The sequence below is a fragment of the Aulostomus chinensis genome, chromosome 1 (genome assembly GCF_037954235.1).
Source record: "Aulostomus chinensis isolate RoL2024-O1b breed Wild chromosome 1, RoL_Achi_v1.0, whole genome shotgun sequence".
Taxonomy (NCBI): domain Eukaryota; kingdom Metazoa; phylum Chordata; class Actinopteri; order Syngnathiformes; family Aulostomidae; genus Aulostomus; species Aulostomus chinensis.
In genome coordinates, this window is record NC_141320.1 from 49,829,099 (window position 1) to 49,901,187 (window position 72,089).

Sequence of the window (72,089 nt, forward strand, 5' to 3'; positions counted from 1 at the left end):
TTTTTAGCAACTCTTCCGACATCACTGTAGCAGCATTTTGAGGTTTTTAGCAACTTTCACTACTTCACTGTAGCATCATTTCTTAGATTAGTAGCAACTCTCGCTACATCACTGGAGCATCATTTTGAGGTTTTTTGCAACTCTCACTACATTACTGTAGCATCATTTTGAGGTTCGTAGCATCTCTCACTACATCACTGTAGCATCATTGTGAGGTTTTTAGCAACTCTCGCCACATCACTTTAGCATCATTATGAGATTTTTAACAACTCTCGCCACAGCACTTTAGCTTCATTTTGAGATTTTTAGCAACTCTTCCGACATCACTGTAGCAGCATTTTAAGGTTTTTAGCAACTCTCACTACATTACTGTAGCAACATTTTGAGGTTTTTAGCAACTTAATACATTACTGTAGCATCATTTTGAGGTTTTTAGCAACTTAATACATTACTGTAGCATCATTTTGAGGTTCGTAGCAACTCTCACCACATCACTGTAGCATCATGTTGAGGTTCGGAGCATCTCTCACTACATTACTGACAGCATCATTGTGAGGTTTTTAGCAACTCTCGCCACATCACTTTAGCATCATTTTGAGATTTTTAGCAACTCTTCCGACATCACTGTAGCATCATTTTGAGGTTTTTAGCAACTTAATACATTACTGTAGCATCATTTTGAGGTTTTTAGCAACTTAATACATTACTGTAGCATCATTTTGAGGTTCGTAGCAACTCTCACCACATCACTGTAGCATCATGTTGAGGTTCGTAGCAACTCTCACCACATTACTGTCAGCATCATTTATAGGTTCGTAGCAACTCTCACTACATTACTGTGGAATCATTTTGAGATTTTTAGCAACTCTCACTACACCACTGACAGCATTATTTTGAGGTTTTTAGCAACTCTCACCACATCACCGCAGCATCATTTTGAGATTTTAAGCAACTCTTACTACATCACTTTAGCATCATTTTGAAGTTTGAAGCAACTCTCAATACATCACTGGAGCATCATTTTGGGATTATTAGCAACTCTCATTTCATCACTTTAGCATCATTTTGAGGTCTTTAGCAACTCTCACTACATTACTGTAGCATCAATTTGAGGTTCGTAGCATCTCTCACTACATTACTGACAGCATCATTGTGAGGTTTTTAGCAACTCTCGCCACATCACTTTAGCATCATTTTGAGGTTTTTAGCAACTCTCGCCACATCACTTTAGCATCATTTTGAGATTTTTAGCAACTCTTCCGACATCACCGTAGCAGCATTTTGAGGTTTTTAGCAACTTTCACTACTTCACTGTAGCATCATTTGGAGGATAGTCGCAACTCTCACCACATCACTGTCGCATCTTTTTAAGATTTTAAGAAACTCTCACCACATCACTGTAGCATCATTTCTTAGATGAGTAGCAACTCTCACTACATCACTGGAGCATCATTTTGAGGTTTTAAGCAACTCTTACTACATCACTGTAGCAACATTTTGAGGTTTTTAGCAACTTAATACATTACTGTAGCATCATTTTGAGGTTTTAAGCAACTCTCACTACATGACTGTGGAATCATTTTGAGGTTTTAAGCAACTCCTACCACATCACTGTAGCATCATTTATAGGTTCGTAGCAACTCTCACTACATTACTGTGGAATCATTTTGAGATTTTTAGCAAGTCTCACCACATCACTGAAGCATCATTTTGAGATTTTTAGCAACTCTTCCTACATCACTGTTGCATCATTTCTTAGATTAGTAGCAACTCTCTCTACATCACTGGAGCATCATTTTGAGGTCCGTAGCAACTCTCACTACATTACTGTAGCATCAATTTGAGGTTCGTAGCATCTCTCACTACATTACTGACAGCATCATTGTGAGGTTTTTAGCAACTCTCGCCACATCACTTTAGCATCATTTTGAGATTTTTAGCAACTCTCGCCACATCACTTTAGCATCATTTTGAGATTTTTAGGAACTCTTCCGACATCACTATAGCAGCATTTTAAGGTTTTTAGCAACTTTCACTACTTCACTGGAGCATCATTTTGAGGTTTTAAGCAACTCTTACTACATCACTGTAGCAACATTTTGAGGTTTTTAGCAACTTAATACATTACTGTAGCATCATTTTGAGGTTTTTAGCAACGTAATACATCACTGTAGCATCATTTTGAGGATCGTAGCAACCCTCACTACATTACTGTAGCATCATTTTGAGGTTTGTAGCAACTCTCACCACATTACTGTAGCATCATGTTGAGGTTCGGAGCATCTCTCACTACATCACTGACAGCATCATTGTGAGGTTTTTAGCAACTGTCGCCACATCACTTTCGCATCATTTTGAGATTTTTAGCAACTCTTCCGACATCACTGTAGCAGCATTTTGAGGTTTTTAGCAACTTTCACTACTTCACTGTAGCATCATTTCTTAGATTAGTAGCAACTCTCGCTACATCACTGGAGCATCATTTTGAGGTTTTTTGCAACTCTCACTACATTACTGTAGCATCATTTTGAGGTTCGTAGCATCTCTCACTACATTACTGACAGCATCATTGTGAGGTTTTTAGCAACTCTCGCCACATCACTTTAGCATCATTATGAGATTTTTAACAACTCTCGCCACAGCACTTTAGCTTCATTTTGAGATTTTTAGCAACTCTTCCGACATCACTGTAGCAGCATTTTAAGGTTTTTAGCAACTCTCACTACATTACTGTAGCAACATTTTGAGGTTTTTAGCAACTTAATACATTACTGTAGCATCATTTTGAGGTTTTTAGCAACTTAATACATTACTGTAGCATCATTTTGAGGTTCGTAGCAACTCTCACCACATCACTGTAGCATCATGTTGAGGTTCGGAGCATCTCTCACTACATTACTGACAGCATCATTGTGAGGTTTTTAGCAACTCTCGCCACATCACTTTAGCATCATTTTGAGATTTTTAGCAACTCTTCCGACATCACTGTAGCATCATTTTGAGGTTTTTAGCAACTTAATACATTACTGTAGCATCATTTTGAGGTTCGTAGCAACTCTCACCACATCACTGTAGCATCATGTTGAGGTTCGTAGCAACTCTCACCACATTACTGTCAGCATCATTTATAGGTTCGTAGCAACTCTCACTACATTACTGTGGAATCATTTTGAGATTTTTAGCAACTCTCACTACACCACTGACAGCATTATTTTGAGGTTTTTAGCAACTCTCACCACATCACCGCAGCATCATTTTGAGATTTTAAGCAACTCTTACTACATCACTTTAGCATCATTTTGAAGTTTGAAGCAACTCTCAATACATCACTGGAGCATCATTTTGGGATTATTAGCAACTCTCATTTCATCACTTTAGCATCATTTTGAGGTCTTTAGCAACTCTCACTACATTACTGTAGCATCAATTTGAGGTTCGTAGCATCTCTCACTACATTACTGACAGCATCATTGTGAGGTTTTTAGCAACTCTCGCCACATCACTTTAGCATCATTTTGAGATTTTTAGCAACTCTCGCCACATCACTTTAGCATCATTTTGAGATTTTTAGGAACTCTTCCGACATCACTATAGCAGCATTTTAAGGTTTTTAGCAACTTTCACTACTTCACTGGAGCATCATTTTGAGGTTTTAAGCAACTCTTACTACATCACTGTAGCAACATTTTGAGGTTTTTAGCAACTTAATACATTACTGTAGCATCATTTTGAGGTTTTTAGCAACTTAATACATCACTGTAGCATCATTTTGAGGATCGTAGCAACTCTCACTACATTACTGTAGCATCATTTTGAGGTTCGTAGCAACTCTCACCACATTACTGTAGCATCATGTTGAGGTTCGGAGCATCTCTCACTACATCACTGACAGCATCATTGTGAGGTTTTTAGCAACTGTCGCCACATCACTTTCGCATCATTTTGAGATTTTTAGCAACTCTTCCGACATCACTGTAGCAGCATTTTGAGGTTTTTAGCAACTTTCACTACTTCACTGTAGCATCATTTCTTAGATTAGTAGCAACTCTCGCTACATCACTGGAGCATCATTTTGAGGTTTTTTGCAACTCTCACTACATTACTGTAGCATCATTTTGAGGTTCGTAGCATCTCTCACTACATTACTGACAGCATCATTGTGAGGTTTTTAGCAACTCTCGCCACATCACTTTAGCATCATTATGAGATTTTTAACAACTCTCGCCACAGCACTTTAGCTTCATTTTGAGATTTTTAGCAACTCTTACTACATCACTGTAGCAACATTTTGAGGTTTTTAGCAACTTAATACATTACTGTAGCATCATTTTGAGGTTTTAAGCAACTTAATACATTACTGTAGCATCATTTTGAGGTTCGTAGCAACTCTCACCACATCACTGTAGCATCATGTTGAGGTTCGGAGCATCTCTCACTACATTACTGACAGCATCATTGTGAGGTTTTTAGCAACTCTCGCCACATCACTTTAGCATCATTTTGAGATTTTTAGCAACTCTTCCGACATCACTGTAGCATCATTTTGAGGTTTTTAGCAACTTAATACATTACTGTAGCATCATTTTGAGGTTTTTAGCAACTTAATACATTACTGTAGCATCATTTTGAGGTTCGTAGCAACTCTCACCACATCACTGTAGCATCATGTTGAGGTTCGTAGCAACTCTCACCACATCACTGTAGCATCATGTTGAGGTTCGTAGCAACTCTCACTACATTACTGTGGAATCATTTTGAGATTTTTAGCAACTCTCACTACATCACTGACAGCATTATTTTGAGGTTTTTAGCAACTCTCACCACATCACCGCAGCATCATTTTGAGATTTTAAGCAACTCTTACTACATCACTTTAGCATCATTTTGAAGTTTGAAGCAACTCTCAATACATCACTGGAGCATCATTTTGGGATTATTAGCAACTCTCATTTCATCACTTTAGCATCATTTTGAGGTCTTTAGCAACTCTCACTACATCACTGTAGCATCATTTTGAGGTTTTAAGCAACTCTCACTACATCACTGGAGCATCATTTTGAGGTTTTAAGCAACTCTCACTACATCACTGACAGCATCATTTTTAGGATCGTAGCAACTCTCACTACATTACTGTAGCATCATTTCTTAGTTGAGAAGAAACTCTCATTACATCACTTTAGCATCATTTTGATCTTAGTCGCAAGTCTTACTGTATTATTGACAGCATCATTTTGAGGTTTGTAGCAACTCTCACTACATCACTGGAGCATCATTTTATTCTTGAGATTGGGGACCAATAATTTTCATGTCCATTTTGGGGACATGTACTGTCCACACACACACAGATTTATGAAAGTCTCTTTCAGGTGCCTGAAATTCCTTTGGGGACTAAAGTCTAGAAAAGTAATTTGAACATTTGTGTGTACTTTGTTTTGTGATGATAAGATTTACACCGACCAAGTCAGCCATATTGGCACCACAATCCAATTGGCATGTCAGTAAACATCACCCAATAAACCCAGGTCTTCTGTCTAAATGTATGTCACTGAAACATACTGTATTGTATTGCCTCACACTTACAGCATACAAGGATGCATGGCGTGGGTGGAACTGCCTGAATCTCTTCTGCAATGGAAGTTTGGTCAACCGTGTGGAACATTCCTGCACGATCCCCTTTGAGTGGGAAAGTAGCATCAACACAGCACCACGTGGTCCACCAGCAGCTTGGATTTCTGCTCCTTGTCTTGTAGTTCCACTTGACTTCTCCAAGGGAAGAGACTGCAAATAGTCAAGAACTCTGGGAAATTTGGTGGCTGTGGCCTCCTCAAATTCCACATTGATGTGGACACCAGTTCAAAGTTTGAAGTGCAGTTATCAACTCTGCACTGAAGTTGCTTTGTTAAAGGATAAATGATTTCCATTGTCCAATGATTATTTTACATTCCAATCCTCTAAAGTGATGGACTGATACTGTAAATATGTAGAAATTCTCTATTGTTCAAAGTACAGATTCTGTGTCTATACATTGTTGTAGTTTTTATACTTGGAGAAACCAGAATCTAACAGGAAATCACTGTAGAAAGTTGGCTCAGTTTCATAAAGTAACAACTAAATAGCTTCAATTGACAGTGATTGACCTTAAACTTGGCTATTTTGATGGACTATGCTTGCTTTTCCACTGTCAAATGAACTTTTTAATGGGAAATTCCTGCTCATAGACTGGTTTGTTTCATAAATGAACCAGTAAGAGCCCTGAACTTACAGAAGAACCTGAAAGGTCCTTGTTCTTCATGTGTTTTTCCATGATGGGCCTGTTTTCCTGCAGTTGAATGCACATTTATCAACACTAAATGGACTGTAATTTAATGAGTCCGGCCTGTGAAACCTGCTGTGTATTTTTACAGTTTATTCCATGTAATTTTGTGGAACAGTTCATTACTGTAATTTGACGGTATTCGTCTGGAAACTCTGCTGCCAGACTTTTTACTGTTTTTTTTATAGTTTTTTTTTCTTGACAGTGTACACAGAGGTCTGGTGGTTGAGCCGGGGCATTTTTACAAGCTGCTACCCAAAATGAACGCATTTCTTCATTCAAAAGACAAAACGGCCCCAGAGCTGATCGACCCAGAATGGAAATGGCACCTCGCATTTTGTGTTTGTGCCCCACAACATTGTCTGGCAGACAGTTGACCTGTCAATCACACACAGAGTCCCGCCCCCACACAGCTGAGAAACGCAGCTCTGAGCAGCTGCCTCAGTCACACAGAAGATAGACGCGTTTCCTGGTTGGCGAGTGCAGACACAACTTCTCTGAGTGCAGGATTCACTTCTCTCATTGCTGTTTGTTCACTCTTGAGGTTTTATTCCTCCACCAACCTGCTTCTGTCTGGAAAGAAACAAATAACTGGAGTGCTGTACATCAACAGACGTGGAGTTTGGACACGGACGAATGAAGTTTGGCTTTTTGTTTCTTCCATCAGATCAGAGCTGATAGGAAAAACAATCAGGTGGTTTATTAAACCAGCAGTGAGCTGGACTTCAGCCCAGGTCCACAGTCCCACTGTCAGTTCACTTCAACATGAACGAACAAAATCCAACCCTCACCTGGCCTGGAAATAAATAACAATTACATAACTCCTTTATTTCTCTCCTGTTCAGGTCCAGTTGGACTCCATCCATCGTCATCTTCCGCTTATTCCTTACTATTAAGGGTCGCGGGGGGGCTGGAGCCTATCCCAGCATCTACGGGCAAGAGGCGGGGTACACCCTGGACAGGTCGCCAGTCCCAGTTGGACTCATTCATCTCTAAATGGTAGGATTTCACTTCATGAGTTCAGAAGCATCTTCACATGAGACGCTGGTTCCTCACATTGATTGATAGTTGAATTCTGTGTTTGATGTCGGAATTCTGTCTTTGATGTTGGAATTCTGTCTTTGATCTCTGAATTCTGTCTTTGATCTCTGGGCTCTGAGCATTGATCTCCTGCTTCAGTCTTTGATCTTTGACTGATTCTAAACTCATCAAAGGATCACATCAGCATCTTGGTCCAGACTCCAGATGGTGGTTTTACCAAGTGCACCACAGTCCTTGTTGCTGTCTGCTGTTGGGTCACAGCAAAGTAAGGAAACAGCCTGACGGTCCTCAGGAGGAAATTCAACAGCCTCCAAAGATGGAGGTGAATCTAGACCCTCTCATGTTTGCTGTCCTTGATGAACTTGGGCGGTACTCTGGTGCAGGGATGAGGTCATGGAGCGTATCTGGGAGCAGTCCTGATGTTAAATGCTGTGATGAAGGACAGTGTGGAGGCAAAATGGACAAAATGTGTTAACATAAAATAAAATTGTAAACCTGTTTGAAGTCTTATTTTGTGTCTGATGGCCATTTTTAAAATCACTAATGATTTTTTTGACTGAACGTCCTGGATCCTGTGGTGCCTGATGAGGAGACAACTTGAGTACAGAGTTGGAGAAGAGGGTTTTTGGCGGGGAGATGATTTTTGCAGTGCTACAAGTCAATAAAATGTCATCATGTTTCAAAATGTCCTCACTAAGATGGTTATTAATCCCTCATTCTCAGCTGCTACAGCCTTTAAAGAAACCCTTTGACTGGTGGATCTAACAAAGATCACATGTTGTCTCCTCTAGAACATCAACAGCTTCACGTTGTGGGCAGGACTCCTACCTGAGCAGGGAGACCCCAATGGACTTCTAGTCCTGATAGGGAGAGGGAGCCTCCTGGGTCGCGGAGAGGGGAACCTGATAGGGAGTGGGACGATCCGCCCATTGTGGGTGATTGACAGGGCAGGTTTGATCTATGTTTTCATTTTCAAAAGTAATTTTGAACATTTGTGGACAGTTCGCCCACCTTGAACATGTAGAAGATGTCTTCTGATAGTGAATCGACTGTTGTCACATTTAAGGATCACTTTAGCTGACAAGATGAAGGCTACAAAGGACCAGCTGGAGATGCCAGGGATTGAACCCAGGGCCTCACACATGCTCAGCATGCGCTCTACCACTGAGCTACACCCCCTCTGGTAGAGTCACTGTTTAACTGGTGAATGAATTTCCAGTTGATTTTAGGAAACCTAGAAGTTCCTCAGGTGCCATCAATCTTAAGTCACTCCTTCACTTTGTGTGTGGTTCAAAGTCAGTGGTTTCATCAGAGCTCAACAACAGAACAAGCTGAAGTCTTCTGGAGAACGAGGGCACCGATCCCACCACCTCTCACATGCTAAGCTAGCGCTCTACCATTGAGCTCCTTCCTCTGCTCAGCAACATTACAGATCATGCAGGTTGACCTTCAGGCTGCTGGGAGGTCAACACCTGAAATATTTCCAGGATTCTGTTGTGTTGGTAGAAACAGTTTGAGGGAAGGAAACCCTCAAACATGATGATGTCATTATTAAAGGCTTTACTGCTCCAAACCTTTGCTTGTTCTTCTGGGGTTGTGAGAGGTTCTGAGTGATGAATGGAAACTGATGGTTTAGGCATCAGTTCAAAGTAGCAGGAGCTTAAGGGGACATTTCAGATTTGTTGAAGTTGAGTCCTACTGCCTTCTTGTTCATGACGATGGTGATGTCAGAGTTCTTGCTCAGAACGATCCATGCTGTTCCTCCTATTAGTTCTGGAAAGTTGGAGCAAAACGTCATGCAGGGTCACAGGGTCACGTGTTTTGTGTTATCAGCAGATTTAATCTACAGAGTGAGTGACGTGTGGTGTGTTTGTCAGGAGCTTAAAGACCAAAGTTGTTGACGTACAAGAGAAGTAAACACGTCAAAGCTGCTTCATTTTAATGAGTGAAACTGAACATTAAGAGAAGAGTGACAACAAAAATGGAGTCAAGAAGTCGTCTTCAAAACACACACACACACACACACACTCACACACACACACACACACACACTCACACACACACACTCACATAGTCATATACACTCTTCTCTTTATGTTGCCCCCTGCTGGACAATAGGTTTAAGGTTCATGTGGAAAAAAAGCAGACAATAAAAACGACTGAACTATTATTGAAATGTCGGCGACTTCATTCGATCTGAAAGTTCATTGTTGACCAAACAGACACTGATACAACAGCCTTAAAGTCTACCTCCATCGGCTAAAGATGCCCCTGGATCATAAAGCACAGCTCGACTGCTGGCTAACATGCAGGCGTGGGCCCATCACTGAAATCAGCAGTCATGAAAAACTGTGCTAGGCCTCCAGACCCAAGCTTGAAGAGGTTTGAAAACTGGACCCAGGAGAATTTTAACTGAAAACCCCTGCTCTGGAGGATCTGAGGGATGCATGACTGCCCTCTGTTGACCCGTTTAATACAGGAATATCTGAGAAGTACTGAGGACGGCAAAGGGTGCTGATTGGCCAGCAGCCCCACACAGGTCAAAGGTCACCCCCACGGCGGACCAGTTTATTATAATAGTCACGACACCATCCGTTACAGTTGGGTTGGGTTCAGGCTCTTCAGCGCTTCTTATTTTTCCGTGAGCTCCTCCAGCTGCTGGTCCGTCTCTCCTCTTTTCTTTCTCTTCTGCTTACTTTTTTGTTTCTTTGTTCTTTAACTTTAAACAGAACTTCTCCTCTCCCCCTTTTCACGGTCACAATACTGTTGACCTCCCGTGAGCCTTGAATCTCCATCCTGACCAGCGGAGAGAAGCCCCCTTGTGCCTGAGAAGAGCATCGCGGATCCCAGTGGGAGCCACGGTCGTTGAGATGGAGGCTTGGTAGGCCGTCCCCCCACCAGTTCGTTGGAGAGGTTCCGTACATTGATGAGAACAATCCAGCTGAGAACGTAAGCAGGTCCTGTTGGTTGTCGTGCTGTCACAGTAACAAAGACCAGTGCTGCATCTGTTCAGGCCTCAACTCCTGTCTCACTGCCAGCTCCACCTGACTCCTCAGACTCTGCTCAACCTCCATTCAGTAGTTTTCTTTGTTTGGAGGTCACTGACCCTTCATCCTGAACACCTTCTCACCTGCTACCTTTGCCGTCCACTTGAGTCTCAGATAAATCTTATGATTCATGTCTGATCCTCCATGTGCCTTCATTGCTTTACTGGTATTATTCCTCTGTCTTACACGCTTCCTTGTTTGTATTCAATCCTCTTAAAATTCCAGGAAGTGTTTCAACTGGTTTTTATATTTGTATGTAAGCCTCTGACCCTCAAAGAACTCACTGACAAGCTGGAACCTGAGACTGAGCGTTTCTCATTGGACTCTAAATTACAACCAGCGGTGCCCTGAGTAACAACTGTGTTAGCATCCTAAAGCTACATCATCACCACCAGCTGATCAAGTCACTACTCTGTACACAAGTCACTGTAACCTAGCAAAGTTGAACCTAGAGGAAAAGTACAGTTGAAGCCAGATGCAAACAGATGTTGATGTTTACTCTGTAGTCCTGGCAGCAAGTGTCCTTGGAGACGTCACTCCAGACACTCGCAGAGCTGACAGAGATGGTTTGACACAACTCATGATGTTACTGCACTGCAACAGTAACGGACCATCGATGGCATCGCGGTGATGGAGGAGGACAAAGAATTCTGTCATCAAGTTTTGTTCATGTTTTGTAAATGTTCTTCTTGATCTCAGCATTTAGTCTTTGATGTCACAGTGCCAGAACGGACCAAAGCTGCCTGTGTCAGAGGAAGCAGAATGACATCAGCATCAGGACATTCAGAGCCTTCAGAAACGTGGTGATGGTTTCACCAAAGAGGGACCAGTTCAGTAAATGTGGTCAGGCTTCTGAGAGTCTGGGTTCAAGATGGAGTTCAGGGTTTTAGCGACTCAGAAAAACTGTTTGTGGCTCAGAAAGCAGAGGAGGGCTGATGAAGAGACCCCACAATGAGTGTCATCAAGGAGGAGGAGGTAGTAGACATCACATGGGGGGGGGGTAGAGCAGCAAGAAGAGAGAGAGGAGGAACAACTTGATTGAATAAAACAAAGACAAACAATCAAAGAGAGTCAGAGCAGAGGGAGCGGCCCTGAGTTACAGTGAATGGTGGAGTTTGATGATCCATCATTCATCTCCTTTAAATGCTGTCAGGGAGGGAGAGCTGTCTGCTGCTGGTGGTGTTCATTCCTCAGTGGGAGCCTCTATGGTTGATGTTCTACTGCCCTCTGGTGGTGAGGCAGTGGGGATGCAGGTGATCTGCTGGTCTGGTTGAACGTGAGTGGACAGAAACCTTGTTGAGGTGACTGGGAGTTCCTGACTGTGGTGAGCTGCCTTGCTTCTCCTCAGGTCTTCATGGTGGCTTTCTGCTGGACTGTTGTTGAAGGGAACATGGCATCCTATCATTTTCAGCTCTGACATCTGGACAGTGGACAGATGTGACATCATCAAGGTCTCACTGCCTGCTTTGTTCATGGATCAGTGGAACGTTGTGTTGGAACCTTTATTGTAGAACTGCTATGAGCTGAGAGCTCAGTGTTGTTGGAACAACGCAGCTCCACATGGGACTGATGTGATGAAGAGGTTTTTATTGAGCTGAAGCTGGAGAGCAACAATCAAAATGGAGCAGCAAACATAATGTCTGGTCTCTCTCTCTTCTCTTCCCCACCTCTCTGTCTCCTCTCCTCCCTCACCTCCATCTCTCTCCAGCCCTTTTTAGACAGAAAATGTGCCAAATTTGCCGTCTTGTCTGTGTGAAATGGAGGCGTAATATTCCTCTTTTTAAAAAGACACCCTTGTGTGGGCATCAACACTTGATGTGATGTGCAGCTCACACAACCTCAGTCATTGACAACGCAATGACTGAGGTTGGCAGAGCGGGGCAACAACAGACTCTTCAACTGAAACCCAGGATGGAAACCATCTCGGAGCAGTTGGCCTCTCTGCAAAGAGGAGAGTGATGTTGAAGACCAGAAATTTAACTTTACAATTTGGATTGGACTGAAAGAGAAGACAGATTGGAATGTGTGCTCCTCCGCCCAAACCCACAGCTTCCTTATCGGCTGCCCCATTGTTTATCCTCCAGGAGAACTCCTTCTGCCTTGGTGACGTAAATGGCGTGTACTATCCTCCCCTCCCCTTCCCCCGTGTGTTCCTGACCCCTGCCTCTGCCCTCTCCACCTCCCTTGGGGTGGCAGCGCCGACCTTGTAGTCTGGCTGCAGGCCTCACTCTCACTTGCCTCCATTGGGACAACGGACTGTTCAAGTTCAGCGTGCATACACAACAAATGTATATGTGCTGCTGTTAATTCTGAAGTGTACCATTATTACGATTAAACTGTGCATTCAGGGAACATTAAAGTGGTTTCAATCGTATTCATCAGGTTGATTTCAGTTTGTAGACGTTAATGATAAATCTTCTATACAAACCAAAGTTAAACACGGTGTTCCTCAAGGTTCAGTGCTGGGGCCAATACTCTTCACTTTATGTATGCTTCCTTTAGGTCATATTATTGGGAAACAGTCCATAAATTTCCATTGTTACACAGATGATACTCAATTATATTTATCAATAAAGCTGGATGAAGGCCAACAGTTGTCTAAAACTCCATGTATGAGTTCCATCTAGGCTGGACTTTAGTAGTTCTTTATTATCAGGCTGCACCAACAAGTGATCAAAGACTTGACAGCTGCACATGTATTGACAGGAACCAGGAAGAGAAACCATCGTAACAATAACATACACTCATGTAAGATAGTCTGAAGACACTCAAAGATAATTCAGTGTTTGATCAGTGATCAATACGTCAATATAAAGATCAGTAAGTGGTACCAGGTGGATCTTTCCATGGTGACCTCAGAGAAAATAAGATCAGCCCTCTCACCGTCATATCCAATGATGGCTCCATTATGTCAGGTTAACTGAGTTCATTTCCTGCTGCATTATCTCAAAAACGCTTTCTTAAACCAGAACCTCCAAGTTGGGTCTGAACGACCATGATAAATTGCATTATCTACTCAGTTTGAGTCACACCAACACAGAATGGACAAAGGACATTTTTCTGTTGTGTTGTTTCATGTTTTCCTCATCTAGGAAGTTTTTGCAACTAATTCAGCAAGACAAATGTCTCTCAAGTGTGTGTTCTCCTCATGTGTCTTTTCAGACATCCTTTTTCTGAAAATCTTTTGCAACAAAATGCACAGGGGAATGGTTTCTCCCCAGTGTGCGTTTTCATGTGCTTTCCCAGATTTCCCTTTTGTGAGAATCTTTTGCCACAAAGTGCACAGGGAAATGGTTTCTCCCCAGTGTGCACGTTCAGGTGCCTTTTCAGATGTCCCTGTTCTGAGAATGTTTTGCCACACACTGAGCAGCCGAATGGTTTCTCTCCAGTATGTCTTCTCATATGTCTATTCAGACAACCCCTTTCTGAAAATCTTGTGCCGCAAACTGAGCAGGGGAATGGTTTCTCTCCAGTATGGGCTCTCCTAATGTGTCTTTTCAGACAATTCCTTTCTGAAAATCTTGTGCTGCAAACTGCGCATGGGAATGGTTTCTCTCCAGTATGGGCTCTCCTAATGTGTCTTTTCACACTTGCCTTTTCTGCAAATGTGGTGCCACAAACTGAGCATGGGAATGGTTTCTCTCCAGTATGTGTTCTCTTCATGTGTCTTTTTAGATATCCATTTTCTGAAAACCCTGTGCCGCAAACTGAGCAGGGGTATGGTTTTTCTCCAGTGTGTGTTTTCATGTGTACATCCAAATTCCGTCTGTAACTAAAACCTTTACTGCACTTTGAGCACCTAAAGGGACGCTCATCCTCACTGACTTCTGTCTCAGATTCAGAAGGACCAAAGGTCACGTTCCTGATGATCTCTGATTCTCTTCCAGTCTTTAGTTTTTGTTCTTTTGAGCTGCAATGACTCGCTTCCTGTCCTGGGCTCAATTTCTGAAGCATATTCCTCCTTGAGCCGAAGGGTTCCTTGTGCTCAGAAGTGGCCGTGTTATCAGGTCTGACCCAATCATCCTCACTGACTTCAGGCTCAGCTTCAGAAGAGTCTGACATCTGGTCTTCAGTCTGGGGTTGTACAAGTGGATCTGGATCTACCTTGCTGGCTGGTTCTGGTTCTGGTTCTCCACTCTCTTCTCCATCAGCTTCTGTTTTCAGAGGATGAACTGGGCTGCTGCTCAGAGACTCTTCTTTCAAGTTCTCCTCAGTTAGACTCTGATGAAGCTGTGGGAACTGAGGTTTCTCTTCGTTCCCTTCACTCTTCACAGGAACCAGAGTGAAGGGGAACGTGGTGATATCAGCCTCCTCCTGCCCTTGAAGCTGCCCTCCCTCCTCACTGGTCCAGAGCTCCTCCCACTCCTCTTTAATGTGGGGGGGCTCTGGGTCCTGCAGCTCAGGGGGAACCTCTTCTTTAATCACCAGCAGCTGCTCCACATCTGCAGGACACAAACAGCAACATCAGAAATCTCTTCATTTGACTCTGAAACAGTGGAGCAACCGACAGAAACAGAAATCAACTCAATGAAAAGAGACGTCCTGCTACTGACGATCAGTCAGCAAACTGGGAACAGAAACACTGGCTTCAGATGCTTGGATCAACGTTGGGTCACCCAGGTCAAAGGTCATAGGTCCCCTCTGCTGAATGGTTTTGTCCATTCATGATCACATCTGCTAGTCAGAATGTTCATTTCTAGAATGAGACCCTGTAGGAGAATGAGAGTTCAGTCCCTAGAACCAGAGGGAACCTGTACCGATGCTAAACATGTCAGCCCACCCAAACACAGCAACATGCAGTCAGACAAGGTCTAAGATTACTTTATTAATAACAATCAGGAAATGTCCCTTTCCTTTCCAGTAATTGAGGAAAACTCTGGCTGGGACAAAATTTGTAACGTGTAACCTATGAGATGTTTCTCCGTGTTTCTTAGTTTTGTTTTTTTCTTCCATACAAATACAAAAAGCAGTAGAACTACGGCGGGAAGGACGCAGCCTGGAAACCAAACAGCGCCATCTACTTGTTGGTCAGGAAGCAGCCAAGATGGCGCCCAGCGTGTCCCGAGCCAGGTGAGGTTTTAAGGCTCCACCAACACCGAATAGCCGTCAACTACGAAACACTTCTACGTTGTTCCACTCCTTCTCAGACGGTCTGAGCACAATGACCCGGATTACGGACACAACCAGACCAGAGACACTTGCTGGCAGGACTGCGGTCTCTCGGTTCTCCTGGTCAGTGTGGGGGGACTCACCTGCTCTGTCCAGCCTGACTCGGGGCTTCACCACGGCATCGAGCAGCAACCTCTGCCGGCGGTTCTCCCGCTCGTACTCCGCCACGGTTTCCTCCAGCAGAGCCACGATCTGCTCCGCGGCCGCCGCCAGCCGCTCGGTGAGCAGCGCTCTCAGCACCGGGACTCCAGCCGCTGAGTCTCCTTCTCCCAGCTGCAGCAGGAAGTCTTCAGCGGCGGCGAGGATCCGCTCCTGGACCGACACCCGCAGCAGCTGCGCGGCGCACATGTTGAGGTTCTACCGGCGCCACTCAGCCTTCAGGAGACAAAGACCGAGGCCTTCCGCTTCTTTTCTTCTTCGTCTTCTTCAAAACGAGCAGAGTCCAAGCTCTGTTCTCTGTGCCACTCCAGACTCGCTAACCTGGTAGCAGCGGTAGTGATGAGTGGAGTGATCCAGGATTTCGTTTTGAAAAACGGTTATCGATGACGTATTTAGTGACGTCCAAAGCCTCGCCGACCGGCAGTGACCACGTGACTGATTCAAGACCTGGTTCTCCGGCTTGGCGTGAGATTCTAAACCACGAAAGCCTGATTTATGCTTCTGCGTCGCGTCGACGCAAACCCCAACAAAATCCTGCCTCCGTGTCGCGTAAACGCATGGTGACGTCAACGTCGAGGACTGTAAATGGTCCGCTCAGAACGTCATTTCCGGTTCAGTCGCAGCACAACAACACCGCCATTTTCAAAGTTTCTGTGGTGAAAGCGTCAAGAAAAAATGGACCAAGCCGAAGAAAGGATTATTCGCGGCACTACAAAGACTGACAAATGGCCAACAATTGTTGTCTGTGACCGGAAGAAAACCAAGGAATCCGACAAGAGCCCCGTAAACAATACAAAGACAAAGCCACACCCCCTAGCGGCTTGGCGGTGAGTTGCAGAGCAACGCGTTCCCTCGACGCAGAATAAACCAGGCTTTCCAGTCGCACCTGTTTTACGCCCCCGTGCCAGATAAGGACCCCCATCGGGCTGTGCCACTCTGGAGGGAGCGCGTCTCACAGTCAGTCAGCGGAACCATGCGGATCCGGGCCGGAGCTGTGGGAAGGAGCGCCAATTGTATCGGGTTGTTGTTTTCTGGACTGCAGCAGAACAGGAGCAGCCGGGACTGGAATGTAGAAGTAGGTTATCTTGAAGTTGACTCAGTTATGGTGAACGATATTGTGGTTCAACACTTTAATGAGCTTTAAGGCAAACATATTTCATGAGGAAACAACGCCGGAATTGGACGGATTTCAGCGGCACACAACAACGTATCCGATACACCTCATTGGAAACCTGGTGGTCTAAGACTAAGAAACACCAGTCACCATGAAGAAAGGAACTTTTAGCTGAGTACTCATGTTCTTTTCTGCAGGTTGAATGTGGCATTTGTTGGACAGAAGCGTCTCATCTCAACAAAAGCACCTCTTCAGTGCTGAGGCATGATGGGGCCAGGCATGAGAATGAAGTCCCAGATCCACCAGGATGAACTCAGGTATACAGCCACTCTCCAACTGACTCACAGTTGCTTCATTGATCATTAATTCCTCTTCATTTCTTCTCTCCTTCATCTTTAACCATCCAGCTTCCAGGAAGCAGATGCTGGATGAGGCTCTGCTGAATTTCATCCTGAAGGACTGCCAGCCCCTCAGCACTGTTGAGAGGGAAGGGTTCAGGGAACTGGTTCAGGTCCTTGAGCCTCATATGTTTGCCAACCAGAAAGGTTTGTGTGGAAATGATCTAAAGCAGTCGTTGAAATCTCCAGGTTATTTCATCTCTAATTTCAATGTATTGATTTACTCTGGGTGTCATTTTCAGACCATCAAACAAACGGTGGCCAAAAAGTACCAGGAGGAACGGGAAGGAGTGAAAAAGGAAGTCCAGCTGCCATGTGGACATCTGTGGACATGGAGGCTCCCTTGGCTCTGACCTGTCACTGCATTCGTGAGAATGAATGTGTTGGGAGTGCAAGACTTTCCACAAAGTCACCCTGCTGACAGTTTGGCCCCAGTCCAAAGAGGCCTGATGGAGGACTGGGCCATCACCAACAAAGTCAAGTGTCTTGTGAGCGACGCAGCACCAAACATGACAGCATCCACTAGACAGCTCCAAATTCACCACTCAGTCTGCACTGCACATCGTCTGAATCTAGGAGTCAGAAAATCCTGTGATCAGATCCCCACTTCCATCATCAGACACAAAGCCAGGAACACTGTCACATCCTTCAGATCAGCACTACAGCCAAGGAGAAGCTGGCTCAGGTGCAGCAACAGATGGGAGGGCCAACCCTGAAACTCATCAGTGAGGTGCCAACACGCTGGAACAGCACACACAGCTGTCAGGGCTGCATGATGAGAGGGAACCAGTGTGGGAACCTCTGGCCTCTCTAAGACAGATTTGACTCCACTGACAGCTGAGGAGTTCACCACCATAGGAGAAGCACTTCTAGTAAACAGAGGTCATTCTAGTAGCCTGGTCCCTCTGTGGTTGAGCTATAATTGTAGGAAATATGGTCATTATTCAATGGTGACATCTCTCTGCTGAATAATGTAGAACTGAACGGATCCACTGGACCTTCTTTTTACAAACAGCAGCATGCAGCAGCTGTCCTGAGTGGAAAACTGCACATTTCTGTTGGTGAGAGTTAATCAAGCGATGGACTTTGTCTCTCAACAGAAGCTGTGTGGAAAAACCCTGCAGCTACGAGCGCTTCAGATTCTGAGAGTGATTCTTACGCCATTGGCTGGTTTAACCTGGCGTCTGACCGTGGAGGTGGCCGAGAGGAGCGTGACATGGCTGCACAGGTAAATCAACTAAAGCAGTGTTAGTCTTTGGCAGCAGGCCAGGCCGACAAATGCTAATGTCTCTGACTGACTGACTGATGAAGTTGGACCATTGGTCAGCAACAATGATGCATGACCCCCAATAGTGGCCTGGGTCTTGATGAAGCTCACATGACTGTACCATCATTTTGAGATTAGTAGCAACTCTCACTATATTACTTTAGCATCATTTTGAGGATAGTAGCAACTCTCACGACATCACTGGAGCCTCATTTTTAGGTTAGTAGCAACTCTCATTACATCAGTGGAGCCTCATTTTGAAATAAGTAGCAACTCTCATTACATCACTGTCAGCATCATTTTCAGGTTTTTAGCAACTCTCACTACATCACTCTAGCATCATTTTGAGGTCGGTAACAACTCTCACCACATCACTGGAGCATCATTTCTTAGGTACATAGCAACTTTCACAACATCACTTTAGCATCATTTTGAGATTAGTAGCAACTCTCACGACATCACTTTCAGCATCATTTTGAGATTAGTAGCAACTCTCACTCCATGACTTTAGCATCAATTTTTAGGTTTTAAGCAACTCTCACTACATTACTGTCAGCATCATTTTGAGCATCCTAGTAACTCTCACTACATCACTGTCGCATCATTTCTTAGGTTCGGAGCAACTCTCATTACATCACTTTAGCATCATTTTTAAATTAGTAGCAACTGTCATTACATCACTTGAGCATCATTTTGAGGTTCGTAGAACTCTCACCACATCAGTGTAACATCATTTTGAGGTTAGTAGCAACTCTCACCACATCACTGGAGCATCATTTCTTAGGGTAGTAGCAACTCTTACTACATCACTGAAGCATCATTTTGAGGATAGTAGTAACTCTTACTACACCACTGTCGAATCATTTAAAGGTTCGTAGCAATTCTCACTACATTACTGTCAGCATCATTTTGAGGTTCGTAGAACTCTCACCACATCACTGCAGCACCATTTCTTAGGTTTTTAGCAACTCTCACTACATCACTGTCAGCATCATTTTGAGGATTTTTGAAACTCCCACTTCATGAGTGTCAGCATCATTTTGAGATTAGTAGCAACTCTCACTACATCACTGTAGCATCAGTTTGAGGTTTTTAGCAACTGTCACAACATTACTGATAGCATCATTTTGAGATTTTTAGCAACTCTCATTACATCACTGTCAGCATCATTTTGAGGTTGGTAGCAACTCTCACTACATCACTGTAGCATTATTTTGAGTTAACAGAAACTCACACTACATTACTGTCAGTATCATTTTTAGGTTTTTAGCAACTCTCACTAAATGACTTTAGCATCATTTTGAGGTTCGTAGCAGCTCTCATGACATCACTTTGGCATCATTTTGAGATTAGTTGCAACTCTCACCACATCACTGTGGCATCATTTCTTAGGTTAGTAGCAACTCTCATTCCATCACTTTGGCATCATTTTGAGGTTTGTAGCAACTCTCACTACATTACTGTAGCTTTATTTTGAGTTAAGCAGAAACTGTCACTACACTACTGTCAGTATCATTTTTAGGGTTTTAGCAAGTCTCACTTCATTACTTACAGCATCATTTTGAGATTTTTAGCAACTCTTACCACATCACTGGAGCATCATTTTGACGTTCGTAGCAACTCTCACTACATCACTGTAGCATCATTCATAGATTTTAAGCAACTCTCACTACATCACTGTAGCATCATTTTGAGGATAGTAGCAACTCTCACTACATCACTGTAGCATCATTTGGAGGATAGTAGCAACTCTCACTACATCACTGTAGCATCATTTGGAGGATAGTAGCAACTCTCACTAAATGACTGTCAGCATCATTTTAAGGTTTCAAGCAACTCTTACTGCATCACTGGAGCATGATTTTGAGGTTCGTAGCAACTCTCACTACATCACTGTAGCATCATTTTGAGGTTTTTAGCAACTCTCACTACATCACTGTAGCATCATTTTGAGGTTTTTCGCAACTCTCACCACATCACTGCAGCATCATTTTGAGATTCGTAGCAACTCTCACTACATTACTGTAGCATCATTTTGAGGTTTTTCGCAACTCTCACTACATCACTGTAGCATCATTTGGAGGATAGTAGCAACTCTCACTAAATGACTGTCAGCATCATTTTAAGGTTTCAAGCAACTCTTACTGCATCACTGGAGCATCATTTTGAGGTTCGTAGCAACTCTCACTACATTACTGTAGCATCATTTTGAGGTTTTTAGCAACTCTTACGACATCACTGTAGCATCATTTTGAGGTTTTTAGCAACTCTCACAACATCACTGAAGCATCATTTTGAGATTTTTAGCAACTCTTACGACATCACTGTAGCATCATTTTGAGCTTCGTAGCAACTCTCACTACATCACTGTAGCATCATTTTGAGGTTTTAAGCAACTCTCACTAAATCACTGTTGCATCATTTCTTAGGTTTGTAGCAATTCTTTTTACATCACTGGAGCATCATTTCTTAGATTAGTAGCAACTCTCACTACATTACTGGAGCATCATATTGAGGTTCGTAGTGTCACGTCCCCATGGTCACGGGCATGGGGGCGTTGCATTATTTTTGACTTCCTTCCCTTCTCAGGTTCGAGCTTCATGGGGCGGAGCTGCTGACTAATTGGGAGCACCTGGGCCCGGCGTCTCCCAGCTATAAAGCAGGCGATCAACCTGGCCGGTTGTCTCTCGCTCACTCCTCCTGGCCCACGTCGGAGCGATGGTTGTGTTTCTTGAGTTATGTCTTGTTTAGTTCTCTGCATCCATCACACCGCACACATACACCCCCTGTACACTCATGCACACACTCGCACTCACCACTGACACTACTGATAACCACACTCCACTGTACGTTATGGTTTGCCTTGTGTTGATTTTGCGTTACTAATAATAAATTATGAGTTGTGTGTCACGTTTAGTCTGCGTCTCCCTCCTTCGATGTCACGATTTCTGAGCCGGGTCGTGACAGAAGCAAATCTCACCACATCACTGTCGCATTATTTTGAGATTTTAAGCAACTCTCACCACATCACTTTAGCATCATTTCTTAGGTTATTAGCAACTCTCACTACATCACTGTAGCATCATTTGGAGGATAGTAGCAACTCTCACTACATGACTGTCAGCATCATTTTAAGGTTTTAAGCAACTCTCACTACATCACTGGAGCATCATTTTGAGGTTCATCGAAACTCTCACTACATCACTGTAGCATCATTTGTTTGGTTAGTGGCAATTCTTATTACATCACTGTAGCATCATTTGAGCATCGTAGCAACTCTCACGACATTACTGTTGCATCATCTTGCGGTTTTTAGCAACTCTCACTACATCACTGTAGCATCAGTTTGAGGTTTTTAGCAACTGTCACAACATTACTGATAGCATCATTTTGAGATTTTTAGCAACTCTCATTACATCACTGTCAGCATCATTTTGAGGTTGGTAGCAACTCTCACTACATCACTGTAGCATTATTTTGAGTTAACAGAAACTCACACTACATTACTGTCAGTATCATTTTTAGGTTTTTAGCAACTCTCACTAAATGACTTTAGCATCATTTTGAGGTTCGTAGCAGCTCTCATGACATCACTTTAGCATCATTTTGAGATTAGTTGCAACTCTCACCACATCACTGTGGCATCATTTCTTAGGTTAGTAGCAAGTCTCATTCCATCACTTTGGCATCATTTTGAGGTTTGTAGCAACTCTCACTACATTACTGTAGCTTTATTTTGAGTTAAGCAGAAACTGTCACTACACTACTGTCAGTATCATTTTTAGGGTTTTAGCAAGTCTCACTTCATTACTTACAGCATCATTTTGAGATTTTTAGCAACTCTTACCACATCACTGGAGCATCATTTTGACGTTCGTAGCAACTCTCACTACATCACTGTAGCATCATTCATAGATTTTAAGCAACTCTCACTACATAACTGTAGCATCATTTTGAGGATAGTAGCAACTCTCACTACATCACTGGAGCATCATTTGGAGGATAGTAGCAACTCTCACTACATCACTGTAGCATCATTTGGAGGATAGTAGCAACTCTCACTAAATGACTGTCAGCATCATTTTAAGGTTTCAAGCAACTCTTACTGCATCACTGGAGCATGATTTTGAGGTTCGTAGCAACTCTCACTACATCACTGTAGCATCTTTTTGAGGTTTTTAGCAACTCTCACTACATCACTGTAGCATCATTTTGAGGTTCGTAGCAACTCTCACTACATTACTGTAGCATCATTTTGAGGTTCGTAGCAACTCTCACGACATTACTGTTAGCATCATTTTGAGGTTCGTAGCAACTCTCATTACATCACTGTAGCATCATTTGGAGGATAGTAGCAACTCTCACTACATTACTGTAGCATCATTTTGAGGTTTTTCGCAACTCTCACCACATCACTGTAGCATCATTTTGAGGTTCGTAGCAACTCTCACTACATTACTGTAGCATCATTTTGAGGTTTTTCGCAACTCTCACCACATCACTGTAGCATCATTTTGAGGAAAGTAGCAACTCTCACTTCATGACTGTCAGCATCATTTTAAGGTTTGAAGCAACTCTCACTACATCACTGGAGCATCATTTTGAGGTTTTTAGCAACTCTCACAACATCACTGAAGCATCATTTTGAGATTTTTAGCAACTCTTACGACATCACTGTAGCATCATTTTGAGCTTCGTAGCAACTCTCACTACATCACTGTAGCATCATTTTGAGGTTTTAAGCAACTCTCACTACATGACTGTCAGCATCATTTTAAGGTTTTAAGCAACTCTCAGTACATCACTGGAGCATCATTTTGAGGTTCATCGAAACTCTCACCACATCACTTTCGCATCATTTATTAGGTTAGAAGCAACTCTCATGACATCACTTTCGCATCTTTTTGAAATTAGTAGATACTCTCATTACATCACTGTCAGCATCATTTTGAGTTCATTATTATCATTGAGGTTATTCGAATCTTTCACTGCATTACTGTTAGCATTATTTTGATTTCATTAGCAATTCTTACGACATCTCTGTCGCATTATTTTGAGGTTATTAGCAACTCTTCCTACATCACTGTAGCATTTTTTGAGGTTATTCGCAAATCTTACGACATCACTCTCAGCATCATTTTGAGATCATTAGTAACTTTAATTACATCACTGTAGCATCGTTTTGAGGTTCGTAGCAAATATTACTACAAGACTGTCAGCATCACTTTGAGGTTATTCGAAACTTTCACTACATTACTGTCAGCATCACTTTGAGTTTGTTAGCAATCCTTAGAACATCACTGTAGCATCATTTTGAGTTCAATAGGAATTCTTACGACATTATTGTCATCATCATATTGAGGTTTTTCGCAACTCTCACATCATTACAATCAGCATCATTCTTTAATTCATTAACAATTCTTCCTACATCACTGTAGCATCATTTTGAGTTTATTAGCAATCTTTACGACCTCACTGTAGCATCATTTAGAGGTTCGTAGCAACTATTACTACAATAATGTCAGTATTATTTTGAGTTTATTAGCAATTCTTACGACATCACTTTCGCATTATTTTGAGTTTTTTAGCAACTCTTACTACATCACCGTCAGCATCATTTTGAGTTCATTTGCAATTCTTCTGACATCACTGTCGCATCATTTTGAGTTCATTAGCAATTCTTGCGACATCACTGTCGCATCATTTTGAGGTTATTAGCAACTATTACTACATTACTGTCAGCATCACTGAGTTTATTAGCATCTATCACCACGTGACTGTTAGCATCGTTTTGAGTTCAATAGCAATTCTTACGACATCACTGTCATCATCATTTTTAGGTTACTCGCAGCTCTAACCACATGACTGTCAGCATCACTTCGAGGTTATTCGAAACTTTCACTACATTACTGTTAGTATCATTTTGAGTTTATTAGCAATTCTTACGACATCACAGTAGCATTATTTTGAGTTTCGTAGCAACTCTTACTACATGACTGTCAGCATCACTTTGAGGTTGTTAAAAACACTGACGACATTACTTTAAGCACCAGTGAGTTTATTAGCAACTATCACTACATTACTGTTAGCATCATCTTGAGTTCATGAGCAATTCTGACGACATCACTTTCAGCATCATTTTGAGGTTATTACCAATTCTTCTGACATCACTGTCGCATTATTTTGAGGTTGTTAGCAACTCTTACTACATTACTGTTGCATTATTTTAAGCAACTCTTTCTAACTGACTGTCAGCATCACTTTGAGGTTGTTCGAAACACTTACTACATTACTTGAAGCATCAATGAGTTAATTAGCAACTATCACTACATTACTGTTAGCATCATTTTGAGTTCATTCGCAATTCTTCCGACATCACTGTCGCAATATTTTGAGGTTCGTAGCAACTTTTACTACATTACTGTCAGCATCACTTTTAGGTTATTCAAAACTTTCACTCCATTACTGTTAGCATCATTTTGAGTTCATTAGCAATTCTTACTACATCACTGTCGCATCATTTTGAGATCATTAGCAATTCTTCCGACATCACTATCGCATTATTTTGAGGTTCGTAGCAACTCTTACTACATTACTGTCAGAATCATTTTGAGGTTATTAGCAGCTCTCACTAGATTACTGTCAGCATCATTTTGAGTTCATTAGCAATTCTTACTACATTACTGTTGCATTATTTTGAGGTTAGTAGCAACTCTTACTACATGACTGTCAGCATCACTTTGAGGTTGTTCGAAACACTTACTACATTACTGTAAGCATCACTGAGTTTATTAGCAACTATCACTAAATTACTGTTAGCATCATTTTGAGTTTATTAGCAATTCTTACGACATCACTGTATTATCAATTTGAGGTTAGTTTCAACTTTTACAAAATTACCGTCAGCATCATTTTGAGTTCATTCGCAATTCTTCCGACATCACTGTCGCATTATTTTGAGATTATTAGCAATTCTTCCGACATCATTGTCGCATTATTTTGAAGTTCATAGAAACTCTTACTACATGACTGTCAGCATTACTTTGAGGTTATTCGAAACTTTCACAACATTACTTTTAGCATCATTTTGAGTTCATTAGCAATTCTAATGCGGCTCGAGGCCACGCTGGTTCACCGAGCGACAAGGTGAGCCTTGAAAACGGCATCGGCCGAGCTTCCCGGGCTTTGGATACCCTGGTGAATTCCCCAAATGTGGGAGTCTCAACTGCATAATTTCTGACAGTGGGGGACTGCGTCCGCGCTCTCCCCTGTGATCATGTGAAAAAAGGAAAGAAAGAAAGAAAGGCCGACGACGGCGGCAACAACGGTGACCGCCTGTCCCGGCCAGTTGGCGGTCTCCTCTTGTGCTGGCCAGCCTGAGGAGACCGCGGAGGACGTAGCCTCGATGAGCTCCCAGTATCTCTCACACCTTCCAGCCCTAAATGAAGAGGGCAGGGTTTCTGCCACATTTAGTTGAGGGTCATGGTATCTGACAAGCCCTGGGCTCAGGACAATACATCCACGGCTCGTCTTCGCAGTAAGTGGAATGATACCAGAGAATTCATGCGTGGGAGGAGATCAACTTGGAAAACCCCGACTCCAGGATGAGTCGCTGGCTTGTGGCTTTGAACACCGCTTTGTTTTACTTTGAGTCGCCCCACTAGCATAGCAGGGTGAAGGCACCGATTGCCTTTGCTTTGGATAGCAGTGGGGACAACCAGTGTGCCAGATGTAGTGTTTATGGCACTGCATTTTGTGTCGCCACCCAAAATGTTGCAGTTCCTGCCCACAGCCGCGGCCGGGATTGGCTGTACCGGGGGTGCTGGCTCTCACGTCGGGTGGCTGACAGGCATCGCTTCTCGGCCTTTTGGCTAAGATCAAGTGTAGTATCTGTTCTTATCAGTTTAATATCTGGTACGTTCCCTATCCGGGAACCATATATTAAATTGCTTTTTGGAACAGGGAGACGGAACGGGAGCTTGCTCCGTCCTTTCCACGCATCAACCTGGTATTGCAGTGTTTCCAGGAGTGGTGCAATGCCCCGCATTTCTCGTCGGAAATAAAACAAGCCTCCGCCAGGCACTCGCTCACCTGCTCCACCCAAAGCCGGACCAGGGTTCTCCTCCTGCACTGCAGCTTTTCCTCAGCCTGCGGCCGCAATGGCCTTCCGGGAACAGTGCGGGCCCCTCCCCTTTTGTCAGGAGCAAATCCCGTGCTCTTCAGGCCAACTCTCGAGTGCTGCACATGAGGCCGGGGCTGGATTTCCGCCCGCGCTGCCGCTGGGCGTCAAGTTGTGGCTCCGTTTGCACTCCAGATAAGGATGGAGGTCCGCTGACGGCACTGCTCTCGGAGCCTTTCCCAAAAGGCTTTGGAATGCACTCTGAAAGACCTGAACCTTCAATGTGCCTGAGCTTCCCGGGCTTGGGATATCCGACATCCGGCATCTTTGTGAGAAACAAAGGGGGCTGCGCACGCGGCAGATTGGCACAAGGTAGGAAAGATCAGGCGCTGTGTCGGCCTCCCTGCCTGTCAGTCAGAAGGCTGTGTCCCTGGAGATCATGTCTGTTCCTAAGCTCAGCGAGTCATACTTACCTTGCAGGGGAGATACCATGATCAGCAAGGTGGTTCTCCCCGGGTGAGGCTCAGCCATTGCACTGGGGCTGTGCTGACCCTGGTGAATTCCCCAAATGTGGGAATCTCAACTGCATAATTTCTGACAGTGGGGGACTGCGTCCGCGCTCTCCCCTGTGATCGTGTGAAAAAAGGAAAGAAAGAAAGAAAGGCCGACCACGGCGGCAACAACAACAACGGTGACCGCCTGTCCCGGCCAGTTGGCGGTCTCCTCTTGTGCTGGCCAGCCTGAGGAGACCGCGGAGGACGTAGCCTCGATGAGCTCCCAGTGTCTCTCACACCTTCCAGCCCTAAATGAAGAGGGCAGGGTTTCTGCCACATTTAGTTGAGGGTCATGGTATCTGACAAGCCCTGGGCTCAGGACAATACATCCACGGCTCGTCTTCGCAGTAAGTGGAATGATACCAGAGAATTCATGCGTGGGAGGAGATCAACTTGGAAAACCCCGACTCTCAATTCTGACGACATCACTGTCGCATCATTTTGAGATCATTAGCAATTCTTCTTACATCACTGTCGCATTATTTTTAGTTTCATAGCAACTCTTACTTCATTACTGTGTCATTATTTTAAGGTTTTTAGCAACTCTTCATAAATTACTGTCAGCATCAGTTTGAGTTTATTAGCAACTATCACTACATTACTGTCAGCATCATTCTTGAATTCATTAGCAATTCTTCCGGCATCACTGTAGCATCATTTTGAGATCATTAGCAATTCTTACTACATCACTGTCACATCATGTTGATATCATTAGCAATTCTTACGACATCACCGTAGTATTATTTTGAGGTTAGTAGCAACTCTTACTACATGACTGTCAGCTTCACTTTGAGGTTGTTCAAAACACTTACTACGTTACTGTAAGCATAACTGAGTTTATTAGCAACTATCACTACATGACTGTCAGCATCACTTTGAGTTCATTAACAATTCTTCCGACATCACTGTAGCATTATTTTGAGGTTATTAGCAACTCTTACTACATTACTCTCAGCATCATTTTTAGGTTACTCGCAACTCTAACCAGGTGACTGTCAGCATCACTTTGAGGTTATTCGAAACTTTCACTACATCACTGTCGCATCATTTTGAGATCATTAGCAATTCTTCTGACATCACTGTCGCATTATTTTGAGGTTCGTAGCAACTCTTACTACATGACTGTCAGCATCACTTTGAGGTTGTTCGAAACACTTACGACATTACTGAAAGCATCACTGAGTTTATTAGCAACTATCACGACATTACTGTTGGCATTATTTTGAGTTCATTAGCAATTCTTACTACATGACCGTCACATCATTTTGATATCATTAGCAATTTTTACAACATCACTGTAGCATCATTTTGAGATCATTAGCAGCTCTTACTAGATTTCCGTCAGCATCATTTTGAGTTTATTAGCAATTCTTCCGACATCGCTGTCGCATTATTTTGAGTTTTGTAGCAACTCTTACGACATGACTGTCAGCATCACTTTGAGGTTATTCGAAACTTTCACTACATTACTGTTAGCATCATTTTGAGTTTATTTGCAATTCTTATGACAACAGTGTAGCATCATTTTAACGTTAGTTTCAACTCTTCCTACATTACCGTCAGCATCATTTTTAGTTTTTTAGCATCTCTTACTACATCACTGCAGCATCATTTTCAGATCATTAGCAATTCTTACTACATCACTGTCACATCATGTTGATATCATTAGCAATTCTTACGACATCACCGTAGTATTATTTTGAGGTTAGTAGCAACTCTTACTACATGACTGTCAGCTTCACTTTGAGGTTGTTCAAAACACTTACTACGTTACTGTAAGCATAACTGAGTTTATTAGCAACTATCACTACATGACTGTCAGCATCACTTTGAGTTCATTAACAATTCTTCCGACATCACTGTAGCATTATTTTGAGGTTATTAGCAACTCTTACTACATTACTCTCAGCATCATTTTTAGGTTACTCGCAACTCTAACCAGGTGACTGTCAGCATCACTTTGAGGTTATTCGAAACTTTCACTACATCACTGTCGCATCATTTTGAGATCATTAGCAATTCTTCTGACATCACTGTCGCATTATTTTGAGGTTCGTAGCAACTCTTACTACATGACTGTCAGCATCACTTTGAGGTTGTTCGAAACACTTACGACATTACTGAAAGCATCACTGAGTTTATTAGCAACTATCACGACATTACTGTTGGCATTATTTTGAGTTCATTAGCAATTCTTACTACATGACCGTCACATCATTTTGATATCATTAGCAATTTTTACAACATCACTGTAGCATCATTTTGAGATCATTAGCAGCTCTTACTAGATTTCCGTCAGCATCATTTTGAGTTTATTAGCAATTCTTCCGACATCGCTGTCGCATTATTTTGAGTTTTGTAGCAACTCTTACTACATGACTGTCAGCATCACTTTGAGGTTATTCGAAACTTTCACTACATTACTGTTAGCATCATTTTGAGTTTATTTGCAATTCTTATGACAACAGTGTAGCATCATTTTAACGTTAGTTTCAACTCTTCCTACATTACCGTCAGCATCATTTTTAGTTTTTTAGCATCTCTTACTACATCACTGTAGCATCATTTTGAGATCTTTAGCAATTCTTCTTACATCACTGCCGCATTATTTTGAGTTTAGTAGCAACTCTTACTACATTACTGTCCGCATCACTTTGAGGTTATTCGAAACTTTCACTACATTACTGTTAGCATCATTTTGAGTTTATTAGCAATACTTACGACATCACTGTAGCATTAAATTGAGGTTAGTAGCAACTCTTACTACATGACTGTCAGCATCATTTTGATGGAGTTTGAAACTCTTACTACATTATTGTAAGTATCACTGAGTTTATTAGCAACTATCACTACGTTACTGTTAGCATCATTTTGAGTTCATTAGAAATTCTTCTGAAATCACTGTCGCATTATTTTGAGTTTAGTAGCAACTCTTACTACATTACTGTCCGCATCACTTTGAGGTTATTCGAAACTTTCACTACATTACTGTTAGCATCATTTTGAATTTATTAGCAGCTCTTACTAGATTACCGTCGCATCATTTTGAGATCATGAGCAATTCTTCCGACATCACAGTCGCATTACTTTGAGGTTCGAAGCAACTCTTACCACATGACTGTCAGCATCACTTAGTTTATTAGCAACTATCACTACATTACTGTTAGCATCATTTTGAGTTCATTAGCAATGTGGGGCTTTGATTGGGAATTGTAAGAAAAATCACTGAATGAACAACACAAACACAGACTGTGTCTGAAATTCCACACCTGCACCCGAAACCAGTGTGGAATCAATTGTATCCACTGTCAATCCTGATTCTGGAGAAATTTCTTTGTGTGTTTTGATGGACGCGAGCCAAGCAGAAATTTCCCACAATGCAATAGGGCGGCGTTTGGTCAGTGTTGAGCAGGCGTCAGTCTGACAATGATGTCATATTATTGTGTCATCACTTGACCAGACCCAAAAGTAGGCTCAGGTATCAGTTTCTTCTCAATGCTAATGTCTGCTAGCTTAGTCTGCTACTTTGATGGCTCTGCCTGCTCAAAGGTCCAGACCCCTGGATGTGGTGGTTCCTACCTGAACGTAGATTCTGTCAGCTCATGTTGTTAAATCAACTCACCAGGAACACCAGTAGATTTCAATGGACTGACAATGAGTCTCATTGAATGGGTGTCTCGTCCAATGAGAAACAATCAGTCTCAGGTTGAAGCTCATCAATGAGGTCTTGTGGATCAGTGGCTTGCATGAATGAATGAGTTGGAAGACTTCTTGGAAAATAAAGAGGATTTAATACAATTAAGAAAACACTTAAGACAGAGTGATAATTCCAGCAGAGTAATTAAGGCCCATATTGAGTAGCAGGTATGAATTAGCCTGGATTTATCTGAGCTTCAAGTAGACGGCTAAGAGGCAGGTGGAAAGGTGTGTAGGATGAATGATAGTGACCTCCAACCAAATGAAGAGGACTGAGTGGAGGCTGACCAGCTCTACGGAGTCAGGCGGAGTTTGGCAGCGAGACAGGAGTCCAGGCCTGAATCGGTGAAAACCAACGTAACCGGCTTACGTTCTCAGCTGGATTCTCCCATCGATGTACGACGCCTCTCCAACGAACTGGTGGGAGGACGGCCTCCAAAGCCTCCACCTCGTCGACCGTGGCTCCCGCTGAGATTCGCTCGATGAAGAAGGGAAGCGCGTTGATTGGCTACCCTCTGGTCTCAGGCTGCTGGCTGCCTGGACTAAGCTGCTCTTCTCCAACACAAAGGTGGTTTCTCTCTCTTCAAGGCTCACAGGAGGTCAAGAGTGTAGCGACCGTGAGCCGAGATCGATGATGAATTACAAAAATAGAAAATCAAAAAATAAATTAGAGGAATAGAAAAGAAAAGGGGGAGGAGCCGGACCAGCTGCTCTAGGAGCTCACACACAAAGGGCAGAAACAAGAAGCACTGAAGAGAGCGCCAGCAGTGGATGGTGCCACCACTGTTACAGTAAACTGGTCCGCCTCAGAGCAGTGACCTTTGACCTGTGAGGGGTTGTTGGCCAATCAGCACACTTTGCTGTCTTCAGTCCTTCTCAGATATCAACAAATGAAGCTGGTTGAACAGACAGCAATCATCATCACTCAGAGACATCACCTGGAGAGGAAGACTGCTCCGAGTTCTGACAATGACAGTGAAGAGGCAAAGAGAGCTGGACAACCACAGACAGTGAAACATTCGGAACATCATGTTTCTACACGTGTGTGTGTGTGTGTGTGTGTGTGTGTGTGTGTGTGTGTGTGTGTGTGTCAGAATCGGAATCAGAATCTTTTATTTTCGTTGTGGGGGGGGGGTACAGTGACAATAGTTAGAGCGCTCTTCCAGAGCCACCGTGCACCACAGAATGCAGATACAAAGAAAAGATAGAAAAGATAAAAGCAAGATAAAAGACACTGTTAGAACAGAAAGATCCATCAACCCACCAACCAGAGGTGTGTCTGGTACAGATGTGGAATTATTGGCTCACACAATGTTGAGGCAACTGGAAGAAGACAAACAAAAAAGGCTGGTGTGATCCAGACCTTCATCAAAAATGGTCCTGGAGAACTGTTCAATGTGTCAGGACTTCTGTCCATTGTCTTCTGCTTATCCTGTTCAGGGTCATGGAGGGGGTGGAGCCTATCCCAGCAGCTCTTGGGCGACAGGCCGTGTTCACCCTGGACAGGTCACCAGTCCATCACAGGGCCAACACATCCACAGACAAACATTCCAAGCCAGACTCAGGAGGATCTCTCCACCCTACAGACTGTAAAGGAACCATCAAAGATGGCAGTTGGAGTTCTGTGGATCTGTGCTGGATTCCTCATCCTCACGGACCAGAAGTCTGTCTGAAATACTGCACTGATTGATGATCTTTTCATGAATCTGGAAAAGCTTCTAAAATGAAAGGAAAACAATCCTATCTTCTTCATGCCTCAAGCCAAATCAAACCAAGAGTTCTTTTATCATATTTTTTTAACCGGACGTCTGCTTTGACTGGTTGGTTGTTGAAAGAGAGCAGGACAGGACAGACAGCAGAAGACAAATATAGAGAAGGAAAGACAAAAGACAGAGAGAAAGGAGGGAGAGAATGACAAAAAGATGGGAACAAGATGAGGGTGAAAGACAAGCAGAGAGAAAGACAGAGGGACAGGGGGATGGAAGACAGACACACAACCAACAACAGCAGCAGCAATAATAGTAAACTAGCTGCCAATGATAACGTCTCCTGGTCGCTGAAGCAATCAACTTCATAATAGGAGGATTGAAGAGCCAGGAAATAAAATATTAGCACAATACTGATGTGAATGTTCGTGCAATACTGAGAACACTGATATGTAGACGACTAGTAGGGGCGGCACCGTGGTGCAAGAAGACAAACAAAAAAGGCTGGTGTGATCCAGACCTTCATCAAAAATGGTCCTGGAGAACTGTTCAATGTGTCAGGACTTCAGAAGCTCCAATCTTCTCTAAGGTCCAGTGAGAGTGGAAGAGATTATAAATGAGAGAAGCAGGGCCCTCACTCAGAACTGAACCAGCTCAGTTGGGAGAGCCTTAGACTGAAGATCTAAAGGTCCCTGGTCTGATCCCAGGTTTCAGCAGAGGAGCAGCATTGACTTTACTTTCCAGTGGAGGAACTGCAGACATGAAGGAAACTAACATCTTGTCCTGTGCATTCTTGTGACATTCAGGACATTTTGGAGCCTCTTGTTGGATTTTGCCACAGAGAATCAGAGCCAATCAAAAGCCTGGAGGACTTTAACATGGAGGACTGAACAAGTCAAGAAAGCATCAGTTTGACCTTCACGGGTGTTTCTGTTCCTGTCTCAATGCTGTAGAAAGAGCCTGAGGAGCTCAGATGGTAGAGCATCAGACTTTTAATGTGAGGGTCCAGGGTTCAAGTCCCTGTTCAGGTGCTGTGGAGGTTCCAGTGTTTGACAACATGGTACTGGATGAAGTTTAGTGTTGAACAAACTGTCAACATCAAAAGTAGAAGTGTTCTTGTCTTGACACTGTGAGACAGTCGCTAGAAAACTGACCAACAATAATTTCATGTGGCATGCAATTAACAAAAGACCTACATTGATGGTCGAGGGGGGGGGGGGGGGGGCTGGAGCCTATCCCAGCATCTACAGGCCAGAGGTGGGGTTCACCCTGGACAGGTCACCAGTCCATCACAGGGTCAGCATACAAAGACGAACAACCATTCACACTCACATTCATACCTACGGTCAATTTAGAGTATCAATCAGCCTCGTCCCCAATTACATGTCTTTGGACAGTGGGAAGGAGCCGGAGTACCAGAGAGAACCCACGCATTCATGGGGAGAACATACAGGCTCTACACAGAAAGATTCCCCACCCGAGCCTGGACTCAAACCAGAACCTTCTTGCTGTGAGGCCACAGTGCTCACCACTGCACCATCATGCTGCCAAGCTCTCTTCTACTTTCCTCAATTGTCTTTCTTTCATGTCCTCCTGAGATCAAAGACAGAATTCTAGCTACTGTCGAAGCCCTGATGACATCATCAGGAATTCTGACTTTGATCTAGAGACTCTTGCTTTAATCTGAATTTGACCTGACTAATGTTTTAGTTTAGGTTGCATGATACCGACCACCTCATTTCTCCTGATGGACTGGTGACCTGTCCAGGGTGAACCCTGCCTCTTGAACAACGTCACCTGGGATCGCCCCCCCCCCCCCCCATGACCCCATACCCCCTTCCCTCATGTGACTCTTTCATGCGGGCCTCTCAAAACAAAAACATGGCCGCCGCTCCTGTCATTTTCGGAGGAAAGTGCCTTCTTCCAAGATAGTTTTGATTTAATAAAGCATTCTGATGACATTTCTAGAGAGAAATATGCATTTTGTTTTCATAATCTTTGCTCAGTTCTTGTGTTTAATCTTTGGTTTGTTCGTTATTACGATGAATCTTTCACCTCTCGGAAGAGAGTCGTTACAGTGTCACATTTCTACTGTTGCTATGTTGGTTGCTAAGGACGCCATTACGGACGAGTGTCATTTCAAGATAGGTTTGATTTTTAAAAAGCATTTTCAGGACATTTCTGGCGAGAAATATAAATTTTATTTCCATAATATTCGCTGTTCAATAAAGAATAATATGAAATGGATTTTAGTGCCCCAGGAATTACAAACATCTGCTTCCGTGGAAGTCGGCCCCGTTCTTCTGTGAGAAAATCCGGTAGTTGTCGCTCACTCCGGGGAAAAAAAACAAATATTTTTAATACTTTATCTTTTGATTAATAAGACAATCTACAAATTCATTTAATTTCTGGATGTTTATTCTACCTACGAAGTCCATTTGTCACCATTATAGATCGACCAATCAGCATTAAGAATATAAACAATGACTCAAACGAATGGCGGTCTGCTGACGTCACATCCGTCACAGAGGCTCACTCCTGCACTCAGAGGTGGCCTTTTAGTTCCATCACTTCACGCTGTATTTACAGATTTATGATTGAGGGGAACAAACCACTCTGATGTCTGGGTTCATCAAGGATATCATTAAAGAAGTCCTAACTATCTGACCAGTTAAATTGATCCTAACTGTTCTTCAGATATTGTGCTGGTAATGTCATGTAGTTTCTTTTCCAATGTAACTTTGTCGTTCTGATGTGTGTATTTTTACTGCTCCAACAAAGCTGTTCCTCTTCTGGGGAAATCAATCATTCAGGCAATCAATAACTGAGTGTCTCTGATGCTGTACTGTAGTATTGCAGTACAACAACACTCTGATCCTTCCTTTTCAAATGTTTTTATTGTGTTTCTCTCATCAGGTGTTCACAATGATGACAATAAAAATCAATAATTGATATTCAGCTTTGTTTCAACAATAATAACTGATCAGAAATGAGGCCTGATGGCTGCAATAGCAGCTTTGTGCTGTTCAGTGACTCCTGCTATAAAAAGGAGTCAAGGCGGTCTTAAAGATGTGAAAATGTTCCAAAGATCCTTCTTCATGTTGGTCCTGAACAAGATTGGTGTCAGGCCTTTTTTCAAAGGAGCTCCAAAAGGCTCACTTAACCCTTTGAGGCCTGGCTGAGACACGAGGCCTGTTGACCTTTGACCCTGTTGCTCTTTTGTTCTCATTGGCCTCTACAGTGGATACAGACCTGAAACTTTATGAAATCCTAATCTGGTGGAATAATTCTAGAACCCCCTCCCAAACAGGAAGTGGCTTCAGGAAGGAGGTGGGGCTTCAAAATTTTAAATATTGGTTTCTGGCAGAGGTGTGAACTCCTCCCAGAAATCTCATCTCATTTGGAGCAACTTTGACCAGTTATGATGCTTCATTTAAAGACTTTACTGGACTTTGCCACGCCCTTTACGGACAGCAGAAAGGACTGAGGGGGGTCAAACCAGCACAGATGTGATCCTTCGAGAACAGAACAACACACTAAAATTTCAACTTCCTAGGTTCAAAGAGAAAAAACTATCCCCTTGTGAAACTGGGCAAAATCAGGGTCTGGGACTTCTGCACTCCGAGAGCCTTTTGGAGCAGAATTGAGGATCAAATCTGGGTTCTGGTGTTTCTACTTGGGCTACATCCACCAAACTTTACACACATAGTGTGATGCCCCAGAGTAGCATGTGCTGGGAATTTCAGCCATCTAGGTGCTAAGGGGCCCAAGCACGGTCCCGGGGCATCCACTAACCCTAAGGGGCTCCTCAAAGTCTGGCCCCCCTTCCCTGGTTTCATTTGAGCTGAAGCCACCAAAAGTCACACCAATGGTTGATGTCAGTGAGAGGACTGATTCTGACATTTTCAGCCATCCAGAACTTACAGAGCTGAAACACAAGACCCCAAAGCCCCTTCCATGTTTGTTGCCAGAGATATCGTAGTCATGACTGTGCACCTCCTTTATGGAGAAAAACAAAACAACTACTGCTTTGGGGCTTGTGTTCAGGGTTATTATATTATATTATTATATTATGTTATGTGTGTAAAGTTTGGTGGATGTAGCCGGATGGGCCGGTGTGAGCAGGCATTTCAAAATATACAGTATATTTCTGGTAAACATGCAGAAACAGCGGTTAGTTTGTTTTTGTGTTAAAATGAGAAACAGACCCATCCAGTTGTAGTGCCACCACTCAGCGGCCGCCTTGCAGTCAGAAGCCATGAAGAATGTTGCCCAGTAAGAGGAAGGAGAAAGGAGGAGCCGAAAAAGAGACACTCCCGAGAAGAAAAGCAGCCGAATTTCCAAAACTCGACGCGTTCTTCCAGGGCTGGACTGGGAAGAAGAGACGTCAGGTGTTGGAACGTGTAGTGGAAGAAGAAGGTCTCTGAGTAGTGAAAGAGTATCACTCTTTTAACATGGTTACTGTCTTCCATGTAGAATACTGCACTTTATTTTAATTTTTGAAACTTCAAAATGTGCGCATACATCCTCTGGTATGGCGTGTGCTTACACATATCGTGTAAATAACCATGGAGGGCTGCCAGGGATGAAAAATGCCAGGGCCATTTTTTGGTCCCAGTCCAGCCCTGCTTCTTCACCTGCTCACGGTGTCCTGTCAGCTGTCTTCCCTCAAGGAGGTGGCCAGTCTTGCTCTGGAGCAGTTTCAAAAATAGGCCTCAGCACACTGCCTCTGTGCCATGCCTCTCTCATGCTCCTCTACTCTTTGGTGCACATGCCTCCAGTCTGTCAGGCCTCTAATGAAGACACTTGGATCACTGGGCTTGCTAAAAGCAGGGCAAACAAAACAAAACAAAGCATGACGTTGACCACAATAAGTCAGCCATTTCCACGTCGTGCCGTCCGTTCTAACGAAGAGCCTCTGGACAACAGGGTTTATGGAATCTTGTTGAGGATGAAACTTTAAAAAATCAGTCCTCTGTGTGGAAGAAGGGCGACTAAAATAGTCTCCAACTGACTGATCTGACTCCTCCACTTCCATTGCAACAGCATGGCTTGACTAAGAGAAAGAGAGAGAGCTGAGAGATTTCATTGGACGAGCCCAATGTCCTTCAAGAAAATCAACCAATGGGCCGCGTTTCGCGTCTCCGATACCGTTACGGTCGATTAAAAACTATACACTTTTGAAAAAAAAATTATGACAGTTATGGGCCGGCCCAAAGATGTGCATCGGCCAGATGGCCAGTCCAGCCCTGGGTTCACCCTTGATGGGTCACCAGTCCATCCCAGGACCAACACACACAGACAGACAACCATTCACACTCACAGTCATTTAGAGTGTCCAGGTAACCACTACCCTCTTGATGTCTTTGGACTGTGGGAGGAAGCTGGAGTACCAGAGAGAACCACCACAGAGACAGGGAGAACCTGCAGGAGGGGTGGAGGTCGATGAGTCCTGGAGACGTTCAATAATGTCCACAACTTTGGCACCAGGAAGACAGCAGGTGATGGCACCTGGGAGTTCAACAGACCTGATGATTGAACCACCAATCACAAGGATTTCAGCCTCCATTGTAAACAGAGAGTTTAGATGAGAGAGAACCTGCTGTCAGCCTCACCAGTCAGGGCAGTGGCAGAGGCAGCAGAGTTGAATGAAGCAGGACCACCTGGCAGGTCTCAGCTGGAGGTGATGACATCACTGGCCTCAGTCCTCACCAGTGCTCTGCCTAGCAACAGGGACGATGGGGAGAAACCAGTAGAAGCACTCTGAGAGTTGGAGACAGCAGGAGAGAGACCACGACAGAGTCACCCATGGGAAACTGTTGGATCCACTCAGGACAGGCTGGACAGACACAGATCAAAGACAGAATTGATGATGATGTCATCAGGAGGCTTTGGTAGTGTTTTTATTTGTACCTAGAATTCTGTCTTTGATCTCAGGAGGACATGAAAGAAACCCAATTGAGGAAAGTAGAGGAGAACATTCAGCTTCATTAGAAACACTTGAACTGTTGAACAGTAGAATTTGTTTGAAACAGTTTACAACACTGAGTGACAGGATTGAAGAGGGAAGAGTTTTGTATTTTCAGTTTAATTCTAACTTTAAACTGGGCATGAACATTTTTAGTCGTTCATATTCTAACATACAGAGGAAGTCATGTCATTCCCTTTTTTTTAACCTGTCCTGTTCAGGAAATGGAAATGGAAATTTAGCTGCTATGTTGAATCAGAAAAACCTTTTGAAGTCTACTTTTGCTTCAGTCAGAAAGTGGACTGTTGTTAACTCTCACAATGGTTGGTGATTGTGGAGGAAGACAAAATCCTTATGAACCTCTTTTTAACAGACACACATTTCTAAAGACACTGGTTCATTTTATTTTTCTTCTTCTAGCAGAGGATGGTTTCGATCCATCGACCTCTGGGTTCTGGGTCCAGCACGCTTCCTCTGCACCACTCTGCTCTACCATTGATGGTGCCAGGAGGCCTAAAAACACAAAACACCAATTCAATCCAGGACCTTGGATCCTAAACTGAAACTCCATCACACGGTGGCTCTGCTGGGGCTCCCACAGGTGAGTGAGGCTGAGCTCCAGTCTGCTCTGAGGAGGCAGCAGACATCTGCACCACTCAGAGGTTTGGTTGGTGGCTTTGACAAAATCCCTACAAACTAAAATCCTGTTGAATCAGGAAGTTCTAGTTGAACTCTCATCCACGTCACATGACCAAGAAAACCTCCTCTTTCATTCAGACCAGAACAGACAAACATAGAAACATTGTTTCAGCTTCTGATCAAACAATAACATGTTCTTGATTGTTTGTCATGTTCTATTAATCAGACTGATGATCTCTGGATGTTCTAGGAGGGGGGTCTGTTTCTGATGAAGCCTGTTTGGTCTGGGGGGGTTAAGATGGTGGGGCTGTTTCAGTTCTAGTGCTGAAGGCTTTCACCATGACAGTCAGACTCTCCTCTGTCCTTCATGGTCCCTCAAATGTGCAGTGTGGACCTCACACACTGAATTTAGCCTGAAAACTCTTCATGAAAAGCAGGAGACTCAGAGTCTCTGTGGCGCAATCGGTCAGCGCGCTCGGCTGTTAACCGAGAGGCTGGTGGTTCGAGCCCACCCAGGGACGATGACCAGGCTCTACTGGTGCTTAGGAGTCGCTGCGTTAATGATCTGAATGTGGACGGACAGACTGACCCTCCACATTACACACCTGTGACAGATCTCTGGATGAGAAGTGTTAAATTTAGTCGTCGTGTGTCATGCAGTGTTGAGGAGGCCTGCTGGCTGTGGGTAAAGTGGGGGCTCAGAGTTTGTGGAGTCAGCTCTGGAGTGAAGGGGGTCACTGTTTGGTTCTCAGATGCTCCAGCTCAGGTTAGCGAGGTGGTGGAGAAACCAGTGAGAGCTCTGCCAGCTGGAGCCTCTTGGGTCCCGGGAGGCTTCACTCCTGGAGGTGGAAATGATGAGGAGTTTTAAAATCTGCTCCTCTTTCACGCTGACTTGTTTTCTAGGGTTCCCTCTTTTATTCTCCTGGAGATCAAGAGGATCCTGCCATGTTTGTCCAGGAGACCCACAGCACAACAGTCAGTGAATGGGGATGCAGGCAGGCTTTTAATGGGGGTCATTTGAAGTCCCAAGTCCAGTTGGAGCAGAGGCTGGAGTTTGATTCTCCAGGAGTTTTTGTTGTTGTTTTTTTCACCAGTTTCTTTTGGTTTGGAGGAAATCATTCCAGGTGTTTGAAAGAAGGTGAGAGCAACTTTGGAAAATGTTCAACTGGTGTTTTTAAATGTCTTTGCACCAACAAATGGTGGACAGGACAGCTTTTGAGACATTTTAATGCCACCGTTCAACAGTGAATCTGCTGGTTTCCTGTTTTTAGGAGCTGATGGGAGCTGCACAGAGAAGCTCTTTGAGACAGGAACCATTCAGAGCTCCACCCTGCTTCTTCCAGCAGGATCCACAGATCCACCAACACACCAGCTGTTTGATGAGTGGAGGCTTTTGACCAGGATTCCTAGACAGCACAGCTGGACTCACTCAACAGCTAACTTGTTAGCACCAACTAGACAGGAGCGCTTCTATGGTTTTACTCAGTGGTTCAATGTTTTTAAGAGATGTCCCATTCAGCCTGTGGGTTTGAGTGATCACTCTTCAGTCTCCTGTTCTGTTTTATTAAAATTTTCCTTTAAAAGCTCCTGAGAGAGAGAGGGGGGGGGAGATAGAGGGAGGGGGGGAGACAGAGAGAGAGAGAGGGAGAGGGGGGGTAGACGGAGAGAGGGGGGAGACAGAGAGAGAGGGAGAGAGGGGGGAGACAGGGAGAGAGGGCGGGAGGGAGGGAGAGAGAGGGGGGAGGGAGAGAGAGGATCAAACTGATCTCAAACTTGACTTCAAAATTCTCAGATTATAATCATTTTTACTCCTTGATAGATTCATCACTACAGTGTCATAGAGGGTCCATTACTATTGCAGTATATTAAAGAATATAAGAACGAGGTTACCATTCATGTAAATATAATATTTCATGTATTGCAGTATATTTTCAAAGATATGACACTTTAATTTTTTTAATAAGAGAGACTTTAATGTGAGACTTTAATGTCTGTCTTTGATCTCTAAACTCTGACTCTGATGTCATTGGTGGTGACTGAACTCTACCCCCTGACAGACTGAAGGCTCCTATTGGTGATGTCATCATAAATACATGAAGGTCTTTTTTCAATGGTATAACATTAAAGCTCATCTTAGTAAAACAATCAAGTTACCTGAACTAAATTCTTGAAAAAATGACTGTCACTGACTTAAATGAATCAAATCTACTTCAAAGTTCCTTCTGTTGTCATAAGTCAGCCATTTTAAGTGTACTTGTAGTTCCAGAACATTCCAAGAGGAGATGATATGAATCATTTTGTTAGATGAACTCAGTTCCTCTGCTTTGATGTTGGTGGACCGAGGGGAGTTTGCCTGAACCTGCTTGGACCTGCTGGCTCCTGCTCAGTCCCTCACTCAGCCTCACTCAGCCTCAGCAGCACCGCTCCACTGAGGCCTGATTCAGGTTCCTAGCAACCAAATAGGAGGAGAGCTGAACCTTCTTGCTGGGAGGCCACAGTGCTGACCACTGCACCATTGTGTCCCCTGAAAATGCCACCACCTTGTTTGGATTTTCTGTAACAGCAAGGACACATGAACACAGCCGCTTCTTCACAGGGCTGGTGGTGCAATGGATAACGCGTCTGACTACGGATCAGAAGATTCTAGGTTCAACTCCTGGCCAGCTCGCTTTGAACTTTATACTGAGAAGATGAAGTGAGAACCACTGATCAAAGTCACTGAAGTCCTCCCAGGTTTCCTCCTTGTCTGCTGGAAACATGAACACATGAATGATCCTGCTGTCTCTCATGTTAAGCTGCACTTGACAGTGACAGCAGGAGAACAAAAATCCCAGTGTGTCATCAACATTTCCTGTCAATCAATGATAGAAGCTGTTGAATTTCAAAATGAGAAAAAATGAACACCAGAGCACTGGAGAGGAGCACAACACTTCTTTGCTTCCTGGCCACTCTCATGTCTGTCTGTCCATCTGGAGCTGGGGGGAGGAGCTTCACATGTTTTTTCTTTTTTTAAAAAGGGAATGTCATGACTTCCTCTGTATGTTAGAATATGAACTACTAAAAATGTTCATCCACAGTTTAAAGTTAGAATTCAATTTAAAGTAGAAAACTCTTCCCTCTTCAATCCTGTCACTCAGTGTTGTAAACTGTTTCTAACAAATTCTACTGTTCAACAGTTCAAGTGTTTCTAATGAAGCTGAATGTTCTCCTCTACTTTCCTCAATTGTGTTTCTTTCATGTCCTCCTGAGATCAAAGACAGAATTCTAGCTACTGTCAAAGCCCTGATGACATCATCAGGAATTCTGACCTGTCCAGGGTGAACCCTGCCTCTTGGAAACATGGTCAAGTTCTTCTGACTTCTCCAGGAGCGTCCTGCTCACATTGGTCTGTCTTCATTTTGACTCCTCCCACTGCCACAATGACCAGCCTTTATACTCTTGGTGACTGGGGCCCTGGTTGCTGCAGGCCTCAACACCAGCCTGTGGTTGTGAGCAGGGCAGAACAGAACTGACAGTATCTCCCATGCAGGACCTGGGTCAGCACCTGGTGCCAGCTGGGGTACCGCTTGAACCTGGACCCCTGGAAGATCTTCTCCAGGAACTCGCCTTTTTCAATCGAAACAGCGTGAAACTTCAAGTAAAGAATTAAAATTATTTAATTCACAATGAAGCCTCTGTCAAAAAACAAAGGAACAACTGACCACCTCACCATGACTTCACTCTGATCACCAGGAGGTAACCTGGTAGTCAGAGCAGCAATGCTCAGGTCTGTGGACTCAGAGGAGGGTTCTTCTTTTGGTCACAGGTTTGAAGACCTCAGTGGAAGAGAGAGGAGAGACTGTGAGAGACCTGCCACACCTCTCCAGTGACCTGGGACATGATGGCAGTGGTGGGATTTGAACCCACGCCTCCTCAGAGACTGGAGCTTAAATCCAGCGCCTTAGACCGCTCGGCCACACTACCTCACTGAGCTAGTCAGTGAGTTGGTCTGCTAAAGGCATGTTGAAGAGGAAGTAACATAATGATATCAAACTGATTCTGAAGGGGGACTCCTTCCCTCCACGGTCACAGGAAGTGACAACAGCGCTGCTAGAAGCAGGAAAGAAATGGTAAAAGGACTCAGTTTGTACAGAGCCTTTCTACCTCAGCAGCACTCAAGGAGCTGAACAATGTCCTCTCATTCACACACACTCACACACTGATGCTGAAGGCTGCCATGCAAGGAGCCAACCTACTCATCAGAAGTATTTAGGGGTTCAGTCTCTCACTCAAGGACACTTTGACATGGTCACTGGAGAAAGTGAGGATCAAACCAGCCACCCTTTGGTTGCCAGACGGCCACGCTACTCCTGAGTCATGTGACCTGGATAAGATGGTGAACTACAGCTGATTGCCATGCTAGCAAACCCCCTTTTGTTTGGTTTGGTTGTTGTTTAGTGACTGTGGATGAATACACAGGAGAAGTTGAGCATAAATTTGTGTTCCCTGTTCACTTGAATATCTGCAGGAGTGTGAGGTGGAAATAATACTTGGAGGAGAATGAGAGTTCAGTCTCAGCGCTATGACCTGTGCTGACACTAAAACATGTCAGCCCACAGAACAAAGATGGCAGTCCTCTGGGAAAGCAGGTACACCACACATACATGAAGAAACCCTACAGGAAACAAATATGTTGCCAGAGACTTTTACTCTGTTTTTGTTGTTTACCAAAGTACAGGATTGGAGGGAGACTGATGGTCGCTGTTTGGGTTTTTGGAAAACAAGGAGGCTGTGGGTTCAAGCTGGATTCTCAGAGACGATTTCCCCAACCTCTACATTGGCATCTCCACTGTCATCCAGTCACGTGACTGAAGTCATCCAGTCACGTGACAGAAGTCATCCAGTCACGTGACTGAAGTCATCCAGTCACGTGACTGAAGTCATCCAGTCACATGACTGAAGTCATCCGGTCACGTGACTGAAGTCATTCATTCATGTCAGTGATGTCACTTGGCAGGACTCTCATTGCCGTCTCATTCCAGAAAAGAATCCAGACTCCACCTGTGGCTCCATGATAACTGATGGACCTCTGGTTGGAGGCTGGACGATGATGTTTGGACTGGAAGGAAACTCCTTGTCCAAATTCCATTGTGTTCAAGTTTAAAGTACCACAATCAGAAGTAGCTGAATCTGACAGGTGGAGGTTTGGAACTACAAGATGGTGATGTTTTCTTGACTTGATGCTCTGACTGTCAGGGTGGATGTCAGCTTCTTCTGCTGCTGCATCTGAGTGGCTATGATTGGAGGTTTTACCCTCCAAGGTTGTTTGGTTCCAGGGGACATTTTAAAATTCCAGTCCCCAACCTGGGCTGTTCTGAAACTCTTCTCCTGAATCACTCCTGAGCTGCAGCAAGAACAAATACCAGTGCCAACCAGATCAACTTAATGGCTGCTAACAGCCTCAGACACTTGATTTCCATCAATCTGGAGCCAAGAAGGCCCTCACCTGTGGTTCTCCTCCAGGAGGGTCCAGGTTCTGCCATTGTGGCTCCTGGTGCCACTGCCAGAGAGCCTCAGCTGCACACTGCAACATTTCAACAGGAGATTGACATTCCTTCAAATGTCCTGACATCTGATTCCAATGGCTCTGTTCCATCTTTATATTTTAAAATGAATCACACAATGAAAGCTGCCTCAGCTGGTTTAAGAGAGAGAACAAGCTAAGAGATCTGAAACCAGTAAAATATGCTTTTCTGTGTGCAAACTAGTGAGGGGCATGGAAGGATGTTTTACCACCAATACAGAACCCAGACTTTAGTCATGTGATGAGATGGCGACTCTGATTATGAAGTTAATGGACAAAATGTGAATTGAAAGAAAACACATTCCTTCAGCAGACTTTGATCCAACATTGAAGTTAGAGTTTGGTGGCTGCTCCATGTTGGAGGAAACCAGGCGATGTTGGACCGTCACAGGGAAGCTCCTTTGCATCCTCTGCTGCCAGTTCAACCACTCACTCCCATCAGTGGAGAGCAGCTTCAACTGGGTTTGGAATTTACCATTGTGGATGCATAGGAATGTGGAGAAAATGTCCTTTGTCAGAAGTGGGATTCGAACCCACGCCTCCAGGAGAGACTGCAACCTGAACGCAGCACCTTAGACCGCTCGGCCATCCTGACAGACACTGAAAGTTGCAGACTTCAATATCAAATGAATTCATTCACTGACAAAGTAGAATTTTTTTCCACAGGAGCTACTGGCTCCTTAGTTGTTACATTTATTGTTAACATTAAACACACAGTCTGAGTTCATGCCAGTAAGAAATGAACCAGAACATTTGAACCACGTAACATCTCTTGATCAGTTTGTTACATGGGACACATTCCAGACAGGAAGGTCCTTCTGAGACTTGAACTCTGATCACTGGATCCAGAGTCCAGAGGGCTCACCCTTCCACCATGGAACCAAACACAAGGAGGAGGTTCCTCTAAATACCACTTGACATCACCTGCAATACAAACTGTTGATATTTGGAGGTTCATCTTGCTCTTGTTCCAGACTACATTGGCAAAAGGATCATGAACCACAAGGAAATCATGGAACTCCAGATTTATTCAGGACTTTCTAACTCCATCGTATGACCTGGGAGCAAAGACTGGCCAGGCCTTCCTTAATTTATCAGTTAATTACTGCTTCAACAAACATGCCACTTAATTAAGTTACCAGAATTTCTCTCATTGAAAAACCCACCAGCCTGATTTCTTGACATGACATGAAAAATTCTCCAAGAACCCACAGTTGGGTGGAAAGATACCAGGTTAACCAGGAGGAGTCCTGTTCCTGAACCATGGATGGAACAAAGTCCACTGGAAAACTCAGCAGTTCCTGAGTGCCAGATCCATCCGGGAGCTTGGGTCTCCCCTTGACTGTGGTGATCCATGAGATCAAGGAGGACAGAGGAAAGAAGGATCCTGTTGGAGATCTCCTCCCTTCTTCCTCCACTTCACTACTACTTGGATGTCAGGAATATGAGGTACTTTACTCAAATGAGGTATTAGGAGTTTCCTGTTTGACAAGAAGGAAGTCAGAGGTTCATACCTCACTTGTTGGTGGTGCCCTCAACCTGCTGAGAGCATCACTTAGTTCTCTACAGAGAAACATGGCAGCTCTGCTGAAGGCTGCAGGAAACCTGCTGGAACTGAGACTTGGACTCAGGTCACTGGATTCAAAGTCCAGGGTGCCAACAGGTCCACCAGGGCATCTGTGCTTTACTTACCGTGTAAAAAGGACCACAGTGGTCGTCTGGTTTTAATTTAACAAACAAATACGGTTGAAAACTTTGAGACAGAGACACAGGGCTCTTATTTGAAGGGCCATGGGATGGGAAATATCCCAGACCTCTGAGATCAGAGCGCTCACTTTGATCTCAGGGTCCTGACTTTGGGGGTTCTTCCTTTGGTCTTCAAATACTTGTGGTTTTTATTGGCAGAACTTTCAACTTGCATGCAAAAAGAGAATCACAGTCAATGTAAACCCAGCAGACAGTGTTTATTTCTAATAAATCAGACAATCGCACAAATGAGAATGAAAGGAAAAAACAATAAAATGTTTAAAATCCTTCTCCACTCTAAAGCTTTTTAAAGTTCATTTGAAGGTTCAAAGGTGGTGGTGAGGAGGTCACCCTGATCCTCCCTGTCGTCACTGCCAGGATTCTTTCTTCTGGTGCTGTGGTTCTTCTGATGAAGGGGGCGGGATGTTTGCTGTCTCAGTCTCCACCAAATGTCCTCTTTAGGACGCCACAATGTGGTCTCTTCACTGCTCCATCTTCCCTGCATCGGAGACACCAGCGTTCCTCCTGGTGCCGACCCCATCGTCCTTCTACCCAATGGTGCGGCCATGGATCCTCAGAAGAGGCTGGGATCCTTTTCTCATCAGAGCCACAGTTTTTCCTGGAGGGAACAACAGGAGCTTTGTTGTAATGTTTTGCTCTGTGTTTCCTGCTTAGAGTGTCAGGATCTGTGACGCCATCTTGTGGTAGTGGATCATCATCTTGTTGTGTGGTAGTGGATTCATTGATCTGCTGTTTCAACACATTCAAGTTCATTATCCTACAAGTCAAAGTACATTTGGTGTGGAGTTTTAGTTTCTGGCCTCAATCATAACGTGTGCCTTTCTTCTTCATGAACATTTCTCAGCTTTGTAAGTTTATTCTAGTTTTTCTTCCTCACTTTTCTATTCCATTGTTGTTGAAGATTCTACTGCAGGTTGGAGTTCCCTGTTGACTGAAGCAGAAACAGGAACAACAAGCTGGAGGCTGTCAGAGCTCCAAGTTGGGGGCTGATATTAAAGTAGGAGATGAACACATCCAGGTTAGCATCCCTCTCAGAAGCTGCTACTTTAGCTCTTCAGAATACAGCAGCCTAGCATAGCTTCATCTGGCCAGTTAGTGGCCCACTTTGTCTGGGATATCAGGTTCAGGGTTCTTCACAGCTCTGAATGAAGGCTTTCTAAAGTGTTAACCAGTACTCCAGTTGTAAAAAACAATCAGGGGGATGGTAGATTTTGATGTTTAGGAACAGATCATTTGTGCTGATGACAGCGCATCAGGTGAGAGACCAACAGTGTACCCTTACTCCTCTCAAACAACAAGCATGCTATGGATATTACCTGTCTGCTACTCCTGTCATTGATCTTGACCAAGCCCCCAGGCTGACACTGCTACCACTGCTCCTACATAGTTACAGTCAAATGCAGAGGACATTTTCCCACCGGGTGCAAGTGCAACTTCATACTCATGCTACCTATAAATCTGGGAATTCTTCTATATTTTGAAACAAAACATTCTCAAGTCAAGTCCATTTTAATGAAAGTGCAAGAGCAAAAGAATGAAACAAATGTACTGTGGCAGGATGGCGCTACACTCCCCACCGTGAGGGGCAGTGTGGCAGACGATAGTGAGTGGTCACCTAGCAGTAGACCTGGTCCGACCCTTCTCCGTCCTTTCCACTTCCTCTCCCTCCTTTACAGAGCCGACAGCCGTGCGTGGTGGCGTCTCGCTGGTCAGCAGATCGGTTACAAACAAAGGTACCTCAAAACCTCAAAATAATGCTACAGTGATGTTGGAAGAATTGCTCATGATCTCAAAATGATGCGACAGTAATGGAGGAAGAGTTGCTAATAACGTCAAAATAATGCTACAATGATGTTGTAAAAATTGCTAATGAACTCAAAATGATGCGAACAGAAATGTAGTGAAAGTTTCGAATAACCTCAAAGTGATGCTGACAGTCATGTCGTAAGTGTTGCTACGAACCTCAAAATAATGCGACAGTAATGTAGTAAAAGTTGCTACGAACCTCAAAATATTGCGACAGTGATGTCCGAAGAATTGCTAATGAACTCAAGATGATGCTAACAGTAATGTAGTGATACTTGCTAGTCAACTCAGTGATGCTTACAGTAATGAAGTTAGTGTTTCGAATAACCTCAAAGTGATGCTGACAGTCATGTAGTAAGAGTTGCTACGAACCTCAAAATATTGCGACAGTGATGTCGGAAGAAATGCTAATGAACTCAAGATGATGCTAACAGTAATGTAGTGGTAGTTGCTAATCAAGTCAGTGATGCTTACAGTAATGTAGTTAGTGTTTCGAAAAACCTCAAAGTGATGCTGACAGTCAATTAGTAAGAGTTGCGAATGAACTATATTTACTACTACAGTGATGTCGTGAGAATTGCTCATAAACTCAAAATGATGCTAACAGTAATGTAGTGATAGTTGCTAAAAAACTCAAAGTGATGCTGAAAGTAATGTAGTAAGAGTTGCTCCGAACTTTAAAATAATGCAACAATAATGTAGTAAAAGTTGCTACGAACCTCAAAATAATGCGACAGTGATGTCGGAAGAATTGCTAATTATCTCAAAATGATGCGACAGTGATGTAGTAAGAATTGCTAATGAACTCAAAATGATGCTAACAGTAATGGAGTGATAGTTGGTAATAAACTCAAAGTCATGCTGACAGTAATGTGGTAAGAGTTGCTACGAACCTTAAAATAATGCAACAGTAATGTAGTAAAAGTTGCTACGAACCTCAAAATATTGTGACAGTGATGTCAGAAGAATTGCTAATGATCTCAAAATGATGCGACAGTGATGTCGGAAGAATTGCTAATGAACGCAAAATGATGCCAACAGTAATGTAGTGATAGTTGCTAATCAACTCAGTGATGCTTACAGTAATGCAGTAAGTGTTTCGAATAACCTCAAAGTGATGCTGACAGTCATGTAGTAAGAGTTGCTACGGACCTCAATATAATGTGACAGTAATGTAGTAAAAGTCGCTACGAACCTCAAAATATTGCGACAGTGATGTCGGAAGAATTGCTAATGAACTTAAAATGATGCTAACAGTAATGTAGTGATAGTTGCTAATCAACTCAGTGATGCTTACAGTAATGTAGTAAGTGTTTCGAATAACCTCAAAGTGATGGTGACAGTCATTAGGAAGAGTTGCTACGAACCTTAAAAAATGCAACACTAATGTAGTAAGAGTTGCTACGAACCTAAAAATAATGTGACTGTGATGTCAGAAGAACTGCTAATGATCTCAAAATGATGCGACAGTGATTTAGTAAGAATTGCTAATGAACTCAAAATGATGCTAAAAGCAATGGAGTGAAAGTTTCGAATAACCTCAAAGTGATGCTGACAATCATGTAGTAAGTGTTGCTACGAACCTCAAAATAATGCAACAGTAATGTAGAAAAAGTTGCTACGAACCGCAAAATATTGCGACAGTGATGTCGGAAGAATTGCGAATGAACTCAAAATGATGCTAACAGTAATGTAGTGATAGTTGCTAATCAACTCAGTGATGCTTACAGTAATGTAGTAAGTGTTTCGAATAACCTAAAGTGATGTTGACAGTCATGTAGTAAGAGTTGCTACGAACCTCAAAATAATGCGACAGTGTTGTCGAAAGAATTGCTAATGATCTCAAAATGATGCGACAGTGATTTCGTAAGAATTGCTAATGAACTCAAAATGATGCTAACAGCAATGGAGTGAAAGTTTCTAATAACCTCAAAGTGATGCTGAAAGTCTTGTACTTAGAGTTGCTACGAATCTCAAAATAATGCGACAGTAATGTAGTACAAGTTGCTACGAACCTCAAAATATTGCGACAGTGATGTCGGAAGAATTGCTAATGAACTTAAAATGATGCTAACAATAATGTAGTGGTAGTTGCTAATCAAGTCAGTGATGCTTACAGTAATGTAGTAAGTGTTTCGAACAACCTCAAAGTGATGCTGACAGTCATGTAGTAAGAGTTGCTACGAACCTTAAAATAATGCGACAGTGATGTCGGAAGAAGTGCTAAAGATCTCAAAATGATGCGACAGTGATTTAGGAAGAATTGCTCATGAACTCAAAATGATGCTAACAGTAATGGAGTGAACGTTTCGAATAACCTCAAAGTGATTTTGACAGTCATGTAGTAAGAGTTGCTACGAACCTCAAAATATTGCGACAGTGATGTCGGAAGAATTGCTAATGAACTTAAAATGATGCTAACACTAATGTAGTTGTAGTTGCTAATCAACTCAGTGATGCTTACAGTAATGTAGTAAGTGTTTCGAACAACCTCAAAGTGATGCTGACAGTCATGTAGTAAGAGTTGCTACGAACCTCAAAATAATGCGACAGTGATGTCGGAAGAATTGCTAAAGATCTCAAAATGATGCGACAGTGATGTCAGAAGAATTGGTAATGATCTCAAAATGATGCTAACAGTAATGGAGTGAACGTTTCGAATAACCTCAAAGTGATGCTGACAGTCATGTAGTAAGTGTTGCTACGAACCTCAAAATAATGCGACAGTAATGTAGTAAAAGTTGCTACGAACCTCAAAATATTGCGACAGTGATGTCGGAAGAATTGCTAATGAACTCAAAATGATGCTAACAGTAATGTAGTGATAGTTGCTAATCAAGTCATTGATGCTTACAGTAATGGAGTGATAGTTGCTAATCAACTCAGTGATGCTTACAGTAATGTAGTAAGTGTTCCGAATAACCTCAAAGTGATGCTGACAGTCATGTAGTAACGGTTGCTACAAACCTTAATATAATGCGACAGTAATGTCAGAAGAATTGCTAAAGATCTCAAAATGATGCGACAGTGATTTAGTAAGAATTGCTCATGAAATCAAAATGATGCTAACAGTAATGGATTGAACGTTTCCAATTACCTCAAAGTGATGCTGACAGTCATGTCGTAAGAGTTGCTATGAACGTCAATATAATGCAACAGTAATGTAGTAAAAGTTGCTACGAACCTCAAAATATTGTGACAGTGATGACGGAAGAATTGCAAATGAACTCAAGATGATGCTAACAGTAATGTAGTGATAGTTGCTAAGAAACTCAGTGATGCTTACAGTAATGTAGGAAGAGTTTCCAACAACCTCAAAGTGATGCTGACAGTCATTTAGTAAGTGTTGCTAATGAACTGAATTTAATACTACAGTGATGTCGTGAGTATTGCTCAACAACTCAAAATGATGCTAACAGTAATGTAGTGATAGTTACTAAAAAACTCAAAGTGATGCTGACAGTCTTGTACTAAGAGTTGCTACGAACCTCAAAATAATGCGACAGTGATGTCGGAAGAATTGCTAATGATCTCAAAATGATGCGACAGTGATGTAGTAAGAATTGCTAATGAACTCAAAATGATGCTAACAGGAATGGAGTGATAGTTGCTAAGAAACTAAGTGATGCTTTCAGTAATGTAGTAAGAGTTTCGAACAACCTCAAAGTGATGCTGACAGTCATTTAGTAAGAGTTGCTAATGAACTCAATTCAATGCTACAGTGATGTCGTGAGAATTGCTCATGAACTCAAAATGATGCTTTCAGTAATGTAGTAAGAGTTTCGAACAACCTCAAAGTGATGCTGACAGTCATTTAGTAAGAGTTGCTAATGAACTCAATTCAATGCTACAGTGATGTCGTGAGAATTGCTCATGAACTCAAAATGATGCTAAAAGTAATGTAGTGATAGTTGCTAATAAACTCAAAGTGATGCTGACAGTAATGTAGTAAGAGTTGCAAATGAACTCAATTCAATGCTACAGTGATGTCGTGAGAATTGCTCATGAACTCAAAATGATGCTAAAAGTAATGTAGTGATAGTTGCTAATAAACTCAAAGTGATGCTGACAGTAATGTCGTAAGAGTTGCTAGGAACCTTAAAATGATGCAACAGTAATGTAGTAAGAGTTGCTACGGACCTCAAAATAATGTGACAGTGATGTCAGAAGAATTGCTAATGATCTCAAAATGATGCGACTGTGATTTAGTAAGAATTGCTCATGAACTCAAAATTATGCTAACAGTAATGGAATGAAACTTTCGAATAACCTCAAAGTGATACTGACAGTCATGTAGTAAGTGTTGCTACGAACCTCAAAATAATGCGACAGTAATGTAGTAAAAGTTGCTACGAACCTCAAAATATTGCAACAGTGATGTCAGAAGAATTGCTAGTGATCTCAAAATGATGCGACAGTGATTTAGTAAGAATTGCTAATGAACTCAAAATGATGCTAACAGTAATGGAGTGAACATTTAGAATAACCTCAAATTGATGGTGACAGTCATGTACAAACAGTTGCTACGAACCTCAAAATAATGCGACAGTAATGTATTAAAAGTTGCTACGAACCTCAAAATATTGCGACAGTGATGTCGGAAGAATTGCTCATGAACTCAAGATGATGCAACAGTGATTTAGTAAGAATTGCTAATGAACTCAAAATGATGCTAACAGTAATGGAGTGAACGTTTAGAATAACCTCAAATTGATGCTGACAGTCATGTACAAACAGTTGCTACGAACCTCAAAATAATGCGACAGTAATGTATTAAAAGTTGCTACGAACCTCAAAATATTGTGACAGTGATGTCGGAAGAATTGCTAATGAACTCAAGATGATGCTAACAGTAATGGAGTGAAACTTTCGAATAACCTCAAAGTGATGGTGACAGTCATGTAGGAAAAGTTGCTACGAATCTCAAAATAATGCGACAGTGATGTCAGAAGAATTGCTAATGAACTCAAAATGATGCTAACAGTAATGGAGTGAAACTTTCGAAGAACCTCAAAGTGATGCTGACAGTCATGTAGGAAGAGTTGCTACGAATCTCAAAATAATGCGACAGTGATGTCAGAAGAATTGCTAATGAACTCAAAATGATGCTAACAGTAATGGAGTGAAACTTTCGAAGAACCTCAAAGTGATGCTGACAGTCATGTAGTAAGTGTTGCTACAAACCTCAAAACAATGCGAACAGTAATGTAGTAAAAGTTGCTACGAACCTCAAAATATTGCGACAGTGATGTCGGAAGAATTGGTAATGATCTAAAAATGATGCTAACAGTAATGCAGTGATTGTTGCGAATTACCTCAGAGATGCTTACAGTAATATAGTAAGAGTTTCGAACAACCTCAAAGTGATGCTGACAGTCATGTAGTCATGGTTGCTACTAACCTTAAAAAATGCAACAATAATGTAGTAAGAGTTGCTACGAACCTAAAAATAATGTGACTGTGATGTCAGAAGAATTGCTAATGATCTCAAAATGATGCGACAGTGATTTAGTAAGAATTGCTAATGAACTCAAAATGATGCTAACAGCAATTGAGTGAAAGGTTCGAATAACCTCAAAGTGATGCTGACAATCATGTAGTAAGTGTTGCTACGAACCTCAAAATAATGCGACAGTAATGTAGTAAAAGTTGCCACGAACCGCAAAATATTGCGACAGTGATGTCGGAAGAATACCGAATGAACTCAAAAAGATGCTAACAGTAATGGAGTGATAATTTCTAAACAAATCAGTGATGCTTACAGTAATGTAGTAAGTGTTTCGAACAACCTCAAAGTGATGCTGACAGTCATGTAGTAAGAGTTGCTACGAACCTCAAAATAATGCGACAGTGATGTCAGAAGAATTGCTAATGATCTCAAAATGATGCGACATGGATGGAGTAAGAATTGCTAATGAACTCAAATGATGCTAACAGTAATGGAGTGAAAGTTTCAAATAACCTCAAAGTGATGCTAACAGTCATGTAGTAAGAGTTGCTCCGAACCTCAAAATAATGCGACAGTGATGTCGGAAGAATTGCTAATGAACTCAAAATGATGCTAACAGTAATGTAGTGATAGTTGCTAATCAAGTCATTGATGCTTACAGAAATGTAGTAAGTGTTCCGAATAACCTCAAAGTGATGCTGACAGTCATGTAGTAACGGTTGCTACAAACCTTAATATAATGCGACAGTAATGTCAGAAGAATTGCTAAAGATCTCAAAATGATGCGACAGTGATTTAGTAAGAATTGCTCATGAAATCAAAATGATGCTAACAGTAATGGATTGAACGTTTCCAATTACCTCAAAGTGATGCTGACAGTCATGTCGTAAGAGTTGCTATGAACGTCAATATAATGCAACAGTAATGTAGTAAAAGTTGCTACGAACCTCAAAATATTGTGACAGTGATGACGGAAGAATTGCAAATGAACTCAAGATGATGCTAACAGTAATGTAGTGATAGTTGCTAAGAAACTCATTGATGCTTACAGTAATGTAGTAAGAGTTTCGAACAACCTCAAAGTGATGCTGACAGTCATTTAGTAAGTGTTGCTAATGAACTGAATTTAATACTACAGTGATGTCGTGAGTATTGCTCAACAACTCAAAATGATGCTAACAGTAATGTAGTGATAGTTACTAAAAAACTCAAAGTGATGCTGACAGTCTTGTACTAAGAGTTGCTACGAACCTCAAAATAATGCGACAGTGATGTCGGAAGAATTGCTAATGATCTCAAAATGATGCGACAGTGATGTAGTAAGAATTGCTAATGAACTCAAAATGATGCTAACAGTAATGTAGTGATAGTTGCTAAGAAACTCAGTGATGCTTACAGTAATGTAGTAAGAGTTTCGAACAACCTCAAAGTGATGCTGACAGTCATTTAGTAAGAGTTGCAAATGAACTCAATTCAATGCTACAGTGATGTCGTGAGAATTGCTCATGAACTCAAAATGATGCTAAAAGTAATGTAGTGATAGTTGCTAATAAACTCAAAGTGATGCTGACAGTAATGTAGTAAGAGTTGCAAATGAACTCAATTCAATGCTACAGTGATGTCGTGAGAATTGCTCATGAACTCAAAATGATGCTAAAAGTAATGTAGTGATAGTTGCTAATAAACTCAAAGTGATGCTGACAGTCATGTAGTAAGAATTGCTAATGAACTCAATTCAATGCTACAGTGATGTCGTGAGAATTGCTCATGAACTCAAAATGATGCTAAAAGTAATGTAGTGATAGTTGCTAATAAACTCAAAGTGATGCTGACAGTAATGTAGTAAGAGTTGCTAGGAACCTTAAAATGATGCAACAGTAATGTAGTAAGAGTTGCTACGGACCTCAAAATAATGTGACAGTGATGTCAGAAGAATTGCTAATGATCTCAAAATGATGCTAAAAGTAATGTAGTGATAGTTGCTAATAAACTCAAAGTGATGCTGACAGTCATGTAGTAAGAATTGCTAATGAACTCAATTCAATGCTACAGTGATGTCGTGAGAATTGCTCATGAACTCAAAATGATGCTAAAAGTAATGTAGTGATAGTTGCTAATAAACTCAAAGTGATGCTGACAGTAATGTAGTAAGAGTTGCTAGGAACCTTAAAATGATGCAACAGTAATGTAGTAAGAGTTGCTACGGACCTCAAAATAATGTGACAGTGATGTCAGAAGAATTGCTAATGATCTCAAAATGATGCGACTGTGATTTAGTAAGAATTGCTCATGAACTCAAAATTATGCTAACAGTAATGGAATGAAACTTTCGAATAACCTCAAAGTGATACTGACAGTCATGTAGTAAGTGTTGCTACGAACCTCAAAATAATGCGACAGTAATGTAGTAAAAGTTGCTACGAACCTCAAAATATTGCGACAGTGATGTCAGAAGAATTGCTAGTGATCTCAAAATGATGCGACAGTGATTTAGTAAGAATTGCTAATGAACTCAAAATGATGCTAACAGTAATGGAGTGAACATTTAGAATAACCTCAAATTGATGGTGACAGTCATGTACAAACAGTTGCTACGAACCTCAAAATAATGCGACAGTAATGTCTTAAAAGTTGCTACGAACCTCAAAATATTGCGACAGTGATGTCGGAAGAATTGCTCATGAACTCAAGATGATGCAACAGTGATTTAGTAAGAATTGCTAATGAACTCAAAATGATGCTAACAGTAATGGAGTGAACGTTTAGAATAACCTCAAATTGATGCTGACAGTCATGAACAAACAGTTGCTACGAACCTCAAAATAATGCGACAGTAATGTATTAAAAGTTGCTACGAACCTCAAAATATTGTGACAGTGATGTCGGAAGAATTGCTAATGAACTCAAGATGATGCTAACAGTAATGGAGTGAAACTTTCGAATAACCTCAAAGTGATGGTGACAGTCATGTAGGAAAAGTTGCTACGAATCTCAAAATAATGCGACAGTGATGTCAGAAGAATTGCTAATGAACTCAAAATGATGCTAACAGTAATGGAGTGAAACTTTCGAAGAACCTCAAAGTGATGCTGACAGTCATGTAGGAAGAGTTGCTACGAATCTCAAAATAATGCGACAGTGATGTAGTAAGAATTGCTAATGAACTCAAAATGATGCTAACAGTAATGGAGTGAAACTTTCGAAGAACCTCAAAGTGATGCTGACAGTCATGTAGTAAGTGTTGCTACAAACCTCAAAACAATGCGAACAGTAATGTAGTAAAAGTTGCTACGAACCTCAAAATATTGCGACAGTGATGTCGGAAGAATTGGTAATGATCTCAAAATGATGCTAACAGTAATGCAGTGATTGTTGCGAATTACCTCAGAGATGCTTACAGTAATATAGTAAGAGTTTCGAACAACCTCAAAGTGATGCTGACAGTCATGTAGTCATGGTTGCTACTAACCTTAAAAAATGCAACAATAATGTAGTAAGAGTTGCTACGAACCTAAAAATAATGTGACTGTGATGTCAGAAGAATTGCTAATGATCTCAAAATGATGCGACAGTGATTTAGTAAGAATTGCTAATGAACTCAAAATGATGCTAACAGCAATTGAGTGAAAGGTTCGAATAACCTCAAAGTGATGCTGACAATCATGTAGTAAGTGTTGCTACGAACCTCAAAATAATGCGACAGTAATGTAGTAAAAGTTGCCACGAACCGCAAAATATTGCGACAGTGATGTCGGAAGAATACCGAATGAACTCAAAAAGATGCTAACAGTAATGGAGTGATAATTTCTAAACAAATCAGTGATGCTTACAGTAATGTAGTAAGTGTTTCGAACAACCTCAAAGTGATGCTGACAGTCATGTAGTAAGTGTTGCTACGAACCTCAAAATAATGCGACAGTGATGTGAGAAGAATTGCTAAAGGTCTCAAAATGATGCGACACTGATTTAGTAAGAATTGCTAATGAACTCAAAATGATGCTAACAGTTATGGAGTGAACGTTTCGAACAACCTCAAAGTGATGCTTACAGTCATGTAGTAAGAGTTGCTACGAACCTCAAAATAATGCGACAGTGATGTCAGAAGAATTGCTAATGATCTCAAAATGATGCGACATGGATGGAGTAAGAATTGCTAATGAACTCAAATGATGCTAACAGTAATGGAGTGAAAGTTTCAAATAACCTCAAAGTGATGCTGACAGTCATTTAGTAAGTGTTGCTACGAACCCCAAAATAATGCGACAGTAATGTAGTAAAGTTGCCACGAACCTCAAAAGATTGCGACAGTGATGTCGGAAGAATTGCTAATGAACTCAAAATGATGCTAACAGTAATGGAGTGAAAGTTTCGAATAACCTCAAAGTGATGCTGACAGTCATGTACTAAGAGTTGCTACGAACCTCAAAATGATGCGACAGTGATTTAGTAAGAATTGCTAATGAATTCAAAATGATGCTAACAGCAATGGAGTGAAAGTTTCGAATATCCTCAAAGTGATGCTGACAATCATTTAGTAAGTGTTGCTACGAACCTCAAAATATTGCGACAGTGATGTCGGAAGAATTGCTAATGAACTCAAAATGATGCTAACAGTAATGTAGTGATAGTTGCTAATAGACTCAGTGATGCTTACAGTAATGTAGTAAGAGTTTTGAACAACCTCAAAGTGATGCTGACAGTCATGTAGTAAGTGTTTCAGACATGTCGTAAGAGTTGCTTCTAACCTTTAAATAATGCATCAATAATGTAGTAAGAGTTGCTATGAACCTCACAATAATGCGACAGTAATGTAGTAAAAGTTGCTACGAACCTTAAAATAATGCAACAGTAATGTAGTAAGAGTTGCTACGAACCTCAAAATAATGCCACAGTGATGTAGTAAGAGTTGCTACGAACCTCAAAATAATGCGACAGTGATGTCAGAAGAATTGCTAATGATCTCAAAATAATGCGACAGTGATGTCGTAAGAATTGCTAATGAACTCAAATTGATGCAAAAATTAATGGAGTGAACGTTTCGAATAACATTAAAAGTGATGCTGACAGTCATGTAGTAAGTGTTGCTACGAACCTCAAAATAATGCGACAGTCATGTCGGAAGAATTGCTATTGAACTCAAAACGATGCTAACAGTAACGTAGTGATAGTTGCTAATAAACTCAGTGATGCTTACAGTAATGTAGTAAGTGTTTCAAACAACCTCAAAGTGATGCTGACAGTCATGTAGTAAGAGTTGCTACTAACCTCAAAATGATGCTAACAGTCATGTAGTAAGAGTTGCTAATGAACTCAATTAAATGCGACAGTGATGTCGTAAGAATTGCTAAAAAACTCAAAATGATGCTAACAGTAATGTAGTGATAGTTGCTAATAAACTCAAAGTGATGCTGACAGTAATGTAGTAAGAGTTGCTCCGAACCTTTAAATAATGCAACAATAATGTAGTAAGAGTTGCTACGAACCTCAAAATAATGCGACAGTAATGTATTAAAAGTTGCTACGAACCTCAAAATATTGCGACAGTGATGTCGGAAGAATTGCTAATAAACTCAAAATGATGCTAACAGTAATGTAGTGAGAGTTGCTACGAACCTTTAAATAATGCAAAAATAATGTAGTAAGAGTTGCTACGAACATCAAAATAATGCGAAAGTGATGTCGGAAGAATTGCTAATGATCTCAAAATGACGCGACACTGATGTAGTCAGAATTGCTAATGAACTCAAAATGATGCTAACAGCAAAGGAGTGAAAGTTTCGAATAACCTCAAAGTGATGCTGACAGTCATGTAGTAAGAGTTGCTACTAACCTCAATTTAATGCTACAGTGATGTGGTGAGAGTTGATCGTAATTTCAAAATCACGCTAAAGTGATTACATGAGAGTTGCTACATACCTAAGAAATGATGCTAAAGTGATGTGGTGAGAGTTGCTACTTACCTAGAAAATGATGCTACAGTGATGTGGTGAGAGTAGCTATGAACCTCAAAATGATGCTACAGTAATGTCGTGAGAGTTGCGACGATCCTCAAAATGATGCTAAAGTGATGTAATGAGAGTTGCGACAAACCTAAGAAGTGATGCTACAGTGATGTCTTGAGAGTTGCTACTGACCTAAGAAATAATGCTACAGTGATGTAATGAGAGTTGCTACGAATCTCAAAATGATGCTACAGTGATGTAATGAGAGTTGCTACGAATCTCAAAATGATGCTGCAGTGATGTAGTGAGAGTTGCTACGATCCTCAAAATGATGCTAAAGTGATGTAATGAGAGTTGCTACTTACCTAAGAAATGATGCTACAGTGATGTGGTGAGAGTTGCTACGAACCTCAAAATGTTGCAACAGTGATGTAATGAGAGTTGCTACGAATCTCAAAATGATGCTACAGTGATGTGGTGAGAGTTGCTAGGAACCTCAAAATGATGCTCCAGTGATGTGGTGAGAGTTAATACGAACCTAAAAATGATGCTACAGTGATGTAATGAGAGTTGCTAGGAATCTCAAAATGATGCTCCAGGAATGTCGTGAGAGTTGCGACTATCCTCAAAATTATGCTACAGTGATGTAATGAGAGTTGCTACAAATGTCCAAATGATGCTAGAGTGATGTAATGAGAGTTGCTACAAACCTAAGAAATGATTCTACAGTGATGTCGTGAGAGTTGATAGTAATTTCAAAATCACGCTGAAGTGATGTCATGAGAGTTGCTACTTACCTAAGAAATGATGCTACAGTGATGTGGTGAGAGTTGCTACGAACCTCAAACTGATACTTCCAGTAATTTCGTGAGACTTGCTACAAACCTCAAAATGATGCTGCAGTGATGTCATGGGAGTTGCTACTAACCTCAGAAATGATAGTACAGTGATGTAGTGAGAGTGACTACGATCCTCAAAATGATGCTACAGTGATGTGGTGAGAGTTGATAGTAATTTCAAAATCACGCTAAAGTGATGTCGTGAGAGTTGCTACGATCCTCAAAATGATGCTAAAGTGATGTAATGAGAGTTGCGAATAACCTAAGAAGTGATGCTACAGTGATGTGGTGAGAGTTGATACTAATTTCAAAATAATGCTAAAGTGGTGTAGTGAGAGTTGCTACGAACTGCAAAATGATACTACAGTGATGTCTTGAGAGTTGCGAATATCCTCAAAATGATGCGACAATGATGTAATGAGAGTTGCTACAAATGTCCAAATGATGCTTAAGTGATGTAATGAGAGTGGTTACAAACCTAAGAAATGATGCGACAGTGATGTAATGAGAGTTGCTACAAATGACCAAATGATGCTAGAGTGATGTAATGAGAGTTGCTACAAACCTAAGAAATTATGCGACAGACATGTGCTTAGAGTTGATAGTAATTTCAGAATCATGCTAAAGTGATGTAATGAGAGTTGCTACTTGCCTGAGAAATGATGCGACAGTGATGTGGTGAGAGTTGCTACTTACCTAAGAAATGATGCTACAGTGATGTGGTGAGAATTGCCACGAATCTCAAAATGATGCTACAGTGATGTGGTGAGAGTTGCTAATAAACTCAGTGAGGCTTAAAGTAATGTAGTAAGTATTTCGAACAACCTCAAAGTGATGCTGACATTCGTGTTGTAAGAGTTGCTACTAACCTCAAAATAATGCTACAGTGATGTCGTAGGAATTGCTAATGAACGCAAAATAATGCTAACAGTAATGTAGTGATAGTTGCTAATAAACTCAGTGATGCTTCGAGTAATGTAGTAAGTGTATCGAACAATCTCAAAGTAATGCTGACAGTGGTGTAGTAAGAGTTGCTACTAACCTCAAAATAATGCTACAGTGATGCAGTAAGAATTGCTAATGAACTCAAAATGATGCTAAATGTCATGTAGTGATAGTTGCTAATCAACTCGTTTATGCTTACAGTAATGTAGTGTTTCGAACAACCTCAAAGTGATGCTGACAGTCATGTCGTAAGAGTTGCTTCGAACCTCAAAATAATGTGAAAGTGATGTCAGAAGAATTGCTAATGAACTCAAAATGATGCTCACAGTAATGGAGTGAAAGTATCGAATAACCTCAAAGTGATGCTGACAGTCATGTAGTAAGAGTTGCTACAAACCTCAAAATGATGCGACAGTAATGTAAAAGTTGCTACAAACCTCAAAATATTGCGACAGTGATGTCGGAAGAATTGCTAATGAACTCAAAATGATGCTAACAGTAATTTAGTGATAGTTGCTAATCAACTCAGTGATGCTTCCAGTAATGTAGTAAGTGTTTCGAATAACCTCAAAGTGATGGTGACAGTCATGTAGTAAGAGTTGCTACGAACCTCAAAATAATGTGACAGTAATGTAGTAAATGTTGCTACGAACCTCAAAATAATGCGACAGTAATGTAGTAAGAATTGCTAATGAACTTAAAATGATGCTAACAGTAATGTAGTGATAGTTGCTAATCATGTCAGTGATGCTTAGAGTAATGTAGTAAGTGTTTCAAACAACCTCAAAGTGATGCAAGCAGTCATGTAGTAAGAGTTGCTACGAACCTCAAAATAATGCGACAGTGATGTCGGAAGAATTGATCAAGATCTCAAAATGATGCAACAGTGATGTCAGAAGAATTGGTAATGATCTCAAAATGATGCTAACAGTAATGGAGTGAACGTTTCGAATAACCTCAAAGTGATGCTGACAGTCATGTACTAAGAGTTGCTACGAACCTCAAAATAATGCAACAGTAATGTAGTAAAAGTTGCTACGAACCTCAAAATATTGCGACTGTGATGTAGTAAGAATTGCTAATGAACTCAAAATGATGCTAACAGTAATGGAGTGAAACTTTCGAATAACCTCAAAGTGATGCTGACAGTCATGTAGTAAGTGTTGCTACGAACCTCAAAATAATGCGACAGTAATGTAGTAAAAGTTGCTACTGTCACGTCCCCATGGTCATGGGCATGGGGGCGTGGCATCATTTGTGACTTCCTTCCCTTCCCAGGTTGGAGCTTTACGGGGCGGAGCTGCTGACTAATTGGGAGCACCTGGGCCCGGGCGTCTCCCAGCTATAAAGCAGGCGGCCAACCTGGCCGACAGGCTCTCGCTCACTCCTCCTGGCCCACGTCGGAGCGATGGTTGTGTTTCTTGAGTTATGTCTTGTTTAGTTCTCTGCATCCATCACACCGCACACATACACCCCCTGTACACTCATGCACACACTCGCCACTGACACTACTGATAACCACACTCCACTGTACGTTATGGTTTTCCTTGTTTTGATTTTGCATTGTTAATAATAAATTATTAGTTGTGTGTGACGTTGACTCCGCGTTTCCCTCCTTCGATGTCACGATCTGTGAGCCGGGTCGTGACATATGGGGGCTCGTCCGGGATCCTTGTAGTTCTGTTGGTTGTGGCTCGTCCGTCTGTCCTGCCTGGTGGTCGGGCAGTGTTCGGCGCTCTTCCGGGTGCGTTTCACTTGTGACGTCGCTGGAGCTACGGTGGCCGCAGTGCCAGCTGTGGCCGCGTCGTGTTGGAGGGCGCGGAGTCCTGTTCGCGGGCATGATGGCTCGGCTATAGGTAAGTGAATGCTCCTGGTGTTGGCTGTGTGCGCTTTTGTGGAGAGCGAGTGTTCCCCTGCCAGGTAAAGAGGCGTTGCTCCTTTGGGTTTCGCCTGGTTGTTGTTTTCTTTTAGTGTTGCGGAGAAAGTGGTTAGAGCTTCATGCTCGGGAGCACGTCCGTGGGTCCGAGTGGGTCGCCAGTTTCTGGTTGCTCTACTCGTCCGCTGGTTTACTGTGCGTAATTACCCGCCACCTGTACCTGCACGAAGACCAGGGTTGAGTTAGGTAGGTAGACACGGCTAGGCAGTGAGCTAGTGGGGTTCGCTTGCTCACTTGCGCTGCGGCAGTCAGTGCACCGGTTGGGGCTTCACTTGTGCGCTTCGTTCTTAGGTTCGCAGTAAGATGGCGTCAGTGGACGACTTTTTTGCTTGCCCCTCGGGGGACTTGCTTGATTTGTTCACCAAGGAGCAGCTGTGTAGGATTGCTGAGCATTATAATGTAGAAGTTGATGATCGGGGCCAGAAACAGCGAGTGAAGGCCGTGTTAAGAGCGAGTTTGCAGGACAAGGGTGTTCTGCCGGAAGTTGAGTCGCCGTTGAACCCGTCGGCGTCGAGTTTATCGTACGAGCAGCAGAAGGAACTTCTCCTACTGCAGTTAGAACAGGAGAAGTTCAAGCTCGAAAAGGAGAGGTTGCGCCAGCAGGGCGAGCAGGCCCGGCTGGAGGTTGAGCGGGTGAGACTGGCGCTGGTTGGCGAGGGTAAGCTCCGTGCCGCCGAGGCTAGCCCTAGGACGTCCGGTTACCTTTTCGAGTCTCCGGATGATTTTGACGTGCTGAGCAACCTGCGGCTTTTGCCAAAATTTTCGGAGCATGATCCGGAGCTTTTCTTTTCGCTTTTTGAGCGGGTGGCTGAGGCGCGCAACTGGCCCGATTCCGCGCGCACGCTGATGCTGCAGTGTGTGTTAACGGGAAGAGCCCAGGAGGCGTATTCATCGCTGAGTGACGCGGACTCCCGTAGTTACGCATCGGTGAAGTCGGCAGTCCTCAAAGCCTACGAACTGGTTCCCGAGGCTTACCGGCTGCGGTTCAGATCTTGGAAGCGCGGGGTTAAGCAAAGTCACTTGGAGTTTGCACGTGAGTTGACGTGTCATTTTAACCGCTGGTGCTCCGCTTCCAACGTGAGTGACTTTGACGGGTTGTGTAACCTGGTGGTCTTGGAGCAATTAAAAAACTCTGTTCCTACGCGGGTTGCGACATATATCAGTGAACAGAAGGCAGAGACTGCGGCAGAGGCTGCCGCTCTGGCGGATGATTATGTGCTAACCCACAGGTGCGGGTTTGGTGAGTTCCCGCTGGGGGGTCAAGGTAATTGGGGTGGTGCCGGTGGTGCAAATTATTTTTGTCAACGAGATAAAACTCTGCCGGTTGCTGGCCCTGGTAAGCGTGTGAGCAGTGGCGGTGAAAGAGAAACAACCTGCCATTACTGCCGAAAACAGGGACATTGGAAGCAGGACTGTCCGGTGCTTCATGGCAGACCTAAGACTGCTGTGTTGGGTAAGCCGAAGGGGGCTGGCCTTGCTGTGCCAGTTTCACCAGCACCTAGAGCGATGCCCAATGTTTCCCTGCGGGAGGCGTGTTCTTACCCCCCTGAGTTGGCAGCTTACAAACCATTCATTGGTGACGGTTTTGTTTCACTGTCAGAGAGTGACCACAAAACTTCAGTGCGGGTGTTGAGAGACACGGGGGCGGTTGACTCATTCATTCAGGCTGGGGTTCTGCCACTCTCAGAGGAGACGGATACAGGTTGTTCTGTACCTGTTAGGGGGATGGACCTCAATGTGTTGTGGGTTCCACTGCACAAGGTGTGGTTGGAGTGTGACCTGTTCCAGGGCTTTGCTGAATTGGCCGTGCGACCGGCATTGCCGATCCCAGGGGTGTCTGTTGTCCTGGGGAACAATTTGGTTGGCGCCCAGGTGTGGCCTGACATTCCCCCACCGGTCGTGGCGTCCGTGCCGCTGCTGAGGTCAACACCTGATAATGTGGAGCGTGACTTCCCAGATGTCTTTTCCGCCTGTGCGGTGACACGAGCCATGGCCAAGGCTAGCACTGGTGGCCAGGTGGATGGGGCAGAAATTTCTGAAAAGTTCGCTATTCCTTTGGCTGATTTTCCAGGGTCAGTAACGCGCAGTGATTTGGTGGCACAGCAGCAGGGGGACCTGTCCTTGACGGGTTTATTTGAGAAGGTCCGGCCCACGAGTGAGCGCGATGACTGTGTGTGTGGGTATTTCTTGGAGGATTCACTGCTGGTCAGGAAGTGGATGCGGCATGATGGGAGTTCACCAGGCGACCCTGTGTGGCAGATTGTGGTGCCGGTGACTCTCAGGCAGTCGGTGCTGAAGGTAGCCCATGACGAGTCAGGTCACGCCGGGGTAAGGAAAACATACGACAGGTTACTGAGACATTTCTTCTGGCCTCGGTTGAAGAAGGATGTGGCTGCTTTTGTAAAGACCTGTCATACCTGTCAGTTGACTGATAAGCCAAATCAGGTTTTAAAACCAGTGCCATTATGTCCCATCCCAGCCATCAGTCAGCCCTTTGAACATCTACTAGTGGATTGTGTGGGCCCCCTGCCACGCTCAAAGTCGGGGGCAGCATACCTTTTGACGGTCATGTGTCAGAGTACCCGTTACCCAGCCGCTTATCCTCTGCGTACAATTACGACCCGGGCTGTTGTTCGGGCCCTTTCCCAGTTCATCTCCGTGTTTGGTATCCCAAGGGTTGTGCAGTCGGATCAGGGTTCTAATTTCTCGTCTCGCCTGTTTTCTCAGGTTTTAAAGCAGCTCCGAATACAACATAATCAGAGCTCTGCCTACCATGCTCAAAGTCAGGGGGCTTTGGAGCGCTTCCATCAGACGCTGAAGTCAGCCCTACGTGCCTATTGCACAGAGCTGGGTAGGGACTGGGAGGACGGTCTGCCATGGTTGATGCTGGCGGCGAGAGAGGCCACGCAGGAAAGTACTGGGTTCAGTCCAAACGAACTGGTTTTCTCGCACACGGTGAGGGGCCCGTTGGCTGCGGTGTCTAGTGGCTGGAGGGACTCTGAGCCGCCGGAGAACTTGCTTGATTATGTGAATGGGTTCAGACACAGGCTGTATGCTGCTGGTGAGCTGGCAAGAAGTAAGTTGGCCTCGGCCCAGGGTAAGATGAAGGGTCTGTATGATCGTCTGACAGAGCGTCGCGTCTTAACCCCGGGTGATCAGGTTTTGGCCCTTCTTCCTTTGGTTTCTTCTCCATTTCAGGCAAAATTCTCCGGCCCACATACGGTGCTTAAGAAGATCTCTGACCAGAACTATATAATTTCAACACCGCAGCGCCGCAGGCCAACCCAACTGTGCCATGTCAACCTGTTGAAGCCCTACCATGCGCGTGACTCTGGGGCGGTCCCAGTGGTGGCAGGATTGGGTCCAGTGGTGCGGTCAGTTTGCGTGGTTGGTCCCGTGTCGGGGGTGCCTCCTCCCGGGCCGTTAGTTGAGGGGAACGCGGAGACTGATGTCATAGATGAAGCTCTAATGCACAGCCGATTGAGAAATTCTGAGACCCTCTGCAACCTAGGGGGGCTGCTGGCACACTTGCCTAAGTCACGCCAGATAGAGCTAACCCAGCTGATCCAGGGTTTCCCTTCTTTGTTTGGCGACACTCCTAGCCGCACTCACCTGGCCGAGCATGATATTGATGTGGGGGATGCCAAACCGATCCGGCAGAGGTTTTATCGGGTTAACCTTGAAAAACGCAATCGACTTGAACACGAGGTTAAGTATATGCTGGAGAATAGTATTGCAGAGCCTTGCTCATCTAGCTGGTCCTCTCCATGCCTGCTCGTACCAAAGTCAGATAACACCCTGCGTTTTTGCTCTGATTTTAGAAAGGTGAACTCCGTGACTAAGCCGGACTCCTTTCCCCTTCCTAGGATGGATGACTGTGTTGACCAGGTTGGCGCGGCAAAGTTTGTCAGCAAGTTTGACCTCCTGAAGGGTTATTGGCAAATTCCCCTTTCCCCGCGAGCACGGGAGATTGCAGCGTTTATCACTCCAACAGGTTTATACTCATACACGGTAATGCCGTTTGGGCTGCGGAACGCTCCAGCTACATTTCAACGTTTGATGAACCGTGTGGTGGGTGATATGCAGGGATGCACCGTATATTTAGATGATGTTGTGGTGTTCTCTGACACCTGGGAAGCTCACATGGGCCGCGTCCGTGAGTTGTTCAGCCGGTTAGCAGAGGCTAGGCTCACAGTTAATCTTGCAAAGTGTGAGTTTGCAAGGGCAACTGTGACCTACCTTGGCAGAGTGGTTGGGCAGGGTGAGGTGCGTCCGGTGGGTGCGAAGGTTGAGGCTGTGTCGAAATATTCAGTTCCAACGTCAAAGAAGGAGCTGATGCGGTTCCTTGGCCTTGTGGGTTATTATAGAAGTTTCTGCAGGAATTTCTCCACAGTGGTGGCACCTCTCACTGACCTACTTAAGGAGAAAGCCAAGTATGTCTGGACGCCAGCCTGCCACAACGCATTTGAACAGGTTAAAACACTCCTTTGCAGGGCTCCAGTCCTGGCGGCACCACGGCTGGACCGACCGTTCCAGCTGTCTGTTGACGCCAGTCACGTCGGAGCAGGAGCTGTGCTTATGCAGGTTGATGACCTGGGAGTAGAGAGGCCTGTCAGTTTTTTTTCCAAAAAGTTTACTCCATGCCAAATGAACTACTCGGTTATTGAGAAGGAGGCGCTAGCTCTGATTTTAGCCTTGAAGCACTTTGATGTTTATGTAGGCGGCAGCACTCCGCTGGTTGTTTTTACAGATCATAACCCCCTGACTTTCCTTCATTCACTGCAGTGTCCAAACCAGCGCCTGATTAGGTGGTCCCTCTTCCTGCAGTCGTACTGCTTGGACATTCGGCATGTGAAAGGGTCGGATAACGTGGTGGCAGACGCGTTGTCCAGGGTTCCCTGATTCTTTCCAGAGTCTTCATGTGTTCTGTTTGCTGTTCTCTCCTGGCCTCCTCCTGCCTCTTAATTTGCTTCCCAGGTGCACCGGTTGCTGGGGAAGGCTGTTGGTTCGGGATTTGTCAAGCTTCCAGAACAATCGGTGGTGGTTATCTTCTGGCTGGTTGGTTATGTGGGTCTCTCTTGGTCCTTCTGTCGGTGGATTTGTTCTCTTTCCTTGGTGTTCAGTTGTAGTGGCACACGTGCTGGCTTGTGGGCGCGCACTTTAGTTGTTTTTGTTTTTTGCTCTGTTGTCGGGGTTCCTTTTGGGACCCCGTTTTTGTGGGGGGGGGGTGTCACGTCCCCATGGTCATGGGCATGGGGGCGTGGCATCATTTGTGACTTCCTTCCCTTCCCAGGTTGGAGCTTTACGGGGCGGAGCTGCTGACTAATTGGGAGCACCTGGGCCCGGGCGTCTCCCAGCTATAAAGCAGGCGGCCAACCTGGCCGACAGGCTCTCGCTCACTCCTCCTGGCCCACGTCGGAGCGATGGTTGTGTTTCTTGAGTTATGTCTTGTTTAGTTCTCTGCATCCATCACACCGCACACATACACCCCCTGTACACTCATGCACACACTCGCCACTGACACTACTGATAACCACACTCCACTGTACGTTATGGTTTTCCTTGTTTTGATTTTGCATTGTTAATAATAAATTATTAGTTGTGTGTGACGTTGACTCCGCGTTTCCCTCCTTCGATGTCACGATCTGTGAGCCGGGTCGTGACACTACGAACCTCAAAATATTGCGAATGTGATGTCGGAAGAATTGCTCATGAACTCAAAATGATGCTAACAGTAATGGAGTGAAACTTTCGAATAACCTCAAAGTGATGCTGACAGTCATTTAGTAAGAGTTGCTAATGAACTCAATTTAATGCTACAGTGATGTCATGACAATTGCTCAAAAACTCAAAATGATGCTAACAGTAATGTAGTGATAGTTGCTAATAAACTCAAAGTGATGCTGACAGTCATGTAGTAAGAGTTGCTACGAACCTTAAAATAATGCAACAGTAATGTAGTAAGAGTTGCGACGAACCTCAAAATATTGCGACAGTGATGTCGGAAGAATTGCTAATGATCTCAAAATGATGCGACAGTGATGTAGTAAGAATTGCTAATGAACTCAAAATGAAGCTAACAGTAATGGAGTGAAACTTTCGAATAACCTCAAAGTGATGCTGACAGTCATGTAGTGATAGTTGCTAATCAACTCAGTGATGCTTACAGTAATGTAGGAAGAGTTTCGAACAACTCCAAAGTGATGCTGACAGTCATGGAGTAAGTGTTTCGAACAACTTCAAAGTGATGCTGACAGTCATTTAGTAAGAGTTGCTAATGAACTCAATTCAATGCTACAGTGATGTCGTGAGAATTGCTCATAAACTCAAAATGATGCTAACAGTAATGTAGTGATAGTTGCTAATAACCTCAAAGTGATGGTGACAGTCCTTAGGAAGAGTTGCTAGGAACCTTAAAATAATACGACAGTGATGTCAGAAGAATTGCTCAAGATCTCAAAATGTTGCGACAGTGATTTAGAAAGAATTGCTCATGAACTCAAAATGATGCTAACAGTAATTTAGTGATAGTTGCTAATCAACTCAGTGATGCTTACAGTAATGTAGTAAGTGTTTCGAATAACCTCAAAGTGATGCTGACAGTCATGTAGTAAGAGTTGCTACGAACCTCAAAATAATGTGACAGTAATGTAGTAAATGTTGCTATGAACCTCAAAATAATGCGACAGTAATGTAGAAAGAATTGCTAATGCACTTAAAATGATGCTAACAGTAATGTAGTGATAGTTGCTAATCCTGTCAGTGATGCTTAGAGTAATGTAGTAAGTGTTTCAAACAACCTCAAAGTGATGCAAGCAGTCATGTAGTAAGAGTTGCTACGAACCTCAAAATAACGCGACAGTGATGTCGGAAGAATTGATAAAGATCTCAAAATGATGCAACAGTGATGTCAGAAGAATTGGTAATGATCTCAAAATGATGCTAACAGTAATGGAGTGAACGTTTCGAATAACCTCAAAGTGATGCTGACAGTCATGTACTAAGAGTTGCTACGAACCTCAAAATAATGCGACAGTAATGTAGTAAAAGTTGCAACGAACCTCAAAATATTGCGACTGTGATGTAGTAAAAGTTGCTACGAACCTCAAAATATTGCGACTGTGATGTCGGAAGAATTGCTAATGAACTCAAGATGATGCTAACAGTAATGAAGTGAAACTTTCGAATAACCTCAAAGTGATGCTGACAGTCATGCAGTAAAAGTTGCTACGAACCTCAAAATATTGCGACAGTGATGTCGGAAGAATTGCTAATGAACTTAAAATGATGCTAAAAGTAATGTAGTGATAGTTGCTAATCAAGTCAGTGATGCTTACAGGAATGTAGTAAGTGTTTCGAACGACCTCAAAGTGATGCTGTCAGTCATGTAGTAAGAATTGCTACGAACCTCAAAATAATGCGACAGTAATGTCAGAAGAATTGGTAATGATCTCGAAATAATGCTAACAGCAATGGAGTGAACGTTTCGAAAAACCTCAAAGTGATGCTGACAGTCATGTGGTTTGAGTTGCGAGTAAATTAAAAATGATGCTGACAGTGATGTTCTAAGAATTGCTCATAAACTCAAAATGATGCCAACAGTAATGTAGTGATAGTTGCTCATAAACTCAAAGTGATGCTGACAGTCATGTAGTAAGAGTTGCTACGAACCTTAAAATAATGCAACAGTAATGTAGTAAGAGTTGCGACGAACCTCAAAATATTGCGACAGTGATGTCGGAAGAATTGCTAATGATCTCAAAATGATGCGACAGTGATGTAGTAAGAATTGCTAATGAACTCAAAATGAAGCTAACAGTAATGGAGTGAAACTTTCGAATAACCTCAAAGTGATGCTGACAGTCATGTAGTAAGAGTTGCTACAAACCTCAAAATGATGCGACAGTAATGTAAAAGTTGCTACAAACCTCAAAATATTGCGACAATGATGTCGGAAGAATTGCTAATGAACTCAAAATGATGCTAACAGTAATTTAGTGATAGTTGCTAATCAACTCAGTGATGCTTACAGTAATGTAGTAAGTGTTTCGAATAACCTCAAAGTGATGCTGACAGTCATGTACTAAGAGTTGCTACGAACCTCAAAATAATGTGACAGTAATGTAGTAAATGTTGCAACGAACCTCAAAATAATGCGACAGTAATGTAGTAAGAATTGCTAATGAACTTAAAATGATGCTAACTGTAATGTAGTGATAGTTGCTAATCCTGTCAGTGATGCTTAGAGTAATGTAATAAGTGTTTCAAACAACCTCAAAGTGATGCAAGCAGTCATGTAGTAAGAGTTGCTACGAACCTCAAAATAATGCGACAGTGATGTCGGAAGAATTGATAAAGATCTCAAAATGATGCAACAGTGATGTCAGAAGAATTGGTAATGATCTCAAAATGATGCTAACAGTAATGGAGTGAACGTTTCGAATAACCTCAAAGTGATGCTGACAGTCATGTACTAAGAGTTGCTACGAACCTCAAAATAATGCGACAGTAATGTAGTAAAAGTTGCTACGAACCTCAAAATATTGCGACTGTGATGGAGTAAAAGTTGCTCCGAACCTCAAAATAATGCGACAGTAATGTAGTAAAAGTTGCTACGAAGCTCAAAATATTGCGACAGTGATGTCGGAAGAA

At 42.9% G+C, this 72,089-nt stretch overlaps 5 non-coding genes across 5 annotated transcripts; 4 read left to right on the forward strand and 1 right to left on the reverse strand.

The window, feature by feature from the left end:
- Nucleotides 1–26,359: 26,359 nt before the first annotated feature.
- On the forward strand, nucleotides 26,360–26,550 carry LOC147272056 (U2 spliceosomal RNA). Its single transcript, XR_015117251.1, has one exon. It is a non-coding gene; the product is annotated as a U2 spliceosomal RNA (small nuclear RNA).
- A 542-nt stretch (nucleotides 26,551–27,092) lies between these two features.
- LOC147272057 (U1 spliceosomal RNA) lies at nucleotides 27,093–27,256 on the forward strand. The gene has a single exon (XR_015116869.1). It is a non-coding gene; the product is annotated as a U1 spliceosomal RNA (small nuclear RNA).
- A 12,381-nt stretch (nucleotides 27,257–39,637) lies between these two features.
- trnan-guu (transfer RNA asparagine (anticodon GUU)) lies at nucleotides 39,638–39,711 on the forward strand. The gene has a single exon. It is a non-coding gene; the product is annotated as a tRNA-Asn (tRNA).
- A 2,074-nt stretch (nucleotides 39,712–41,785) lies between these two features.
- On the forward strand, nucleotides 41,786–41,858 carry trnar-acg (transfer RNA arginine (anticodon ACG)). Its single transcript has one exon. It is a non-coding gene; the product is annotated as a tRNA-Arg (tRNA).
- A 1,213-nt stretch (nucleotides 41,859–43,071) lies between these two features.
- trnal-uaa (transfer RNA leucine (anticodon UAA)) lies at nucleotides 43,072–43,153 on the reverse strand. Its single transcript has one exon. It is a non-coding gene; the product is annotated as a tRNA-Leu (tRNA).
- Between the last annotated feature and the right edge of the window lie 28,936 nt (nucleotides 43,154–72,089).